The following is a 66495-nucleotide window of genomic DNA, read 5'->3' on the forward strand; positions in this document are numbered from 1 at the left end:
GCCGGTAAAACAATGGAGCAGAATGGTAATGCACTAGGACAGTCTTTTTGAGAACGTGTTTTAAAGAAATGGTAAAACTATATGTGTAGTGTCATGTTAGCTGTTTTCCTCACGGTTGGATTTCACAAGTCTGCCAGATCTTGTGGTAAATAAACTTTTATTCTTTATCGTCGAGGCTCGACTGGTTTAAGTTATTCTCGCTGCGTAAGCTACCTATCATTCTCGTTGGGTTCAGTTGGATGCATCCGACTCCGAAGGTATGTGAATTTCACCCATTGCTAGTGGCGATCGAGTGTGGTTGGAAGGATTAATTCAACACTTTCGTTGGTTATCTTGCCCCATGGCGACCCAATGTAGCAGAAATGTCTGATAAAGTTGATAAAACGTGTTACCACATTAGACACGAGAATAATGTTTACCCATTAACGAATTTCCTTCCTATTTCCGTGATGAATATTGCATTCCGCTCTACCGGCACCCGGTTCTATTCCAGCACGGAATCGTATGCAACATACCACCCCGGCTATTGCACTTGCACGTGAGCGATCAGCAGTGCACTGCATGGCTTTTAATTTGTCGTTTATCAGTTGGCTAACCAGGCCACCACCTCTCGCTGTTGGGGCCAGGAAAACGCAAACAATAACAAGAAATCGATTTCAATATTATCGACCCATTACATCAGTTAGCGAGCGAAGCAAGCAGACAGCACACACTGTCAGCCTTCCGAGCAACCGTGCATCTCAGCGCACCAGACAAAAACAAGCTCATCTTGCCGGGTTGCACTTTTTCAACCAACCACCCACCACCGACACTCTCCCATCGTGACTAATGGAGGGTGGTGGTGGACATCGTTAGGAGGTAAGTCTCGCAGAGAAATTCAACTCCAACCAGCAGAGTCCCTACTACGCGATGCAGCACGTGCAATGTAATGTGCAACCCGGGCAAACTGGTGACTGGCTGGTACGGGTAACTCGGCGATATTAACGCCACGGCAGGGGTTGTTTGGCACTCTGTGTGTTTGTGTGTCTGGCCGTCTCCCGCGCCTCGAGAACTTGAGTATTGAAGTGGCAAATGATCCACCCGCCAGACGGCCGCTAGGATTAAGCAGATTTTGCAATGTTGGAATAAATAACAACCATCGCGAGGAATGCCTAATGTATAATGGAAACTGGAGCAGGTTTTTGTTTTGTTTGTTAACAAATACTGTCATCGAATAATACGCAAGGTGATGTTTGTTCTGAGCGATAAATTAATCTATTATCGTTTCTTTTTCGTAATCTCTACAAGATCCTCACATGTTGCAATATTAAGTAAGACAATTTATGGTTTCAACTTGTATTAAGTTATAGAAGGAAATTGTGTATGCAAATTCCTGCTGTTGTCCGCAATGTAGAGTTCGTAGCTACACTTAACAACAGGATCCCTCGTGCAGACGTTGTGGTATAAAAATGAAAAACAAACTTATTGTACAATCGCCTACACTAAACCCTTGTTATCCTTCCTCGTCGAACAAAAACTTTGTCACTTTGTCGATTGTGCTCACTTTGGCACGTTGATTCATACCTGTCTGGTCAAACATGAATGAACACGACTAACACCAGTACGCAGTGTTGTCGGGAACTGCATCCTTTCCTCTTATGCTATTTTCGTGTCATTTTTCGTGACAGTTGCCGTCCCCAGAACAATAAAACCAAAACCCAATCGAGACTCATGTATAGCTGTGTGTCTTGTGGGACAATCGTGTAACCATTGCACAGCACATGCAGGCGATTGAACACCTTTGCCGATGTTACTCTTTGTTTGGAAAGTCCCGTGTGAGGTTCCGTGTTGTGGTGCATCGCGACTGTAGAAATGCAATGGGATGGGTTTCATCGCCGGATTCGCGTATGCGCGCACACACAAAGGAAAAACTGGCGTATGGAAAATTAACGAAAAAAAAAATCTGACTCCGTTAGGGAAACGATCCGAACGGCAGGCAAACACATATCACATGACTCACTCTTAAGCCACACGTGTAAATGATACGGAAGACTCAAAGCTTCGAATATAAGACAGATATTTTTTTCCTTTTAAAGTTTACTCAGGAACCCTCACGCAGCTTCAAAACACAATGCCCTATCACGCATTCGTAGGACAACGTGAACAAGTATCGAGGGCGTTATTTGTAAACATTGGACCATACTACACACACTGACAGTCGTACACGGCACACTGTGAATAGTGTGTTGTTGATGATGAGAATGAGAATGATGATGACGATGAGGATGGTGGTAGCAACAGAAGAACGAAACGATTGCTTGGATTCAATCAGCGCACTCTGCGAGGCAAAATCGAACACAACCTCACACGGTAGCGGTCACCAGACTTGGAACTTACGAAACTTTACGAACGAGTTGTAACAATTCACCATCCAAACATACGCACCATAGCAAATGGCGTATATATTCAACACACTTGGAAGCTTTGCTTTGGCAGAACATTTCTAGGACGCATTTTATTTGCCTATGCACACGCACACGCTTTATCCATCATCGCACACGCACGTAAAAACGACGTCATCCACGGAGAACGTTGTTGTGTTGCTTCATTACATTTGCGTACGTTTTTTCCTCTCTTTACCAGCTTCCTGCACGATTTAAGGGTGGGGATCAAATTAGAGGGTTGATTTGGCATTTTTGAAAAAAGGGATTATTTTATAACAGCAGCAACGCGAAATGATTTTTCACCGTGAAAAGAAGATTTGTTTTTCAGCGACATGAAACGTAAAAAACAAACATTTCTAACCGTTCGAGATCTTTGCTTGAATGTTATCGAACATTTGACCAAAGCGAGGTAACTACACAGCTAGAAAAAAAAATCACTCATGTAGATGTGTATCAACACACGGTCAGTAAGAGAGCAGATAACCTTCAGGCAGCAGAGAGTTTAAAAAAATAAACACAACACAACACGACGAATTCACCCCTCCGTTTACGTCACTTCCGACCGAAAAGAAACATTAGAAAGACGAGATCCGAAGCGAGCTGTTGCTTTTGCTTCCGATTCCACCTCACTGTTGATTCACCCCGACAGATTGCCCTTTCGATTTCTGCTGATTAGCTCCTAGCTGTACGCAGAGTTCGATAATTAACAAACACGGACACGGAAAAAGGCACCCCCGCATGAGGTACCACCAAACATAACAAAGCAACCTTCGCAGCCTTGTTGGTGGTGTTACACGGGAACCCTACATACAAAGTTTTGCATCTGGAACTGTGCCGATCTGGGCTGAAGGACCCGTCGGGCAAACTGGTGCATTTCGATTATTCCTTATGGTGTGAAACAAAACGGGCCAATTTCGGGATGCCTTGCTACATCCAACGGAAGAAAAATAGAAACGACATCCGAACACACATACACACCTCCAGACTCGCGACACTCTGCTTGATGTCTTGATGTCCACACCGTTGGTTGTGGTTTTGCCCCTGCTCAGCACACTTGCGACTGGGGGATGTGTGTTTTCGCCACCCTTTCCTTTGGGGCCGTATGTTTGTTTGATGCGCACTGCACTGCACTTTACACTAGTGTCTCCGTACTGAAAGTTGGCTTTTTCGTACGTCGCCTACTATTTCCCCAACGATCGACACGCACATACACACACGCACCACCTGGACCAGTGTTTCGCGTAACAGCAAAACGCGCACCAGCCGCTCTTATTGTTTCGCGAGAAGTTTCTGAACAGCAGCGATCGGGGCCAGCAACAAAAACTCTTGCTTTTCAAAAAGGGGCGAGAAAATAAAGCTGTACACAACGAAACGCACACACACGCGCAAACGCTGACAGCTGATTTGCAAAGACAGCTGTCAAAAACGTGTTTTCGCATTCAAATTTCTTTGTCTCTTTTGGTACTTGGATAAGAACAGCATTTGGGTAGAAATTATTGAAGTTCGATGAAAAGAAGTTGAAGTAAAAACAAATGGTAATAATACACGTAAAGATATTCCAAGTGAAATCTTGAATATACGCTCGTCTACGTAGCGTGCAGAGGTGTCAAACTCCAACTCGTTACTCCCCACTACCATTTTTTTAGCATAACGTAACATCCTCAACCCTTCACGAGATTTACTACTTTCATTCGTTTGTCCTAATCAGCTAGCAAGCATTTATTCACTTACTTTTCCATACAAAATTCAAACCTTGCTCGACCTTCTAACCATACTGGTGTACTTTTTTCCGCTCCTTCGAATCCATCCATTCCTTTACGAACAGATCGTACTGACGCTGGCTTTTGCAAACGATAATCAGGGATTTTGGCCGACAGCCGATTTCCTTCAGCTGCGCCATCCGCTTCTTCGTTGTCTGTAAACTGTGCATCAGGATGCGCGGGTTCAACGCTATGTCATTTGGTTTGTAGTCCAGTTCGTCTAGCAGGTAGTCGATCACCTTTTTCACCTTCGTAACGCGCACGTTCCGTACCGAGGGGGTTTTTATGATGATCGAATTGGCTACCTCACGGTCGAACCCTAACCGCTTGCAGAAATACTCAACAATCGTTTCGTTCTCGCCCAGCAATGCACCACTGTCCTTCGTCAGCTGTAGTGATTTCTCCAGCACCACGTCCGGACATCGAACCATCCATGGCATCAGCTTCTTTCCGCGCACTTCCTTAGCCCGTGCGATACGTTCGGCCACTATGCCGGGTGAATACTTGAACGCCCACAGATCCGCCAAAATATCGTCTCGGTTCATGTGCTCCAAGAATAGCTTCAGATTGGCAAGAAAGCTATCCTTTGGCACGCGAAACATGAACGTTCGACGAGCAAATTGTTCAGTCACTTCGCTTGGTTTAAGTCCAATATTATCGGAGAAGTAATATATTCGGTTCGTGTTGATTGGGCCGAGCTGCTCGTTGTTAAGATTGTTAACAATCGTTTTTAGCTGATATGTCTTCAGCACACACAATGGTATAACATCGTTTAAATTCCTCAAACACTGGAGCGTTCCTAGTGTGGTGATCTTCTGCTGAAGATCCTCTCGCTTTGTCATTAATACAGCCGCTTGTTTAATGATCGTTTCGGCGACTACTCCCTTAGACAACAGGAATTCGATGTTATCGACCAGGTAGACCGAACCATTACACTTTTCGTATATCTCTCGACTAGTTTCCTCCGTGCAACCGAGCATTGACTCCATACGCTTAAGCACGTACGTCTCAAACCAAGTGCTTGTTACGCTATCTTTAAACACCGGTTGCCTACCCTTCTCGATGACTGCTTCAAACGATTTGCCGAGAGCGATGTCCGGGACGCGCAACATCCACGGTTTGATCTTTTCCAATGGAGAATTTTCCAACCCTTGTAAACGTTCGCGTATCGAAGCCGGTGCATAGGCTAACACCGACAGGTGTCTCACAACATGGGCTGGTTCGAGATGATCCAAACAAATGCTCAAATTGGATATGAATTTGTCCAGCGCGATACGATACACACGTATGTTGGTGGCAAAGAATTTAATCACAATAGGAACTTCTGTGCCGGTCCGTTCACTGATGTAATTGATACGATTGCCACCCGATATTGTCTCTTGCTTGGCCACATCGATCATATGCTGGATGGACTTGAGCGATGCTTTCAGAAAAGGCGAAAGCATCTTGCTATCCTCTACCGCAGGAAGTTCTCGTAGCAATTTCAATTTCGTCGCAAGTTCCTCTGAAGAGAGAGCACAAAAGAGATCGTTAACAGCATTCATTAACATGTGTTTTACTTTTATACCTGTCGGAGTTGAAAGCACCCGTGGATTCTCGTAAATAAACTTATCCTGGATGCCATTTGCCCGCAGTAGCTCGATGTTATCTGTAAGTAGCTTTGGTGCAAAGATACGCAACGCCTTTCGGTTTGCTTTGTACAATTTTTCCGTTTGCTCGTGACTACAGTTTAGCAGATTTTTAAGGCGCAGGAATAGCTCCTCCTTTCGCCATAATGCCGTCGCTGCCGAAATCGAATCGTCCACCAGTGGCAGATCATCCCTGTTTGCATCGTCCGTACGAAATGCGTGACGCAAAAGCCCGCCATCAATTGCACCGACGTAGAAGTTTCTTGTGCAAAATGAATTACATTTCTTCGGTACAAGCTGAAGCCACTTGAACATCTTTTACTGCGAATCAATGCATTGAATTGTCCTAAAAGTATTACTCGATCGTTCGATTATCACGTTGCGTACAACAAGTAAAGGTGTTTGATAACCAGCCGGTGTGTTCTGAACTGTCAAAAGATTTGCTTTGTAAACAATCCCTTTTGTGACTATCCCCACTGGGCAGCAAATAAACCGAGCGACGCACTTTCTGATCGAACTCAAAAACTTCCGTGCCAAGTTGTGGAATAATTTCCAAAATGATAATCTATTCATATGCCAACTTATTAATCAATTGGCCATGTTATTTTTGAACTTATTTAGCAATTAACAAACATGTCGTAAACTCGCAGAAAAGCTTTGTTGTGGATCTTTGACGGCATTCAAACTTTCATTGACGTTTCCCGTATTGACACTTTTTCCGCCAGCAAGTCACTTTTTCTTGTTCGATGTAAACAACCGAAAACATTCAATTTTATTTAGTTTAATTTCGTTAATTTTAGCCGTGAAAATGATGAAACTGAACGCATTTATAGAAGAGAGTGATATCAGCACCACGGAAGGTATTGAAGAAGTATGTCAACGGATAACGGATAAAGAGGTGTGTGCTATCACAAGGCCGGAGAGGGTCAATTAACAAACTCATGAGTGATCACACTACTAATCAATGCTTTTATGGGCTCTGCAGCAACAAATCGATACCCGTTTGGAGGATATCCTTTCGCAACAGTGTCAACTGGAGGCAAAAATGCGTAACATAGGAGTAGCGTTGAGTGGACTAAACGTGTTGTCTGAAAAAAGCAGGCAGCTTTCGGACATGATCAATCATACGGCCACACTAGCCGAGAGTGTAAGCGCCAAAGTGAGAAGATTGGATGAAGCGAGGGTATGTGTGAAATAATTACTTTTACCATCGCATTTGTGTAGCAGGTTGTACGATTTACTTTTGCATTGCAGAGTCGCGTTTCGGAATGTCAACAGCGGGTACACGATCTAATCGATCTTCAACTCTGCAGCCAGGGAGTAATGAGTGCGATTCGCGAAGAAGACTTCGAGCAAGGAGCTGGACACGTGAACCGATTCTTGTCAATGGACAAAACGCTGCTTCAGAAGACAGCGGACGATGTAAGCGGATCTATAACATCTGTCAGCCAAGCGGTATCGACGCTGGAGCAGGCAACTGTGCAAATCCAACAAATGGTGAGCCAAAAATTCGACGAAGCGGTTAAACGAGATGATCTTGCATCGGTGGAAAGGTTTTTCAAGATATTCCCCCTGCTCGGTATGCACGACGAAGGGTTGGAAAAGTTCATGACGTACATCTGTGGCAAGCTGCAGAACAAAGCGGCCAAAGAGTTACGTTCCTCTATGGATATCGCAAAAGCGGAAAAGCGTACCGCCGTTGCGTACGCCGACACATTAACAATTCTGTTGGAAAATATTGCCCGGGTCATTGAGGTTAATCAAGCAATCATCGAGAGTTGCTATGGACCGGGACGATTGGTGCAAATTTGTCGCATACTTCAACGGGAATGTGACGACGAGGTGACGAAATGTGTCCAGGAGTTCAATCGCAACCGCCAGACGGGAAGAAGAATTGCGCAGATAAACGATTATATTAAAAACGCGGGCGGTAATTCGACCATGGGCCACTATCGAAAACCGTCCGGTGGTGGTTCGATTGACAAGCTAAACGCAAAGGATATCGATAGTTTAATTGGGGAGATCACAATCATGCATTCGAGGGCGGAATTGTACGTAAAGTTCATCAAACGAAGGTGTGCCGTAAGTATCACTGCAATACCATTACAACATATCATATACTAATGCTCATGCTGAATTTATTCAATCCTATTGATTCTCCTTTAAGAACGATTTGGAAAAAAGTTCCCTTTCGCCTGATGTAAAACAAGAACGGTTATCCGAACTGCATGCACTGTTAGCAAAATCCCGTCTTAACACACAAATGCAGGAATTGCTCAGCACGTATTTGCTGTTCGAGCGTTACTTCATGGAGGAAAGTGTTCTTAAGGCGATCGGACTGGATAAACTAGAGGAAAGCCAGCAGTGTTCCAGCATGTTGGATGATGTTTTCTTTATCGTACGCAAATGCATACGTCGCTCGAACGGTACACAATCGCTCGACGGAGTATGTGCAGTAATCAACAATGCGGCCAGCTGTCTCGAGGAAGATTACCTTAAAGCCCTTAAAGCACCTCTAAAAGCCGGTTACCCTACCGGTTACATCGATTTGGCACAGGCATACAATGCATTCCAAAGTTCCATCCAGCAAGGTCGCTTACAGACGAGCGATTCTGATCAGGCACGCGGAAGGTTCGTTGCCGCTCTCAATAACGCCGATATGTCAACGGAGTTTATTGAAACACTTTGGAAGATGATGACCGAAGAAACCGAAATCACATTCCCAGCGATGAGTGCGCGGGAGAAGGAAAAATTAGACAGTTGTTTGGGTGGTTTAAAATCTGTCGGGGATTCACTGAAAGCGCTTGTTGATTTCGGCTTCCAGCAGCTTCGATCGTCCGCCATTAAACCGCGGTTGCATCCATGGGTCGACCAATTTTTAACGCACAATCATAATCTTACGGAAGAGGAACTGGCCACGTACGAGGCAAGTGAAACATTCGTCCAATTTTTAATCGTTCAGATCGATGGATTGCTGAATTCTTTCAAGGTGGCTCTAACACCGCGGAACTATGATGCGCTGGTTAGTATTGTGACGACGGAAATAACGGCCCGCATGGAACGGGCCGTTAAAAAAACGACCTTCAACCGATTGGGAGGACTGGTGCTCGATCAAGAAATTCGAGCCCTTGCCTCCTTCCTAACCGGCGCCACATCCTGGTCAGTGAGGGATAAATTAGCAAAACTATTGCAAATGGGGACGATACTAAATTTGGAGAGTGTGTCCGAGCTGCCGGAGTATTGGGAGTCCTCGTCGGCCAGTTGGCGTTTAACAGCCAACGAGGCACGTTCCATTTTGGCACTAAGGTGAGTATTGTTTTAATTTACTCACAGCAATGTGATGAAACTAAAGATTTTTGTCTTTTTTCCTTTTTCTTTTCCTCTTTTTTCGCAGAATCGACTTCAAAATGGAGGACATTAAAAAGATTAAATTGTAATCGTGAATAAACTAATAGCCAACCATTTATATTATTTCGTGATTTAGTTCACAATTAGAGTGAAATTTTCTCCTTAACAAATACGTTGCTGGTGTTGAAGTAAATGTAAAGTACGGCCGCAGAAAGTCGGGCCTGCGAATCTAAACGCTGAACATCATGAGCCCATTCTACCTTACCCCAATGGCCCTGCTGGAATTCCTCCTCAAGCCGGGCCAGCCGGACTGCCTTCTCGATCGGTATGTATCGATCGACACAGGCCATCGTAAGAATGATCGATTTTATCGTGTCTACCGCAAATACAAACCCGTGCAGGGCAGCACTATTGTAAGACGAAAAATATCGACTCAGATTCATTGCCATGCCTGGTTCAAACGTTGGCACGACGAGCGAATCCGTAGAGGCGAGATTAATTTCGTACCGTTTGTTGCACCACTCGACAATCGGAGTCCATTCTTGATTCTGTATGTTTTTCAGTTCCGGCTCTTCCTGTAAATAAACATAACCAAAATCAATTAATAGTAAAAGTAAGTGCATGACCAGTGCGGTTAACCATACGTACACTCGAGTGGAATAAAACAGTGTCGGTGTTGATGTAATTCACTAAATAATTCACCATATCGTGCTTCTGCAGGCTGTTTGGGTTATCAATCACTGTACTGCTTAGTGCGGTCTGTACGTAACATAAATTAAAGCTTCTTTTAGAAACAGATGCCGAAGTAAAAAAAAACACACACACATTTACGCTACCAGATGCATTGAGGATCGGTCAATCACTTCTTTTTGTGCGTCCCATTCCGTAGCGATCGCAATGGCAAGCGGTTCACTTTCAACATAAAACGGTAGTCCTCTCGGAGTTTTCAGTTTACGAGTATCAAGCGTTATTTCGTACCGACCGTTACTCGAAACAACACCCGTGTTTTTGTAGAATCTTTTCGGCGGGGCGGCTAAAACAGGTACAATTGTAGTACTCAATATTATGATGGATAACGTCTTCATACGTACCATAATGTCTTATGCTTATTTGAAATGACGAACGTTGGATTCGTGCAATATTGGAAACACATGAACGCAGCATTTTATTTCTCAAGTCCGTTGCGACTCGTCTTACTTACATAAATGTGGCAAATTGTGCTCAAGTTAGAACAACACGCTGTGTTTGTTACGAAAATGTACGCATAGCAAACTGGCTGTACTGACAGTTCATTTGACGTGTACGTGAAGTTGGCCCTTTTTTCACCGCCATGTACGGCCAATTCTCGGGAAAAAATAATAATTTTTACTTCAAAATACTACATCTAAGTAATGCGTCGTGCAGGTATTTTTTTAAAAACTGTACATTTCAGACTCCAGTTCGTTGTTTCAAAACAGAGTGTAAAAAAAAAACAATTCTCAAATATACCAGCACAGCTTGGTGCGTGAATGTTTCTCTTCCGAGCTAGGATCATGACAACAGGCAGCTTGTTTTGTTTCCGCGCATTTATTTGCAATTCGCCGAAACAGCTTTTCATTTCGGAGGCAATTCATTGCGGTAAGTATCGAAAAATGTTAGCCAGTTCTGCGGTTTCCCTCGATTAAAAGATTAAAAGATGAGTTGTAGTTCATTGTTTGTTGAATCGTTTCAGCTTGTTTTCGCGCTTACTTTATTCTGTGCCATTAACTCCATGTGCCATGACATCCCAGTACAGAAATTTCAACCCAAACAGATGCAACGTATGCTTCAAGAACTCTCCCGACAAGCCAAACGAGGAAAATAATCTAAAATATTGCACAAAATGCAAACTCATAAAATATTGCGGTAGGGATCATCAGAAAATGGACGTACCGATTCATCGCGAGTTTTGTTCTGCAGTGCATTCGGTGCTGAAGAAAAGTGGTACCGATCATGTACTGCGCTGTGCTGAACCATTTCTCGGATCGCGTTTCAACGCCAAACCGGGCAACCTGACCAATCTCATGCATCACATCAACTGTTGCAGTTTGTTGTTATCGAAAATTTTAAAACGTCCTCTACATCATCACGAGCAGCTCATGATAAGCTTTGCTTCCTTGTGCAACGTCTGTATGGAATACCAGACGAAAAAGTTGTTCCTTTGCGAAGCATGCCACCAGGTAGCTTACTGCAGCAAGGAGCATCTGCAAAGTGACCGAGACAATCATTCCAAGTGGTGCGATGGACTGCGTATAAACTTTTATTATAATGGTAAGATCAGGTGCATCAAAATATGAATACATATGAAGCACTGCCTCATCGTGACGTTCTTTCATATTACAGCTAGTCCAGTTAGATTTCCTGAAACCAAGCATCCCATGTTTTGGTTTTCCGATAGTGTGATGCACCAAACCCGATTTCCAAAGGATACGTTCCAACTGGCAAACGCAATCATACAGGAAGACATCAAAATCAGCGAATCAGACCCAGGAAAAGAGGTGACAGAGCAGATAGAAGGTATAAAATTGGCGGGAATGTTTTCACAGGTAGGGACAATTCTGTACGCTTTACGTAAAGTAAATTTGTTGGAGGAAATAGGTAACGAACTAAACGTGTTTGTGCTTGGAGCGGAAAAAGAACATCTGTTCTTCAGCACAATCACAGAAGCAGCGATTTTCTACTATTTGCCAAATTTACGTTGCCTTCGGCTGTTCTTAATCGGGCCCAATGTAGATGAAACACCCAGTAGCGTCAAGCATTTCGTAGAGAACCGCACGGTCGAGATCAAAATATACCGTTGTCTGTATCATGAACTGCCTGCAAATTCGAAGCTTCCCAAACCGCACCTGGCCATTGCTTTTAATTGCGGTTTTAACGAGTTCATCGGTACGCCTGGACAGACCTGGGACAATACAATACGCGAAATTCTAACCATTCCAAACCTTCCGTTCGCTTTCACGTCTTACACGCAGAGAGAATCGGTTGATGATACTTGCATTGTAGAATTGATAGCGAAAACAATTAAAAAGAATTGCGGAGAACTCGTGTATGTCATTCGTAACGCAGTAAATCCATTCCGCAATCCGGTACCACTTCGAAATCCCATCCGGGACGATATAGATCATGTATTATATCACGAAAATGGATACCTTTCCATCGGTGTGATGCAGCTAGGATAAGACCGTTTACAATTTTTTATATGAGAATGGTTTTTTTTTTATTCGTTTTATACATGCCATGAAAAGGCCTATTTACACAGGAAAGAAAACACGCAAACGATCCTTTCTGGGGGAAACGTAACGTTCCATTTTCTGTATACACTACGTACAACGGGAAATAATCCCTTTTTTATGCTTATATTTTGTAAGGGTAATATTGATGTACCTATTCACGAATTTAACAAACATCACTTCAATAAAGTACAACGATTAGAGTAAAGTAAAGTACGCAGTTTGTATTTAATGTGTTTTCATAGTCGATGATCGTATTTATTGTCATTCAGGTAAAACAGGATGGTAAACGTAAGTTAATGATAATTGTCCGGTTGAGTAAAAACAAAACAGACTGCCTCCTGATGGAAATCAGTTAGGTCTCCTAATACTGCTTCCCTTTTCACGATAGGTCACCGGGACCACCACGGCGCTAGGCGTATCTTCAAATAATTGTTTAGTTCACCTTCAGGAAATCAGACGAGTGTTTCACCCAGAATACGCCTCCGTTGAGTGCGATCGTGCAGTAGACCTGCGCCTGCTCGCTCAGTCCCTTCGGGGCGATCCAGTTGAAGGTGATAGCGTTCGGTGGGTTTTCAATCTTCTTGTGTGTGATGGCCGACTGCAAGGAGTACAAAAAACGTCCACATTGAACATACCTTAAAATCATAAAATCGTATCGTATTTAAACAGAGCGCAAACTGGACCAACGTAACAGGTGTGAATAATAGCGCCCCCCACGCTATTCTAAATCATCAAAGGTAGCTGACGGCTCATGTATGGTCGTAGACACTATAGCTGATGTGTGATGGTAATTAGAATCAGTTAGAACAGCAAGCCCCCTTTCACGTCTAATTAATATCCATTAAATATCTCCCGACTGGTTACGGCACACGATCACGATAACGTGGCCGCTACAACTTTGCCACCCAGAGGCTTGCAGGACTCGACGTTGTTTCCGCCGTTAGAATGCAAAATGAGCGACACTGACACCTTCGGCGATCGTGCGATCGGTCACACACTTACCGCCTTGGAATTGCCGCAGTCCAGCTTCTGGATGTAGTTGTTGTTCGGTGGCACATCGAATGCACCAACTGGTGTCTCACCTACGCGCGTCTGGCAGAGCAGTCCCTTGATCGTGTCCTTGGCGCTGTTACCTGGTGTTAGAGAGATGCAGATGAAAGGATAAAGATGTGTGTGAGTTCCATATTTTGCACGTTTTTGCTTCTCATGTTTATGCGCATCCGATTGGTAAACCCGTTTGTTTCCCATTCCATGCCCATACCTTGCACAGTGATCGTGACACCTTCGCCAGCTCTAATCTGTTTCTTCGAAAGGATGATTTGGTACGGTGCAGCCGATTTCTGCGGGTCGGTGTGATGCTGCGGAACCATATCACCACAGGCACCGTTCGGGGCACCGGCCGAGAAGCTCAGCGCTGGAACGGCACAGAGGGCCACGGTCAGCAGGACACACGCGAAACGGTAAGCCATTTTGAGTTGAATATAGCTGTAAGAAATCCACACAAACGAAACCGTTATGATATGCATTGTTACTACATTACAATAACTACGAAGTGGAATTTTACTTTGTGGTCACCATTTTTTACATTATGTTATACCCACCTGAACAGAACTAAGTCGGTGGCTACTAGCGAGCAAATTAAACTATTAACCATTCTCTTACAATGTTTAAGAAGAGATAGTAATAACTTAGCGGAACGCTGATAAATAGACTTCTCGCTCAAGTAATAATGAAATAATCAAATCATTAAAGTGTGTAAGGTCGTATCGATCTTCTTTAACCATTGCAATCACAGCACGTGTGCATATGTCCGGTAACGCAATGTGAGCCGAAGTTTTCTTTGCTACTTCCACGCGGATATACATTCGCCGACCTTGTACATTTAGAGGAAGCTGATTATACGTTGATTATTTTTTTACCGGGTGATTTGATGTATCTATCGATCGTGCTATAGATACTACTCTGCCTTCTGTCCAATTCACCTCTCAGCATTGCGGGAAATTAATGAAGCGGTAAGAAATAATCGAAAGTAACGTACTGAGGTGTGGGGCACGTAGCCTCAAGTGCTTAACCGGCCATATCAAAACTATCTACACCCCCTTCGGGGGCTGTGAACCTGTCAACCGGTTCAGACTGTAATTATGTGGGACGCACAAATTAGCATAATGGCGACACGAAGCCAGGCGGTGAGGTGAGGAGTGCAACTGGCCCGAACGGACAGCATCTCAACTGGTTGTGACTTTTGGGTCAATGCTGTCCAAGTCTGACTGCATAATCAAGCTACAGACCCGCAAAAGAGCAGAGTACTCGATGGCTGGGTCATGATGTGAAGCTGTTCTTTTCAAAGATAGACCCTCTACGGTCTTGAACATTTCCGTTCTCATCTCAGTTCTCAGCAACTGGAAAAACACAGGCCCATCAATCGAGAACCTGAAATCAATCAAGTCTAGTTTTCCCCTCATTCGCTATACGTATACGTTAAGATGGCGCCAATCGACAAAACGTAGCAATTTTGGAAGACCTTGAAACGGGCCTGTGCTTGTAACGTTCGCTCTACGCACCGGTCATTCACCATTTCTGTGTACTGAGAGCCGTGGTATGATGCCGATGATAAATGCTGCCTGGTTGCGAATATGCTAAGACGAGTGTCATGAGCAAACAGACAAAAATCTACACATTCAAAACAGGTCCAAGTGAAACAGGTTTTGTTTTTGGTTTTAGGCGCTGGGTTTACCCAATCGAAGAAACTGAGAGTTAAAAACATTAATATCATTGTACTACGATCGAGATCAAAGTGCCCGATAACTTGTCAGATGTTTAAGCTTATTGTTGATGAAGAATAAAGAACTTGCTGGAATGGAAGCATTTAGAGGCCTCTGGTTCGTTTGCTAAACTTGTTCATGCTTCGTCCTACTATCGCATCTGGCATATACGTGAACTATGGCCATCTTGAGTGTAAAATCCACCCAGCTACTAGCCACGTATTAGAGATAGCAAAAGAGCAAGGTTTGCTTCAACGTTTGCAGTGACACTGAAGATGAAAGCTATCCTCCTTCGAAGCGGAAATCCTTCAAATTATGTATAACCTATCATTCTGGACGTTGATTTAGGAACAAAGCAAACCTCGGCACTTATGGTAACGATCGACAGGTCGTGCCTCCATGCTATAAAAACCTTTTCACACTCGTTGCCGTCCAAGAGTATTGGACATACAAAATCTCCTTCCAGATTGGTTGGTGATCAACCTTTTTTTTTTCGTTGTAGGATATGGTGCGAAGGTTAACCGCTTTGAATCTAATCTCTTGCTGTGAGACTACTTTGCATGAACATATACAGTCATTGCCTGCAAATAAAATGGAAGACCGTTGTGTCGCTTTAACCGTGTATGATCCTGCCTTTGGGAGTAGGAAGTTTGTGAATTTTGATTTGCTATTTTATATGTTCAATGCAATTCACATTTAAACTCCATTTCCTGAATCGTAAAGCTGGTTTGTTGAAGGACACATAACATTGATGTGGAGAAAAGGTAACAGTAAAAATATTGTTGTTTGCCAATCTCGTTGCAAGACGTAGTTCAAGAATAATGTTTCAAATCAAATCTACTAATCACGTTAATGTACTCATCCATCAGTGGAACAAGCAGCTTGCGTTGTGAATAGATACTCTACTATTCCTGCATGGCTGAATGCCGTCCGATGTAATGGAGGAAACCCCAACAATGGTGGCTCATTTCCCTCCGATTAGAGAAAAGATAAGAGGCTTGCCCAGCATCTCGTCGAGCTTGGTTGAAAGGAAACCGTTGCATGATCACGAACTCTCGATCACCGGTGCGCAAATCTTGTAACCGATACACAATTATAGATATATCACCGCCAAATGCAATGACAATCCATGTTATAGAATTGTAGCTAAAACGCAGCTATCACATCCATTTAAAATCAAAAACGCCTTGGAAAATGATTTCCTTATCCTTTTACACATACACATCTACGCAAGTCGCTTGTTTCACAAATTGACAAATGTACTCTCATGGTTGCAAATAAAATGGCTCATTAAGTTCGACCGAACCGAGGTCACCCAGTACCGCACTTTACATTTCCATTACAATCTTTCTAATTTGGGCGGAAGTTTTATCCGCAACATTATACACGCTCGATCAAAATTTGTTTCACTACGCTTCACTGAACCGCGTGTCTGTGTCTTCCGGCAGACTTACCTGGGTTCGATGGATGTCCGAAGTAATTAAAAGCTTTGGTGAAGGTGATCACGAAAACGCCACTGGACACTGTTTGAATTGATCCTCTCGTATCGAACTCAAAACGCTTATTGAAACGTTTGGCCGTGCGTTGCGAAGCTTTTGTTCGTAACCGAGTACAAGCCTCCCCCCTCATACACGTTCCCCGGTAGGTGGTTGAGAGGAGAGATCGTTACCGGCTGAAACTGGGATTTAGTCTGAGCTAGGAAGGCGCGGCTTGTGAGAACGATTGTCGTGAGCGCGACTTCCCTCAGATGCGTGTGACGCAATAGATGTGCGTATGGGAGCTTTTTCGCATCGTTGATGGATGCACCGATAAGGTAATTAGCCCGCTAGTCTCACCACATACATCAACGCCTTTTTAACACCACTTAACTGCTTTTGCCGTATTGAGTTTATCGATTGGGTAGACTATGCACCAGTGACGCTGCTTCTTGCGAGGGGTCACGTGGAAAATAAGAAACAGTAATACCGATGATAAATTTTGTATTGCATATTTTGTGTACAGAAAATTCGATAAGTTTACCCACGGGCAAGGATGATTCGTTCCATATTTCTATACAGATGATTGTTTAAACAATAGCTTTTTATAAGCAACTCACTTTTCTCGTAGGCTTTGTAAACTTATTGTTACGAAGTACATAACCGGATCGGGCCCCGTATCAGTACCACTGTGTAATGTTGTTCTGTTAATATATCTTTGGCCGCATTATTTCATTAAATCCTCACCCTCCATCATATAACCTAAGCACTTTTCATTTCACCTCCATTGCTGAGAATAATGATACAGCTAGGAAAGGTGAGAGAGACCCAAGAGAAACTTTACACTACAACGGCCGCTGTTCAGCTGTTGTAATTAAAAAAATATTACAGTTTTTTGCAGCTTACATTGTTATTAACCTATTTTTTTGGCATATTTTTTCTTAACCTAAGCCAATGAATATAATTTGTAGGCATTTGTTAATAACATTTGTTTGATTAGTGGTAAGTCTGCTTAACCCTGCGGTCCACAGTCTTTGAACACTTTGCCGAGGATAGGTTAGCCTATGAATACGATTGCTAATAGACCGCCGGATTAGTCGCCCTTACATTACTATTGTCAGCTCTGTCTATATCGTTTTCATTTAAATATTCCAAATGAGTTTAGATCCACAATGATCGTCGTTAGTTATTGCTGCAAACTTGCTGTAAAATCAAAGTCCTCTACATGATCTTCTATACGATTCATCACATGACTTTTCACTTTCCACGGACACATTCCCCATGTTCTAAAAGTTTAAATGTTGTTCTTCTCATATAAGCTTAATTTCTCAAATTGGTTTATAAATGCTGCAGCTCTCGCCCGATTCGCCCGACTGGTAATTTTCTATCTTGTGTTTCTGCCACATGTGTCTTTTTCGCCCCACGAAATTCTTGATTTGGAAGTTCCTATCTACGGTTTTGTTTGTGCTCGGTGTAAGCCTTCTTTTCTTTCCCGCCTCCCTTCAATCCCTGTATTATGGACTAGCGACGACTCCATGGGGAAACATAGATTACGGGGTTTTGTTCTCAAGAGCCGATTTCTATAACAAAATCATTATAATAAACATACTTTTAATTGAACCAAACCCAAATCTGATAGTTTAGTTACAACTACCGTGTGTCTAGACAGGTCGTTACCATGGCAATGCCATCTGATCACCAAACATGACGAACGCCGAAGCACGAAATATACACCATCGTTGATTGCCGACATGGCCCGCGATAGGCAGTCGTGTATGGTCCGGCATCGGATTCGGTCGGTTGTGAAAGAAGGAACAGCGTTGCTCTGCTACAGCAAGCCTGTCCGGACACTGGTAAGTAGTGTGGAAAGTAGGTAATATTTGGAGCATCCAGTTGCCACACACGCTGTTACGAATGTTACGCATTCAGCATTTTCAGCACAAGCATATGCTGCACGTTGTGGAAGCTATATTTACATTGTCAGCATGCCGGGGTTGGGAAGAACGAACCGGGTTTTTTTTAGAATCTGTTAGTGTAGTTGTGCTCATGTCGGTCGTTTGACCGAAGAAAGTATCGATCGCAAGTAATCGTGTGAATTGATTCCTCTTTCTGTACAGGCTCACGCGCGAACCAAAAAGGTAGTGGTGTTTCGTCCTTATCTCTGTGTAAAGCTGTGCGTTCGTTTATAGGAAGCGTCAAGGACTGCCACTGCCACTGGCCAGAAAGAAAACGCCGGCAACGGATCAGTGCTATCAAACTAGAACCAACCGATTGGCTAATATTGGGCGTGAGCAAGCTCATCTTTAACCGCATTTGGCCGTGAAAATTCCCATCAAAACGGAACAAGTGTTCTAACAGATGGTGTTGGAGTAATTTAAGTGCGTGAGTGAACGTTAAGTTAAAAAATGGCCGGCATACTCTTTGTGGTGCACATTCCATCCGCTCGCTATGAGCGGGAGTTAAGACGCAAGGAGCAGGAACAGATTGCCAAAACGACAACTGCCACCACGGAAGATGAGAAGGACGGTGAACGACCGTCCACCAAGTCGGATGAGATGGAACCCTTCGTTACACCACAGCCTAAAAAAGCATCATCAAAGGTAAGAAATGGGACCCAGGAATGGTACAGTAAGGTGTCAACGTAACGCAAGCCCGGGTTACACCTATGGTTGCGCCGAAACCGCTATGGCAGCTATCATGGAAGTCATCGGAATCGATCGCATTTCGTCTGTGTATTATCTACTACACCTATCAGCAATTTGCATCCCGGCCAGATACGGACACTGGTGTGCGTTATCAAAGTTCATCGTTTGAGGTAGTTTGAGGTACATTGCTTTACCACAAACAAGAATGCATGATCATGATCTTCCCGTATGCACAGTTGAGATGAAATACACGCACACACGGCTACCGTGGCCGGGTTGAGCAGTTTACTGAGCATTGAAGAGCTAGTTCAAACGATGGCGTCTTCCGCTTAAATATCAGGCATGGCCGAAATGGCGCAAACGCCACATGTGGTATAGACGGCATATACAAAGCCAGATGGTAACTTCCTTCCTGAACAGAGTGAATGCTAGTTTCGTTTGCAATTCAATGACGCTATCCAATAATGATCTCCGCGGTGTATTTCAAGATACAGCGAAAGTAAACATAAAACAAATGATCGCTTTATATGATGGCACCCTCTTTTACCGATCATGGTGTGTGATAAAATTTTCCGACACGCTAAAACCACGCCGCAAACGGTCCAAAGTATTGATTGAGTAGGACCGATTTTCTCCTACTACTAAAACACCGGCCAATGTTTTTCTTACTAATTGTGAAAGGTTCTTTAGATCCGACAGCCCATTTCCGTTTCTTTTGCTATAAATATCGACCACGTTGGTTGTTTGGTTGGCGTTTGTGTGTGTTTTTAAGTTTTATTTTAGCTCAATTTTCGTTTTGACCTAACCTACAGCGGCTATTTGAACAAGTGAAACGACGAAATGCATTGCACCATGAAAGGGGGGAAAACTGATGAATTATGGTGCTAGCTGCAATTTGTGGCTTACTTTCGAACGGAGAAAAACAATATGGAAATGGGCAACTAGCTGTATGTGGGTTTAGTTTATGATAATTTGGTCGGCTCCTTTACGAAATATGTCTTAGAGAAGAGGCTTGTTTATAACATTTAAATTGCATTCTCTACCAACTATGCAAACCATTTGCTATTCTATAAGAAAAACAACTTTATGCTATACATAATAACACCGAAAGCAGCTTAAATCATTCACAAGGCAGCGAAATGCAATCCACGCCGACAACATTGTCCAAGGGATGAGTGTTAACTGTTTGCTTTTCGATTAAGGTGTTGCCTTCCGCTGGTTCCATTCCACCTCTCCCAATGTAGGATTGGTCAAATACGGTAAAGAGATAATTTCTTTGATAAGCAGCTACAATATTCGCATGCGCTACATTCGAAAGCGCTATCTTCCCTCAAATGTGAATGCAGTATGGGAACGAATTTATCAACCACGTGTCATCTACTTTTCCCAACATAACGCTGTAGGGAAATCGATCGTTTGTCACTATTATTGTTTGACGCTGTTATTGTTTTGAAAAGCTTGTCGTTTGTTGGATTTAATCCAAGCGATAGTTTAAAACAAATTGCACTTGATGTCATGCAAACGGACAGGCAGTCGAACAGCGTGAGAGGATCATGGTTTAAAACATTCACACTATTTAAAGAACCGCCTTCGCCGTGGCGTCTTCTCACGTGTTACTTTCTTTTACGCTCTCGTCTAAGTCACGCTTGTACCACAGACAAAACGTGTTAATCATCATTTGTGTATGTGTGTTTGTGTTTAAAAATAACTTTACGAAACTGCGATCCATATTCCATTAGGAAGTGGGAAAATATGCATACCACGGTTGTAACGGTTGTTTTGTAAACGAAGCGAACTATTTACTATGACTCGATCGTAGATGCTACGCCGTGCTGAATATACGCCACTAACGTAAGGTTCCACCAGGGCTAGAACTTCTGATAATGATTTGGTTGCAAACCAATTCCGGATTTATTCATGCTAACACGTTCCGAATGCTGATCACATGTTGGGTCTTTCGTTGGTTCCATTTTTCCCACTAGATACCGAAATCCAGCAATATAATCAAACCGTCCGATGATCCTGGTAAAACAGCCGACCCGGTTGGACCACCAGTGATCAAGTTTATCGATCAGGATGGTGAGGAGGTAGCTTCCCAAACGGTTGATCCTAAGGAGGACGATGCGGATGAAGGTGAAAAGGGAAAGGACAAAAAGTCTAACTTCCTGGCGGAACCGTTCGATCGGGCATCCGCACTGCGCAAGTCGTGGGATGGCTTTAAGGATCTCATCGGTTCGGCGCGCAAAGAGAAGACGGCACGTGAGGAGGCAGCGGAAAAGTTGACCCTTACCGGTGATTCCTCGATGGAGGAGGTGCTGAAAACGATCATCGCCGAGAAGCGCATTCACACTGCCGCATGGATCGAAACGGATAAGGGCAATGGTTTTCACGTAAGTTTCGTCAAAGATTCCCGAGAGAAAAGGCAACAGTTTTTTAAAGTCATTTGTATCTTTTAAATAGATTATGTTTTCGATCGAATCAGGCCCCATTGGAGATGATATCATCTACATGCTTAGCTCGTGGGGCGTTGGCCAACGGTTCAACTCGACCATCTCGATCACGTCATGCACATTGTACAGTCAACCGCCGGAACCGGGTTTCGAAGAAGCAGAAGAGTAAGTATTAGAAGTACGGAGTAAAGCAACCGTCGGAAGAAAGTGATATTGATCGATGCACTTACTAATTAGGGGAGCGGCTAGCGACCCGAACAAAAACAACGATGGCGCGTGGAACACCTTCCTATCGACCGTCCGGGCACGGCTGAACGTGGCTCAGATCGTGGAGGAAGTGAAGCATGATGCACAAGTGTCATTCGATTTCGTGTCGATGCTTGCGGTGGCCAGGTATGTGATGAAAGTGTTGGTGTGAATGGTTTACACCCGGGACTAACGATTTCGATTTTTCCATTCAAAAGTATTTTGGCTGCGTTCGGATTGGTTGAGGACAGTTCGGTGTTCCTCATCGCTAGTATGCTGGTTTCGCCGCTAATGGTAAGTGTGCATTCCGCATACAGATGGCGCTTGGCGATAGAGATGAGTTTGAAGTTTGGCACACAGAGGGCGCTAAAAGCAATTGCATGTCATCTCGTAACGTGATTTAAATGCGATACCTCTCGCTCAAATGATTCCTACATTCATTCTAGGGTCCTATTATTGCGGTTATTTTTGGAACAGTTGTCAAAGAACGTACCCTGCAGCTGATTGGTCTGAAGAATGAAATCATCGGCATTATGCTTACCGTATCGGTGGGTTTTATCTTTGGCTTGATCGTGTGCAACATAGACGAACGGTACAGTGTTGGCGAAGGAATAACGCATGAAATGTTGGCCCGTTGCGAAATGCACTCGCTGCTGGTCGGTATTGCCATTGCGCTACCATCGGGGGCAGCCGTGGCCATCGCCATCTTGGGCGAGAACATTGGATCGCTCGTCGGTGTTGCCATCTCGGCTTCGTTGCTTCCGCCGGCAGTGAATGCGGTAAGAACTGTTACATACAGGCGTTGATTTATGTGTGATATTTCTTATTATTCTGTTTGTTTACCATTTCCAGGGCGTATTGTGGGCTTTATCGTGTCTATACTTCCTGTTTGGATCGGAAGAATCTCGCTATGGAACGCTCATCAAAACTCAAATCTACTCCGAAAACCAGGGTCTCGAACTATTCACCCTCGGTTGTATGAGCATGTCTTTGACGTTGCTCAACATTTTCTGCATTTATCTGGCTGGTGTAGTGTTCCTAATCGTAAGTCTAACTTTGAAAAAACAGAACAAAACTTCAGCAGATACCAATTTCTACCATATGCAACTCTCCCACAGATCAAAGAGGTAGCACCGGTGGTACCTAAAGACCAGAAGCAGTTCTGGAAACACGACATCAAGATTGCACGTGACTACAACCGCACGCTGCACACGCATGATGGTCACTCGATGAGCAAAAATCTCATGCAGGAGCTAACATCGTTGCACCACAACAATGAAACGACTGGTGGGCTCCGCGGTGACTACCTTCTAAATTCAGCCTCCAAAGGTAATCAGAACACCTGGTCGCCGAGACACAACTATCACCAGCGAGATCACAGGCCCACGATCCAGGAACTGGAAGCGCTCTATCTTAGTCTATCGGCTAACACTGCAGAAAACCAGTTCCACTACTCATCACACCATGCCGGACCGCATTTCGCTCACTTTGAACGACTCGTAAGTGGACATGCGGACATTAGGCTGTGAGCGTATTTACTAACTTTGTGTTTACCATCTCCCCCAATAGTCCACTTCACCCACACAACATCGGCGCATGAATCCCTCGAATCCAATCAACATCCACGGCGGAATATCACGCCACAGTCGATTCTCGGAGTCACTGCGTGGAGCATCGGCACCATTGTCAAAGATACTGGAGGACGTTGCTGCGGGTACGTCCGGCGCAAAGGGTGAAACCAGTCACGGTGGACATCATGGTGGCAAAACAACGAGAAGCTACGGTTTGCCGGGATTCAAGCGCAGCTCCAAAAAGTTCACCGTTACCCCGGCTTACGATCCGATCCAAAAAGAGTGAGAACTCCCTGGCAGGCAAAAAAGGATCTTTAACGGATGTACAAAATGGCTGTTTTATGTGAAGGGTGCTGTAAGGTGCGTCCGGGGGTCTAGGCCGGGATGCCGGCGGCGACCGTTTTGGTATTGTCTAGCTCTTATTGTTTCTATTTCTCGATTGTGAGTGTTTGTTGTTATTGTTTAAGTTTCACTCTTCTCTTCGTCATCGTGTTCGTTCGTATTGTGTCTCCACCGTCCACTAGCAACAGCACAAACTTGTAAATAGTCATATCGTGTAAGACCGTATAGTTCTTAAGCGAAGAGCAGGGAAGAAAGGCAACATTTGCCTGGTGGGTAGTCTGCAGGAAGCAAACGTGATTAGGCATTTTGTGTGAGTCTACCAGTCCCAGAAGCAAATACGAAGGTACTGTACTTAATCGGTTCAATGCTAAATGAATGTGAAAGATGCTTCCAAGCATCAGCCAAAGCAACGCGCTTATCGTATACAATGATTGTAATAAACATCGTGTGGGAAGATTACAATCGTTCATGAAGATATGATTTATCCAACAGTTTGATGGGTGGCTGAAAATTCTCTAATCCTCACAATCCACAGCAGGAACTGTTGTTGCATTTTTTTCTGGGAGTTTTTCTCACGATTCGTTGTACATTTTTCACAACTGATTTATGGTGTTTTATTTTCTAGCCTTACTGCTTGCATGTATCAAATTTCAAAAGATAGTCGCTTTCTTTCTAGTCTTTCACTCGTCCCCCTACCTTTTCCTTTCCTGTCTTTCACTGTCCATCGGCTACGGCCTCTGGCATCTTCCAGATGACCTTTTCGCGAAGAGTTTTTGGTCCGCTGGAAGACTCAACAACCCGCACCATGTCTAGCCGAATTGGTTTCGTCTCTACGAACCGGTCTGAGGATTCGGTTGTATTATGGGTCGAATTGCTGGATTGGTGATTCTCCTTACTAACCGTCTCCAAGGCGCTACCATCCATTGGCAATGGTCCCACCTGATGGCGCTTCTTGCTAATGGTGATCGTTTGGTTTCGCACATTGCTCATATTTTCCAACCGCTCGATCTTGATCTCTTCCGTTGCGAAGAGGGGTTCCGACGGTTGTTCGGCCGATGGGTGATTTTGTTGCTGTTGCTGTTGGAAGCGATGCAGCTGCTGTTCCAGCTGCTGCTGCTCCAACTGTTGCTGCTGATTATGGTTGGTTTCCACACGCATATCATCCACCGCGTCATTATCATTTGTATTCATGAGAAAGTCGCTGATCTCCAGAAAGAACTTTGCCGGTAGATTGTTACCGTTCACTTGCAACATTGAGGCACTTATGTCTGGAAGCGATTGGGACAAATTTTCGACCGGTAGTTTCTCCGTGGACGATGGTTTTTCTACGGGAGGTCGTCTTGAGGAAGCTTCCGGTTCGGAGGACCCGCTCACATCTATTCCCAGCAAGCGAAGCACGGAATTTCGAATCAGCTGTGCCATATTTGACTTTTGAAAGTGTTCCAACTGCGATTCTGGAAGCTGCAGTTGAACGTTCTTAATGCTCAGCCGTATGTTGGTTTCGCCATTGACCTGACGCTGGTCATAGATAACCTTCTCGGCAGAATCGACCTTGCCATCATCATCGTCATCTCCGTCTTCTACGACCCGATCGTTTACTGCACTTTCACGTTTCACTTTCCCTGCCAGCAGAGATGATCGCACGCTCGAGCCGACCGATCCATACCGCTTTGCATCCGTCACCAGCATCAAATGGAGCACTAAAATCGCGATCAAAAAAGCGTCACACAGTCTCATTTTCCCCATTTCACTGCGTTACTTCCAAACGGTTAAACCAGGGCGTCATTCACCGTAGACGTAACGGGGTGTAAAAAATCACATTCACTATCGGTTGTGTAGCGCGCTTATCGTTTCACACAAAGGCGCTAGACACGCGTGTCTCGATCACTATGGTCAGTAAGCAATGTCCGCACAGTTCGGCAGCACTTCGACGGATGATGATCAGTGCCGTCCGAATCGCGTGCACCCTATGCCATTGTGGCATTGGAAGATGACAACGGTTTAAAATGGGGTAGGTGCCTCTCGTGACCCCTCTTGAAGATTGGGAACGATGGAGCATAGAAGACGAAAAAAAAAACAGCAACAAACGGACACAAACACTTTCGGGTCCTGTAGAGAAGAGAAAAAAGTTCATCTCTTGTACACGGTGTGCTAGCACATTGGGTACAGTAATAATTTATAATTTAGCTTAAAAATTGTTAGTTGTTGCTTTCATTTAATCCTAACCCCTTTCATATTCAGGAATTTAACTAATCTTACTCAAATGAATTGAAGCTTTTCCGGAAACTGGGTTTATTTAATCATGTAATCATGGTGAGTCAAATAATTCCAACTTGATTAGCTCTTAAGTATGCATTTTATTGGAACGGTCGCCAAATTCTCTATTCTTCATATTAAATTTCGTAGATTTTGTAAATTATAATTTAATTGATTAATTGTTTACAATTTATAATATACAAACCACAACGTATACTTATAAATACACAGAACACCGTACACGATCGATCGATCTGTTGAAATACCATTTGAAATACGTGACCGGTGCGTAGAAACGTGGAGAAACTGGGAAGCATCCGCGAAACAAACATACGACACACACATGCCCAACCACACGAATAACAAAACCAACCCAATACACAGCAGACACAAAGAAATGCCATCCGTGGAAGGGAAACCATGGAAAGAGAAACCCAAAACAGGTGATTCGAATGATGCGTGACACACGAACCTTTTGCCACAGACCAATACCGTACTGTACGATCGTTTGGTTATGCGGATCGGATCGTAAACCTCCCGAATGGGCCAAGTTCAGTTTTACGGCTAAGAAAATTGTGCTGTCCTTCCCCTATTGGGTGGTAAAAAATAGTGCACCACAGAACGTAGTTCCCGCGGTGAATTGATTAAGCTGCTAATGGACGTTAATTTCATGGTAAATTAAGTCATATTGGCGATCTCCATTCATATGATTGACCTCGTGCGTGCCGTACGGTTGCTAATTAATCAAACATTAAAAAAGGAGTAATCTAGGAAAAAGAATGTAGACATAATTTGAAAAGAATTTCGACTGAATGCGGAAGTTTTATCTTAGCGACAAACAATATATTGGGCCAAGGTCTAACCACGTATATTGCGTCTGTCTTGCATGATTGTAAACAGATCGTACCGCGCATGTAAATCAGAGGTAAACAATCAGACATCTATTCTTTGTCCTACTAAATAACAGTTTACTTTTGTGAAGTAAAGCAAAATAAATTAATCAATTCTATTCCTCAAAGAACGCTCATAGACTGACACCATATCAAGTCATTAAGCTTCAATCTACAAAATCAAACTTGACCCAGTTTTCGGGTCTCTTTTGGCAGGTCAGTGGCTCAACTATTTGCGTCTGCGTTGTTATTTCTGTTTATAACCAAAGAAGAGCTGTTAGCAAATATGCCGACGGAAGTGTGCTACTTCAAACAGGTTCCTCATCTGTTGATGCGCGGTGGCGTATAATAGAACAACGCGACATGTTCTCAATCCAACTCAAATTTCACATCTATGACACTTTTTATTTCTTAAAAATAGTAGTTTTATTTTGTGCATTTCGACAAGCTGAACAGGAAATTACAGTGGCTACAGTAAATGCATATTTCTTACTTCGCTACACGCTGGTTGAGCATTGACGAATCTTGTTGATCTGCCGTTTCCCATTTTGTCCTACGGCTTATAACTCTCAGTCAAATAATATTCCTTTTACATTGTTCTTATCACAACGGTAAGCCTCCAGTGCAGAGACTGCTCACTGAACCAGCACGGTACGCTTCAGCAACGGTCTCAGCAAGTTGGCGACACGCACCTTGTACCTGCGGAATAGAAAAGTGGCACGATTCCGTTTACCAAAACGTGGCTGCGTCTCATATCCTGCCGGGGGAACAATAATTACTTCCGCTTATGCTTACGCTTCTTCTTTCCGGCTTGTTGTTTGGGCGTTTGCTGTGGTGCTGGTTCGGCCAGCTCACGGCTATCTTCGTTCGATTCCGCCGAATTCGGATCTCCTGTTGCCGGAGCTTTGTCCACCTTCGTTATCAATATGGGGATGGTCTGTTGCGTCGACTCTTGCACGGTATTAAGACGGAACGGGATTTCATCACGCTTCGGGTTGAAAAAGAACGATAGCCCCTGGCCCAGAAGGCTGGCGGGCAGATTGGCAGGCAGGGCTTGATACGGGAAGTCGCTGGCGATCGACGCATCGGAAGCTGGAGCCGCCGTCGTCGTGCTGGTGGTGCTGGAGCTAGACAAGCTTGCCCCACCCGCAGCAGAAGTCGACCCCGAGATGCTACCGTACGATTCCTCCGAACTGTCGTATTCCGATTCGCCGCCTGCAGCGAGCTGCGATGCAAACAGATCCAACAGTGTCGCTCCGGCAAGTGACGCGGATGGAGGCATTTCGGGCGCGGGAAGCGCAAGCATTACACCATCCACCGACACGTGCACGTTGGCCGTTCCATTCTGACGCTGATCGAACACTAGATCGTATTCGTTCTCGAAACTATCGTCGTAATCACTGTCGTCGTCGAGGAAGCTCGATACGGGCAGTGAATCGATGCGTACCACTGTGAGCACAAGCAAGACGGCCACCGAACGAACACTCCAAAATGTGCCCATGCTTGACGATGGGTCAATTACGGCAGTACAATGAACTAACGGGCACAGCTACAGGATCGCTACTAACACCCAATCCGAGCGGAGATGTTGCACCGAACGCAGCCTCTTTCGGAGTGAAGGTTCTAGTGCTGGACCACAAGCATCCAACCCCGTTGGAAGAACGTCCACAGGAAGATCGACACCGATCGTATCCCACTCACTCTCTCGTGAAAGTGCTTTCTTCGTGGTGCAACTTTTTTTGACCAGTGCCATAAAATCTCGATTCTCGCGTGCAATTCTGTGGGATTGCCCCGGAAGGGTTTCCACCACGGGGGACACATTCTGGTTTGCTTATGTACAGTGGAGTCCGCATCGGTTTCTATGTACAGTGTTGAAGAATTGTAGGCTACAGGAGGATGTTTCAACGACTTAACTAGGGCTTTTGTGCTGCAAATATTAAATGACATAATTCAATAACTTGGAGCAGTCCCTACGGCGGCTTTGGGTATGGTATGTGACCATATGAATCCTCGCAAATCAAGAGTTTTTTTTGTACATCTTTCAGCTTTAGCATTGTGTACAAGATTTGATACAAAAGAATTGACAAAACATGAACATATTCTATGAGAACTATTTACAAAAACCTGAAGCAAAATATGAGAATGGTGGTGCATTTGGTCTGTTACTCACTGTGCGCAGCATCCTACGACTTTCACAACGCGTTCTATAGTCTTAAGTCCGGCTCCCATTAGCTTGGTCCAGCCAAAACGTCTCACCCAAGGGGTCACTCTGAAACGAGAGACGTAAGAAAATGATGAAAACATCAATACCACTTGCTAGAAACCTCCACTTTGATGCTGTACGGGTCGGGAGAAAGCATAGCCCGGCAAGTACCGACGGTCAAGCTGCAAGAAGAGACAGAGAGAAGCAAAGAACCACATCCTCCAGGGCCACATCCCGAACAGGTTACCCCTGTGTGTGCCAGGAGCCATGCCATGCCTCCAACCCCACCCCATGAAAGGGGTGGCGTAGTATTCGGCCGGAGAGCTTTCGTTCCCTCCCCAAGCTTCCTTGGGGTCAACGTAACTAACCGTTTCTTTGCCGTTTTTCTTCGATTCGAGTTTGTTTTAGCTCTGCGTGAAAGCTCGATCATCGGTGGTGATGTTTCTAGGCTAGTGGATGGAATAGGTTCCGTGTGTATGGAGAACATCATCGGCTTATGGATGTTTTTCTTTTGTCCGATCAAACTATGACATCTGGGGCTGAAGGGGGGAGGGTGGTTGGGGATAATTGACACTATCCGGAGACTTTTGGTGTTTCAAAAAGCTTTCTTGGGCGTCTTTGTTACACAGGAAACATAACCTAAGGGCGCAGAACTCGATCGTGCTGGACTAAAGGTGACCTTCGCCGGAAGCTGTCACGATGGAGCGTTTTGTGTTGGACTGTGCCGAAGGCATAAAACGGTACTTCTGGTGGTATCCAGTGAGTATTAAATTTCTTTTCCACTTGGTGCCAATTCCAGTAGCTTCTATTTCCGTGCCTAATGACGCCAGCCTGCGTGGTGTCGAATGCAAATAGAGGTTGCGTGAGTTCCTACGGCCGTTTGGCACGTCACCGAGCAGTAAACGAGTGTAATTAAGCCGTCTTCCAGTTCACCAAGTAGAATTCATGGAAATTATTGTACACCAAAGGGTCTGCAGTCATGTCGCAACGTAGAACATAAATGGAACTTTCGCGATAAGCATCCACATCAGCCTAGTTTTGGAAACATATCTGAGTGATCTAGATTATCTCAAGGCACAACAACAAAAAAAACGACTTCAACCCCAAAAAAAAAAAAACCGGTGCGAAACACCTTCAACGTGCAGAGTAAACATTAAAACATCACTCGTTTAGTTTGTGTTCTTCGTCGTCGCCTCCCGGCTGCTCGATCGTGCACGTAGCCAACAGTCCCGCTGCGTATCAAACGCGACATGTGCTCGATAACGACATTCACCGGAAAGTAGGTCGCGGAATATAACGGAATCGTTGGGGATCACCGGCCTTTCCTTTTTGTGTTTGTGTGTGTTTTTTGTTGTTGTGTTGTTCCCTTATTCTTTCTCCGATACAATGTCCCGCGCTCTCTTTTCCTAGCATTTAGTCCTGTCCATGATCGTTCTGCTGTACGTTTGGTATTGAATTTCCCCCCAAGTTCACCTGTTTTTGCGATTAATCATTCGAAGATCTGCCAATTCTGCGCGATGACGTGCTGCAGCGTCAAGCCCCAGTTCATCACGATCACGATCGTGCCAGAGAGAAAGTCGTCCAGCCTGCTGCAGAGTCGCTCCAGAAGATCCACTGTAGATTATTCTAAAAATACTCATCTGTCCGTACCCCGCTTCACCCCAAATTCTTCGGGATCTCCTCTGCCGACAGGTCCTTCACTACGTCATTACATTATCGCATAGTCGTACACGGTACCGCGGGACATGAGCCCCGCAGTATCAGATTCGGTTGTTTTGTGGAAAATCGTAGCGAAACTTCAAGGTTTCCCCTTTGTTCCCACACACAACCCCACTAACGCCAAACGCCTCACCGAGATCGAGTAGAATATGGCTTTTATTTGGCACGATGGCATCAATAAATAAAACAGCAGTTAGAAGGCAGTTTCTTTTAGCGCAATAGCACCCCGGCTAAGCTCGCGAATCGCACGAGCTGCGGGAGATCATCCGTCCTTAGCACACTTAACCTATAAGCTAACCACTATGAGGGGGAGCGCTCCTGCGGCTCACGGCTGCACAAACTGACAGACGCCATAGCTGTCCCGCTTCCGGTCCGGACCGCACTGTTCCTGTGCGCCGAGTAGCCGCAGCTCGTCCCAGTCCCCGTCCAGTGCGTCGGCATCGTTCTGCTCTAGATCGTCGTAGCGGTATTCGTTGTCCGGTTGTAGCTGGAGCTGCGTCATGTCGACGTCGGAGCGCAATGGCTCAAACTCTAGGCTGTCGAAGGAGGAAGGTGGATGGTGAGAATGGTACACGGCCAGCCCGTTGTCCCCGGCGATACCGTCACGTCCCGGCGGTTCGGCCACGTTTCCGGCGTCGTTGCTCCGGCCAAGCAGTAGCGGGGAGGTGGTTCCGTCACGTTCTGGGTTGTCCCCGTCACCAGGAAGGAGGTGATTGTTAGTGGCACTACTACTACCAGCGGCTACTACCAGGGTGTTAGTGTTAGGATACCCGCCGACCCGCAAAGCCCGCCCGCTGCCATGCCCGCCGACCGGGAGGGCCCGGGCGGTGTGCGGCTGGGGATAGTTACCTGACGCGGCCGGGAACCGAACCAAACGGCTTGAGAACGCCGGTTCCACGCTGAACGTGAACGATGGTTTCCGGCCCGACGAGCTCGTATCGGCTCCGTCAACGCTGCGCGCACTGCTGGACAGGTCCACCTTGTACGGCGTACGGCCCTCGATGAACTCTTCCGTCTCGAGCTGACTCGACCGTTGGTTGTTCTCGTCCAATACAATCACTTCAGGCGTCACCTGAGCGATCTTCTTGTGTGCACCGTGGGCTTTGTTGTTCTTGCGCTTGTGGGACGCTTTGCGCGTTTGGTGATGTGCGCCATCCTTCTTGTGCGCCGAGCGGGTCAGCAGATCGAGCAGCGATGCGCCGGACGACGAACCGGATGGGACGACAACGATTACAAAGTTTTCCAGATCGGCACGAATGTTGTATTTGCCCTCTTGGCGTTGATCGAACGTGATTGTTTTGCGAGGAGACTTAGTCGTTGGGGCTGTTGACACACCGCCGACCGCCGCTGGGACCTGTGTCGTAGTCGGCGATACCGTTGTGGACACTGTTGGGCGGTCACTCGTCGATGATGACGCTGTTGTGGATAACGCAGCCGTTGTTGTGGATTCGCTTACCGTTGGTTTCGTTACACTAGCAGCGGTGCTCGTGGCATCGTTCAATGGTTCGTCATTACTGATCGGAAGTTTCACTGGAGTAGGAATGCTTTCCGGTGCCACAGGTTTTTCATCTACCGGAGGTTTTGTTACGGGCTCCACGGCAGATGTAATGGTGTTTGCCGTATCTTCCTTCCTCACCGTTGGACCGGCGGAAACGATTGCAACCGTGACTACGCACAGTAAGAGCGTGACTCGTAACATCTTTGCTGATATTTAACTCACTGTTCCTTGAATCGATCGTTGTCTTTCGGGGTTTCTCTGTAGGATGTTGTAGCTCTTTTCTGGTTCAAGTTCAACGCGCGACTGCTCAGCATTATTCTCATCCTCGGCTAAAGCAGTGCGGTTGCCCCCAATGACGATGGGGCGCCTCGGGAGAGGGTTTTGTTTAGGGGATGAAAAAAGGGAATCAGTCCGCGAGAGTCTTTTTCCACGAGCAGCAGAGAATACAGAGAGGAATCAAGAGAAATCATTGAAGACATCCGCGAGATCGTGAGCATTCGCCATAAAGAGGAAGGAGAATCTCCAAGAAAGAAGAATTTAGTAGTAAACAAACAGAAAATGATAAAGGTATGGGAGGACAGGGGAGAGACAATGGGGGATGAAAATCTAATGGAGATCGAGAGGGGACTGCCCGTATTTGATGTCCGTTCTGCCGTACATATTGTTTAGATTGTTGCACTCTTATCAGCTTGTGAAACAAATATTTCTACAATTATGCAAAAATGCTATAAAATTCAATTACAAAACGTTTACAACCAATTTTTATGTGAATAAAAGTATGCATTTCATGAAATACATTAAATAATTCCTTCCAATCCAATTCCTACATCGTTTACATTGGGCGAAATGATCTATTTTAAAAGCACATCACATCATTAGCATATCACTTTCTCAGGATGACTTTCTCAGGTAATGTATATAAGGAATGAAAACAACTACCGTAGCCATGTTCTGGAGTGCTGAATAAGCGTGCACCGGTGAACAGGAATTGGCAGAAACGTGCCAGAACAACATAACGGCATCGTGGATCGTTTAATGAGGCTTCGTAGCTACGGGACAAACTGGTTGTTGGCTGTTCGGTCAGATGATGAGGGAAAGCGCCCGCTTCCACTAATTACCTATGAGAACAGAAACATTCGCACTAAACCTAAATTGTTCTCACACGGGTGTTGAATGCTGAAAAGTTGAGCAACATAACATTTACCTAACTCATCTAGCTTAATTTGATAACACTTACATCACGACGTTGGGAAGCAAAACGGAATACTACGCAACCCCTGATTTGACAAACATAGGACCAAGGACTTTGATTGTTAATTTACAGCATGGTCGCATTAATTTTCATCAAAACCTTCGGAAATATTCGCCAATCGCTGCTAACTGGGGTCGACGCCAAGATTTTCAAATAATTACTGACTTTTATTGACTTTCAATATCGGACATTTGGAACAACGAACATACAGAACTGATACAAAGTATGCCTGCCTTTTATACATGGGCAGGTTATAGCACCTTAACAAAGCCAGCTGGAATACAAAACGTGATTTGCTTTGAAGCCACCTGAAGTACTCTCCCTTTGCGTTCTGCGTATAACCGCGCTGATGTTGAAGTATTTATATATACCAAAAATCAATAACTCCCTGGCACATATCTCTAAGTTTGGTAGCGTTCTCGTTGTTTTTACCTTCTGTTAGCAGCAAAAAAGCTTCCACGTTGTGCTGATTTGCCCCTTTCGCACATTTGAATATCGATTTACGTTAATAAAGTTTAACGTACATCATTGTATGCTTTTTTCCATTAATCCGTTCCATTCTCATAACATTGGAAATTGATGCAACTGCAGATCTTATTTCCTCAACTCTCCAAGGTGTCTCATTTTGTTCGTACAAGGAAGCTTACAAAAACTTACACTAATATGCTAAATAAAAGTAGTTAATAAATTACATTTAGGATTACACACGCCACCGTGCACACATCTCATACAGTTTCAATTATAAAGGCGTTTGAAATGGGTAGTGTTATGTGATGAATTCCCTTAATTAGTAACAAGGGATATTATATGGCACTATGATAGAGAGAAAAAGGGGGCATATGTTTATGGTGCAACATAATTGAAGGTGTGTAATGCTCCTAACATACAGCCTTTGAAAAATCGTGTTCTCTGCCTTATTTGGTTTCATGCATCGCTATATTTTCATTTCAATTCACGATTCCTTAATCGTTACCAACGCACGGAGGTGCTTACAGGAGAACCGGACTATCTTTATGGCTTGCTAATAGATACCGAATTGATTACTTAATCTGTAATATCAACATAACAAGAGACTTTGGGGGCAGGAAATGTTTCAATCTAACACGCACCACACGATAGAAACTCTTTCTGTCTACTCGTTATTGTCGTTATTTTTCCTTCCGGAAACTGTTAACATGTGTACAACGAGATCGTAGTTACTCTGTCGCTAATGGGTTGCTGCATCCAGGCACCGCCGCAATCAGTTTCTTCAATCCTGCCTGGCTACATTATCATCGATGTGTTCCTTACTAGTTTCCTGAATGAATTGTCACGATTATAAAATGCAAAAATCGCGTCTATGATGCAAAATACACTATACAAATATGTCACGGCACAAAATTACGTCAATCATTCTGCATTAGCGGTGCATATACGATCGTAACGCGAACACCACGGTAAACCACGGCGTAGCACTTAATTGTTTGATTCGTCGCGATATGGGCGATATAGGTAGCTTTCACGGCAGGAAATACATGCACGGGAAGGCCGTGGTACAGACACACACGTCATGCTGATTTCAATTTGATAATATAATAGTTTCTTACAACGAGCACTATGTACATAGAAATGCATTGTACCTACCGATTAGGATAATGTAAAGTGTAGTTAGTACTGTCAAATACAAAGGACAAAACGGAGCTTGCATAAGGAAGAGCGAAGCGGAGGTTAGACATTAAATTACTTCTTTGGATGTGTATTATGCTAATATTGATGGAGTCACCAGTTCCGGGGTCAGTGGCTAATGTGTGTGATGTCGAGACAGTTGGTGAAGTACTAATAGCACAGTAAGTGGTATGTGTTTAACGACCGTTACAGTTTATATGTAAGTAGTAAATTGTGAGGTATGTAGATGGGAGATAAATACCATTATGATATAACATGGTATCTTAAGATGCTGTTTTTTCTCCATTGCTCCTTCCCTTTTCGTTCGTTCGATATGGTATTGACCGTTTGGCCAATGAGTACTGATTGATTCAAAGGACTCTCTCTCTCTCTCTCTCTCTCTCTCTCTCTCTCTCTCTCTCTCTCTATCTTGATTATAGCATTAACATAAAATATTAAGTTCCGACAGATTACCTTCTCAGGTTTTACAATTCCATAAAAATAGACTAATCGAATCACTGCACATTCAATGGTGCATCGTTCGATTGTTAAAGCATTTTCGTCGTGATGGCGTTCTAGCTACTTTCACATCAAGCATGAAATATTAATTAAAAGCGTATTTGGTTCAAACCTATTGTGATGTCCGCTGTTAACATGTACAAGATGTTGTCCCTTTGTTAACAGATTAGAGCTGCCTCACCGTAAAGGTATGGAGCAATCAACAACTAAACGAAGTGAACAAAACCGATCGTGTTTCGGGGTTCAGGCCCTAAAAACAGTTGGCTCAATAAAACAAAGCATCTGCGAACTTTCGATAAATCCACAATTGACATTCCTCTGGTGGACTCTGGAAACTAAACAGCATACAACCTTAGTGTCTCCTATTCTTTGGATTCTTCCGGTTTTGTTACCATAAAGCAGCGTCGATTGAAGTGTGTACACATTTGTTGGACCTGTAATTATTAATTTGTATGGTCATATTGTCCAACAATCTCTATAGTTGGGATGGGACACTTACCACACCGGATCCATAGTGCCAATGACCCACGGAAGAACCGATCACCAGCAAATACAGTATCGGTCGTTCGAGCAATGGCATGGTAAGACTCATGACAACGGCCCCACATAAAACGCCCGTCATCCAGTTGAACGTTTCTGCTGTCGTGTTGGACATTTGTGATACAATTAACCGGCACTGAAAGCGAGAGATTTGTTAGGAACACATTCAAACACAGCAGAAACGAATGCATCATACTTACACTAATGTTACTAAAAATTGTACCCGTCATAATGTAGACGGCTCGTGGATCACGATTCATAATATCGCTCGGCGACACAAACACCCATAGCAAACAGACGAACATGAAGCTACCGTACGTAAAGAGTGGACGCATCGCTTCTTTCATCGTACGCATTTTTCCGGTACGATCTTTATACGATCGGTACATATTGTACACCACCATCGGTAAATTGGACATGGCGCTAATGTGAAGGCAGAGTTCCATCAGCTGCCCAGCCGAAAGACCCCACGGCAGTGCCACTTTCCACAGCTGATAGCCGAACATCCACGTGGCTAGGTACATCAAGACGGAACCCTGCGGAGAGAGTACAGGGTTTTGCACCATGCTTTCACGAACTCGTACGCCATTGTATTACTCACCCACATGCCCAGATCGTATCCCCAGGGTAGGTACAGCACGCCTGTATTGTACTTTTCCCAGTGTGATAGATAAAAGCTGAAGAATATCGTCCACATGATGTAGTACATGCGTATCGGTGGCACCGACGTGGGACCACGTCCAAATATACTGTATAGACAGGCCGGAATGAAGAACGCCGAGTACGAATCGAGTCCATGATCGAACAACTCGCCAAGCGGACCGGACAGCTTAATCCTTCGTGCCTGCTTACCATCGATACCGTCCAGCGTGTAGGCAAGAAATATGTTTACAGCGGCCAGTGCCCAGAACCAGTTAGGGACCGGTGTCGTGTTTTCCAACTCCGTGCTCGCCCAGAACCCCCAATCGTACCACGAAAGCATTACAAAGTTTGCTACAGTGAACAGGAAGCCGGCAAACGTCATCAGGTTCGGTGCAATCCATTTTGGAAAGTACTGCAACGAAAACGGATAGAGAAAACTGTAAAATTAACGAGAAGATATTGTTTTTCGTTCATGACTGTAATTTTGGCAGCCTATTTCTATCTTCCACACCTTATCAGCTATCACCGTAGGGGAACAGCGAAGGAAGTGGTAACACCGGTATGGTTTTATTTATGATGCAATCAACAATTACTATTCTTTTTTTTACCTATCGATATCGACATTTTTGGCACTTTTCTTGAGTGTTGTCTATCGTTCCGAAGAAAATGATAAGACACCGACATACCGGACATGCCTAATGATAAGAGGCCGTTACGGGGCTTACACTTCATCCATCGACTCATCCGCAACTGAACGTAGCGTAAATGGGTGTAACAAACTGGTTTCACGTTAGGAAACAAATTGCGACATGAAGAGCTGCTTACCAAGGCACAAACTTACCTCTACGAGCCAATTCCAAAAAGGATGCATAACATAAATACTGAGTGGCGAAGTGTCCTTAGCATTGTACTGAAATGAGAAGGAAATAAGCATTAGCTTTGATATTTTACACAAAAATAGAAAGGATTTACGATAAACTGAAAGCTTTTAAAAGAAAATATAAAACAAATATTTCACACACGGTTCATTTACGGTCACTTTTAGAGTGGTAAATGAAACATGAATTGTTTACTAAAAATAGATTCATAGAAAACATAAAAGTACTTGTGGAAATGGAAGGACAATATTTGGTCGATATCGTAGCAATTTGTCCAAAACCTTCTCAGCAGCGCAGAAATTTGTCCACAACACAACCAACATCGGTATACCGCTTACCACAGGCAAATTTTAATATCTTTTCGTTATCCTGTAGGACTCGCATTTGCGAGCAGTGTTCCTCTTACTTATGTAACGGGTAAAGGGTCCTCACCTTGTAATTATCGAATCCAGCCAGATGCTCCTTGGTCAGGTAGGCGTCACTCATGGTAAGCTAGTAGCACGCAGCACGTTGAGTTCGCGGGGAGTTAATTAGGAAATCGTGCTTCACAATCGACACCTTCGTTGGCTGTCTGACCGCTTTATTGACTAGTGAAAACCGCCCAGCTCCACTCGCACTGATGCCCTTGATTCTGCTACCGTTGTACAATTGATTATGGGTTCAAAATCACTCTTCGATCACAGCAATGCTGTGTGGAATGTGTGGCCGCGGGGTGCAAAATAATCGCTGCTGGTCAGCCCGTCTACAGTTTTGCCGGCTGAACGCGCTGCGATGATCGATACACACGCTGCACACGCTTACGATTCAACGTTACTTTCGTCCCGGCAAACTCATCGCAGCCCGTTGCGCTTCGAATGGATTATGACCGCTGGACGGGAACGGGAACACGCGGCCACGGTGTACGTACGCGAAAAACCATCCAGCATGCAAATTGTACGATTTTTCCTCGAACCACCGAGACGTTTTTCTATTGCACTTTCCGCACTGCTATGCGTTGTTTGGGGCGGCTAGGACTGTTCTGACAGCTGTCAAACCGCTGATGAGCGGTATTGTGCGTGTAAACCCCGAGTGCCATTATATTCTGTTATTTGTGAGCAAAAGCACTGATAAAAACGTCATTTGCTGTTAATGGTGAAAGAGCTACATTGTACTGAAATTTCAAAATCCATGACTGTCTTTAAGATACAAATATAAATTTGAAAAATATTTGAAAATCAAGTAATGGTCGCCGTTTTATTTTCACCGCCATAAACGTCGCCGATTTGTTTACGGCGAACTGTCAACGCAGAAAACACGCGTGCGGCATTTCCAGCACATTTTGCAAAAGAAGCACAATAGCGATGTTCAAACAATAAATATTCTCGTAAAATTAGCGACAAACAAGCAAGAAACAGGTAAACGGCAACAATGGTTAAAAAGGTTACATTTTCGCCGCTCTTAGCAAAAAAGAAAGTTGGATTGAAATCGCATGTGAATAAGTTCCGCAAGTTTACGAAGCACCCGGAAGATTATCTCAAGTAAGTTACGATTTTTAGATTCTGTCTAAATCAGTATAAGCTTATGTTCTTTTATTGATAAATTCTAGATTGCAGAAACCTCTGGCTAAAAAGTTAAAGTTGTATGTCAAAGAAATATACGACCATGGCGCGAAGAATCCAACTGCGGCCCTCGATGAACCATTGCCTTATCTTGACGAACTAGTCACGGACGAAATGGATGATGAGCAAATTTGGCAGCAGCTAGAGCTCAAGAATGAATATTTCATTGAACAGGATCTGAAGAAATTCTTAGATGTTGTGTCGAAGAATGAAAAACGTTTGCAACTTTCATTCAGCACGAAATCCATTTCCCAGGATGGATCCGACGAAGGTTCGTCCGTTGACGAGATGCACGAATCGGATGAAGAGAACGGAGTTAATGGAGATGCAATGGATTCAGAGGCAGAAAACGAGGCAAACGGTGATGGGATCGATTCGGAAGAAGAAACGGCACCGGAAAAAGTAAAAAAATCAAAGAAAAAAGAGAATAAACAATCCAAGTCCAAGAAATCGATTGTAGACGATCGATTCTTCAGGCTGGATGATATGGCAAGGTTCTTGGACTTAGAAGATGATCGTGAGAGGCGAAAGCAGAATGGGTTGTCGGAGAAAAACCCTCTCATCGAGATCGATTATTTTGATGAACATACCGGAGAGGTGTGTATACGGATGCGGATAATAAATGTTGATACATTTTAATAGTATAACTCTGTTCCAGGACGATGGCGATGAAGCAGATTTGAAATATGCAGATTTCTTCGAAGACGAAGATGATGAAGAAGATGATAGCGAAGACGATGAAAGTGAAGCAGATGAACACGACAATATTGAAGATGAAGCTAATAATGATGAAGCTGACGACGATGGGGAAGAAAACGACCTTGAGCAAGAACAGGAAGGGGAATTGTCCGATGAAGCAGAAGTTGAACGTAACCGGAAGCTGCGGTTCGCAATATATCAAGAGGGTGGAGGCTTACCGTTGCAGCCAGAAAGACCTGCCAAGAATCCGGTAATAGAACAACCGGAATCGAGTGACAGTGCAAGCGAGGGCGAGAAAAGTCAAGACAAAGACGATGTACCAAAATCTTCGTACGAAATTCGGCAGCAAAAGCTCAAAGAGAAGATAACCCAAATGGAATCGAAACTGCTGAAGGAAAAACCATGGCAACTGAAGGGCGAAATTTCCGCCGAAACACGACCGAAGAATTCGTTGCTCGAAGAGGTGCTAGAGTACGAGCATACAACCCGCCCTGCGCCAGTTATAACGGAGGAAACGACAATGCGGTTGGAAGATATCATAAAGCAACGCATCAGAAATAAAGCTTACGATGATGTGGAGAGAAAGGTGCGCCCACCGGATAATCCTCGCGAGTACCGGAAACAGTTAGTACTGGATGGGGAGAAAAGTAAAGAGTCACTGGCCAAGGTGTACGAGCAGGATTATTTGAAACAGCTTGAGAAAGCTAATCCCGATGCTGATGGTAAGTGGATGGGGGAATTTTTGGTAGTTCCGCAACGAATTAAAAATGTTCTTTCTTCCTTTAGTTCAAGCAAACGAAGACGAGGAACCGAAGGAACACAAGGAAATTCGAAACATGATGAAAGCCATATTGGCACAGTTGGATGCATTATCGAACTTCCACTACACGCCACGCCCGGCCGCTCCAGACCTGAAGATTCTTACCAATACGCCTGCCATCAGTATGGAAGAAGTTGCACCGGTTGCAACGAGCGATGCCACGTTGCTCGCTCCTGAGGAAGTGCATCGACGACCGAAGGGAGATGTCATGTCAAAGGAGGAACGTACCAAGACGGATCAAAACCGCGAACGGCGGTTGAAGAAACGTTTCCAGCAGGAAAAGTTCCGTCGCGAAGCGGAACGCGAACAGAAGCAACTCGAGAAGGCGGCGGGAAAGAGCAACTCAAAACAAAACCGAGCACTGCAAACGTCTCTACTGAAGAAGGTAACGAAGGCGAAAAATGTGCAGCAAATGGTGGAAACTTCTTCTGGACCGGCCAAATCGTCCAGTGCGTTCTTCTCGCAACTGCAGGATGAGGTTCGGTCCCAGGTTAAGGCAAAAGCCGACGGAGTGGCGAAAAAGAAGAAGAAAAACACTGAAACCCTTATTGCCAGCAACTTTAAGTTGTGAGAAATGTGTACAGAAGCAAATATAGATTCAAAAAGAAACCTTAATAAACAATCCATTGAACCCATTACTTGAAAGCTTATGCGGCAAATAATTGGAAATAGCTGATTATATTCTCTTTTCATATCACCCGCGAATGTGCTCACATCCTATACTTCTTTACGCTATAACTTATTGCCTCAATGGGGCCTTCAAACATCAGCCTGCATTTGCGTATCGGTGAGCAAAATTTTCTCGCCCGGCTTAAATGCGGGCATGCCCAGGTAAGGACAGGTTGCACAACGGAACGCATCTCCCAGATAGCACTGCAAAGACATCGAATCGAAAAAAGGAGTAGTTGTAGTGATTATGCCACGGCACAAAGTATATCGTAATGACTTACACTTCCGCAAGAAGATTTCGTGGTCGTGTCGGCAAGTGCTTTGCCTTTCGCTTCCGCATCCAGTTCTTCTGCTAATCCACAAGAGCAATCCTTGCATGCCTTTCTCTTACCGGTGGTTCCACAAACTAGAACAAAGAAGATGGTATGATCGTATTTGGTCCGTTTACATTAGATCACGAAACTTCGTTTAGATTCACCTCGCAGAGATTCGGCTGATGGTTTGGCTTTATCATCCTCGTCCAGCAGTTCTTCGTCATCTATGCATTCTTCCTCATCATTGTCGTCCAGTTTCCATACGGCAGCCACCTTCGATTTGTTTGCAAAAGACAGTTTCGATTTGGAACCAACTTCGTAGTCTGGTTTTTCACCAATGTACACTGAAGCGAAAGGGCACCACATACGAAACCACATTACAACCACCTTCCCCTTTAAGCTGAAGATCTTATCATTTACCATTATTGTCCGATGCCACAATGTTGATAAATCCCGACAGCAACAGATTAGAACGTGCCTGCTCAACGCTTTCAGCTGAATCATCCCTGAACACGGCCTTCCCTTTTGGCTTCAACAACTTCACCAGTAGCGTAACAAGAGTTGTATTGGCGGTCGACACTTTTGCCAAAATTACATCAAATTGTGAGTTTCCGTATTCGGCTGGAAGTGGCATTGAAGAGTTAGCAAAGTAGTAGTAGAAAATATACGAGCGAATACAGAAGGTTATCTTCCAGAACTTACCAAAACGAAGACGCTCAACATTTTCCACATTAACCTGCACATTTGGAATGGATTTGATTTCGTTCACTTCCTCCTCGATTTCGGGCCCAACCGCACCGCCCCAAAGGTAAAGAACACGATTATTTTGCTGAACAAAATTCATTTTTGGAACGTTCCAAAACGCAATCCTGCTCCTCTTGTTCTCCAATGAATACAACAATTTGCCATACGACGTTTTTGACGTTTATTGCACATACTCTCGACGAAAGTGTTTCGTCGATTTTTATGCCATTTCAAATATTCTGCATCTTTTCAATATTTCTTTATTAGCAGAATATGCTTATTTATAGTTTCCACTGCAAATATGGATCAATCATTGTTCTTCTTGAATTTTTGTAGGTTTAAATATGTTTTTGTTGCAGAAAATTGTACGTTTCAAATTTCCCACAGCTCATACACGCTTTATCGACATCAACCCTTTTTGACAGCAGCATTTTCACGTGCGGTAACTTTTTCTTTACGTCCATCAATAGCAAAACAGTGACCGGGGCATTCGCGAACGATGGATTTCTAGGTGCAAAAGCACCGTCCATCGGAACGAATTTGTTGCTAAAGGCAGCATAAAATGCTCCCAGTGTTGTTCAGCGTGGTGTAATGCATAAATTTCTCGCAAACGGGCGACTATGGTGCGACCTCGTTCGTCAAACCGGGCCCAGAACAGGCGGTCGTCCTCCGTTCGTCTTTTGCACTCGGTTGGTAAGTATGGGGGGATGCGTGATGTTGTTTTGATTGTGTAATCAATCGATGGGCCCTTCGTGTGACGAAATTACCTTGAAAAAGGTTTTGGCTCTATTCTTAGCTTGTGACACTTTTTTTGTTTATTGTCCCGAAAGGACACTACTGGCACAACATCATGCGCGGTGCATCTGTGCGCTATCAGGAAACGCCATAGCGGAAGTAATGAAACTGATTCGACACAGTTTAACGATGGTGCATCAAAAACATCTGCGTTACATCGACCGTTAGCCGTCCCTTTGGCTGTCCCATTGTCCGTAGTACCCCCGGTAGTAAACGCCAAAGCGTTAGTTAGTGAAATTAGTCAATCTGTAGGATTACCGACGGGAAGCACGCTTAGGAAAGATGGGAAATTCATCAATGAAGATGGGACGAAGGAACCCGTGGTTGCCTCCGTGACGTCACTTCCCGGCTTAAGTAGGTTGATTTATCACTACCTGATGTTATCAAAGATCCGATTAACTTGTAAGTGTACAGCGCGTTAGTTGGTTCAAAAGAAATGCGCATCTAATGTTCCTGTTTCCATTGCAGCTCTTGTGGTGATGACCGCTATGGCTGGATATGCGATGGCACCGGGATCGTTCGAGTTGGGAACTTTTCTGCTATGTTCCGCTGGCACCACACTTGTTTCCGGTGCGGCAAACTCCATCAATCAGGTCATTGAAACTTCGTTCGATGCTCAAATGGCCCGTACGCGCAATCGTGTTCTCGTGAAAGGATATCTTTCGTAAGTTTGTAGTGTGTTGTAACAAATGTGCGGCATAATAACACGATAATTGTTCCTTTTCAGGCGATTGCATGCAGTCGGATTTGCACTTGGTGCTAGCACGGTCGGATGCAGTATGCTGTATTTCGGTGTGAACGAAATGACGGCCGCACTGGGCGCTGCAAACCTAATCCTATACACCAGCATCTATACCCCAATGAAACGTTACAGTATTTTGAACACCTGGGTCGGATCCCTCGTCGGTGCCATTCCACCTCTGATGGGTTGGGCGGCTTGTACCGGCGGAGATCTTGGAGCCGGCGCATGGATTCTGGCCGGTTTGCTGTATTGTTGGCAGTTTCCTCATTTCAATGCATTGTCCTGGAATATTCGGCCGGAATACCTGAAGGCTGGTTATAAAATGATGGCAAATTCCCATCCGGCCCTCTGTACACGTGTTTCACTTCGTCATACCGGTTTTATCGCGGGTCTTTCGCTACTTGCTCCAGTACTGGACGTGACGAACGTTTGGTTTGCGTTGGAAACCCTTCCCCTAAATGCATATTTCGCATACCTTGCCTGGGACTTCCACCAGAAAGCGGATAGCAAAAGCTCTCGGAAGTTGTTCCGCTTTTCGCTGTTGCACTTGCCATTGCTGATGGCACTGTTTCTCTTGAACAAAAAACATTGGTTGTTCAGGGAGAATAACAAGAGTGAAATGGTACAACTGGATAACGGTCTAGGGGCCGGTGCCATTGCGACGGGTGTGTTTGTGGGTGGTGCAGAGAAGAGGGAGAACGGAAGTGAATACCTTGTACCAAATATAGTGGCAGACATTGGGGCTTCGGCTCCCTCTCCTGGAAGCATCAAGGCGATCGAAGATAGTCTACTATCGAATGTGGCCACTGTACTTCCTACGGCAGGCAAACAAAAGCTTTGAGCGGATGAATGTTACAACGGAAGTAACTGTACAAAGGCAATAGATTTACGAAGTGATATAGAATCAATGATCAATAAAATGGCCCTTGTGAAATAAAATAATGCCCTACGTTGAGAATTTCTTGAATTAGGGCCAAACTTCAAAATTTTGGTCCACGAGAATAACCTATGAATTGAAAATTATTAGAAATGCAAAACTTTTTTTTATTTTATGTACAATTTAACTGAATAACAAGAAAGAAAATAAGCTGCTAACACTGACCTCTATGCATCAAACATAAGCAATTAAAGAAAATATATCAATCTAGAAAAGGCTATAACAACTAGCACCAGCTATCAACTCTATTTATTTGCAACTTCATATTTTTATAAAATGCTGCTATTATTAAAAAAAAATGAAGGCTTTCAGGTGCTAAACAATGTAGTTAACGACCACAAAAAAGGAAATAACAATTTATTTGATAAAATGCAGTTTATAAATACGACACACATGTCCGTGGACCACCCGCTATCCAAATGTTGTTGCCGAAAAGGTAAACGTCAAAGCAAACGCCATTGGCAGAATAATAGAAGCGTAGTGCGTGTATTTCTTTTTACAAAAAGTGTAAAATAAATTGCAGATTTGTTGGTTGTGTTAATTAAGCATAGGTTCGTGGCACACGTGCCGCGCATACAGTAGTCTCAAATAGTTAGAGGTGGTATCGTGCATAATAGATCACTGCCGGCTTGATTTTGTCCCTAGTTCCAAATTATCCCAGACGGGTGTAATCCCTAGCCATGGCCGATCCGCTGAGTTTGCTGCGTCAATACAATATCAACAAGAAAGAAATCATCGAACGCGATGGGCAGATCATATTTGGAGAATTCAGCTGGCCGAAAAACGTGAAAACCAACTATCTAAAATATGGGTATGTGAGGTGTTGGTAGACACTTGACCGGGAACTGTGTCTCCTGCGCTAGACGCACTCTAAATCGAATGGTTTGTTTGTTTACAGTTCTGGAAAGAAGGGTGCACCGAAGGAGTACTATACGCTCGAGTGTTTGTTATACATTCTTAAAAATGTGGGTCTTCAGCATTCGGTGTATGTCCGGCAGGCTGCCGCCGAGGACATACCGGCCGTCAATCGTCCAGATCGAAAGGAGCTGCTGCAATATCTCAACGGCGAGACGAATACTTGTGCCAGTATCGACAAAAGTGCCCCGTTGGAAATTCCGACGCAAATCAAGCGTCCCGCCGAATCGGATGGATTGGATAGCCTGGCGAAAAAGGCCCGGTATGAGGATACGCAGGTGCAGAAGGTGAAGGAACAGCTAGCGGCTCGATTAGATGTGAACAAGAAGGAAGCATCGGTGAACATAGATAACATTAAGTGAGTGCTTTGGTGTGGTTTTCTGGTTGGAGATTTCTTGTATACCGAAAATTTATTCCACGATGTCGCCTTGCAGGTCTCTTTCGGAAACGATGTCAGTGGAGAAGATTGCTGCCATCAAAGCGAAACGTTTGGCAAACAAGAAGGTCACAATCAAACGTACCGACAATGACGATGCAATGGGTGTGGGACCAGATTTGCGTGTCATTCTCGACTTCGACGTCGATTCAACGAAGGATATCGTGAGCCGCGAGCGACAATGGCGCACGAGAACGACCATCCTGCAAAGTAACGGTAAAATATTTGCCAAAAACATTTTCGCCATACTGCAGAGCATCAAAAACCGGGAGGAAGGTCGAGGTCGTCCTCAGGCACAGCCGATCAAGCTTCCCGAACCTCCCCGTGTCATTCGGCCCCAGCCTCAACCGACCCAATATAATCGTTACGATCAGGAACGGTTCAACAGGCAGAAGGAGGAAACGGAAGGTTTCAAGATCGATACCATGGGTACGTACCACGGTATGTCGCTGAAGCTGGTAACGCAAGGCTCGGCCGGCCAGAACAAGGCCCAGCAAAACAGTCTAAACAACAACAACAGTAGCAGCAACAACAACCTCTCGGCCAACATGCCTCCGGGAAGGCCGAAGGAGCTGATTCCAACGGCACAGGCACGGCTGCTGGCACAGAATGCGGCTAACAAGCGGACATCGCGTACACCGATTATTATCATACCGGCCGCGACGACCAGCCTGATTACGATGTACAATGCTCGGGATGTGCTGCAAGATCTGAAGTAAGTTCGAAGACGTAAATGCTCTGGTGGTCGCATAACAACACGCTCGTCTTTTTTGGTTCTAGGTTCGTCACTACGGACGAAAAGAAGAGAGGTGGTAGCTCGCGTGAAAACGAAGTGCTCATTCAGCGACAGAAGGCGGGTAACTTGACCGTACCGTACAGGGTGATAGACAACCCATCGAAACTGACCGCGCACGATTGGAACCGTGTGGTGGCCGTATTCGTTATGGGACCGGCGTGGCAGTTCAAGGGCTGGCCGTGGGATGGAAATCCGGTGGAGATATTCTCGAAAAGTAGTTATCTTTCGAAGTGGTGCTTCAATTTGTCGTTTGTCCCGATACTCTTTAATTATTCGCTTGATTACGTGTTTCTCTTTCAGTCGCCGCTTTTCATCTACGGTACGACGATCTCAAACTGGACGCGAATGTGGCTAAATGGGCTGTGACGGTGCTAAACATCTCACGAACCAAGCGCCATCTGGACAAAGCATGCCTGATGGCATTCTGGGAGAAACTGGACCTTTACATGACCAAGTACAAACCGGACCTCCGATTCTGAATGACCATCCACCAGCGCGTGAAAGAGGTTGCCCTTTTCAATGAACTTTACTTCAAATGATGGCGTGCAGCGTAATAAACACGATAGTAATTAATTTGAAAAGCTCATTCGGCCCGTCTTTCGAACTCTGGTGTTTTAGGCTACTGAAAGAATTTCCCTTCATACACACTGCAATGCCACACAAAGCCGCTAAAGAAACCCCCCACCGGTCCATACAGGATGCAAAAATTAAATGTGACGAATTGATCACAAACAATTTCACCACTGAGTTGTCCCTATAAACTAAAGTCTGATCGAAATCTGACGGGATTAAAGCACAGGTGATTAAGATATCGGCAGGACGACGTACAGATAAAGCGCATGATACGGAACCTTCTTGCAAACGCTTTGCTGTAACTTGCGATTATCTATACCATATCTTTGCCATTGCCATTTGCGCTGGTTCATTTAAATGTGAACCGACATAGCCCAAGTGTGGCGCATCGACAAAAGGTTATAGTACTTGTGTTTGTATCTAGAAGTTGCGGAAAAATATAACACGAAAGGTTAACAACGTACGCTCTTTCTTATTCTATTTGTAGGCATTAGTCTGCGGTAGAACGGACCGACGTTAATGCTTTAAAATGCATACCTCTCGCAAGGCGCTCAACATGATCAAGTATCTAATCTTGATGCTAACGTTTATGTGTGTTGTAAGTTTCTACTACATTCTAGTAATGTTTTTTGTTGCAGATAAAACCCGTTAGCTTTCTTAATATGCGTCGTTCTCTTTCGTTTCCCATAAAGGTGATTGAAATAATTCAAATCGTAGTTGGTGCGGTTCTACATCGACTTTTCGCGACCTATACCGTGTTCATTGACAACGACTTTGTGCGTGCGACTCACTTCCTGATAGCGGTCGGTATCGTGCTTGTGTGTCTATCAATTTTCGGCTTTGCGGCTATTATTTTCGAAAATGTGATAATGATACTTTTGGTCAGTATGCTCAGGTTGAGTTCGATTTGTGTGCTTAATAATGGAACAAGATTGAATGTTGCCTACAGTATGCAGGGATGTTCGGATTGGTCGTTATCCTCGAAATCATTCTCGCATCGGCCGCCTTCTCGATGCATAACCGTGTGGACAGCATGCTTACCCGACGGATGAACATCGTGATACAACAGTTCCATATCGATCGTTTCATGCGTGCCAGTTTCAACCATATGCAAACTTCGGTTCGTAGTGATGCGATCAAACTCCGAACGTGTGATCGCACTAATTTTATGTTATCTTTCCCACCACTAGATGAACTGTTGTGGTATTCAATCTTATGTCGATTGGACCAATTTCCATCCGGACCGAGAGCTACCCAACTCCTGCTGCCGTCGTTTTGAGGACGGATGTATGCCATACGATCGCGGATGCCATGCACCAATGTCCGACTTTATAGGCTCACGCATCCATATGATTGCAACGGGAACTACGATTATTGTCGTGTTCCAGGTCGTCTGTATCATTACCGCCATTATCATGGGAGCCCGTTTGTCGTTGTATAAGCGACGACTTCGTGAAGCCGGCATAAGCACGAACGTAGTAACTGCTCCCGAGCCTATTCTGACGGAGAAGCCAAAATATTAAATAACGAACTGTAGGAATGGCTGAGGTGTTAAGCGACATGGTAATGTATATATCAGAGTAACGGAGAGCAGGAAATCAACCAAAATATACAATGAATAAAGAGCAAAAAGAATCACACTAATGCAGAGAATGAAGGCATGAGTAATATCAACAATATTAACTATAATCAAACTGGTATCTTGGCATTAAAAATGATCAAAAACGATCAAATGATGTGTTAGTGAGTTGTGCTGAACTATCGCTGTTTTCCCTTAGGATCCTCAATTTGCAACATTTGAGTTCAATCAGCATACTGAAATCATTGTTACTTCTTCCAATGTCCAAAAAATGAAAAGTCCAAAAGTTTTTGGTAAAACAAATTAAATAAACCGGGTAATTTGAATGAGAAACGTCATCCAGCACATGCCAGCTGTCTACTTGACACTAGCGGAAAGCGATCTCACTCACACATCTGCACTGCTTGCTGTCAGCACACTAGAGGCTTATCAAAATAGAAAAAAGAAATAATTTCTGTTTGTTCGTAAATACGTCATCCCGCTGGCCTGAAAAGAGAGCTAAATCATCTGTGTTTCAAGCCATTTCCTGGAGTCTGCATTACCCCAAGTAGAATCAAATTCATAGGTCCCGATTCATCGTTAACCGTAATCGTATCGAAATCGCAGAATGTTTCGTACATCTCTATTCGATAAAAGTCTGGGTAAGTAAATGGTTCCCAACAACCCATTAGACAGCATAAGGGGGCGAAACCAATTTATTTTGGATTCTTCTTTCCACAAAATTAGAAAATGCCACCAGCAATCTTAACCTTGAGCCCGACTGGCAGGCGATACTGGTCATTTGTGATACAATCCGGCAGGGCGACGTGAAGTGAGTAAAGGCGCCTCCGAGTCATAACAACTCCATATCTGGCCGACCCCTGATTCCAGTCTCTATTTTTAGCGCAAAGTATGCTGTCCAGGCACTGAAAAAGAAGATGCAATCGCCAAACCCGATCACGGCCATGTACGCACTTTTGACGCTGGAAAGCATCGTCAAGAACTGCGGTACGCCGGTGCACGACGAGATAGCGAACAAGACAAACTGCGAGTTGTTCCAGAATTTGGTCAACACTACAAAGCACGAGGAAGTACGGGCGAAGATGCTCGAACTTATACAGGCTTGGGCGTACGCGTTCCGATCGACCATAAAGTATCGCTCGATAAAGGTAAGGGTTCCCTGTTCTGTGTGCGCATCATACCCGAGTTGACAGTCATTTGCCACCGTCGAAGGCGAACGGAACACGCATTCGTCTGCTGTTTGCTTTTCACAGCGGTCTTGTGTTGGTGCTCAGTGTAATTGGATTAGTGTACGAGTGCAAGTTGAGTCACCGAGTGCAAGTTGGGATTGACAATGGCGGTACGGTTTATATGAAAATAATTTGTTTCAAGAAAAAATATTGAACTTGTTTAATTGTTGAACAGTTTTCTATGCTCCAATTTGGATGGTTAGCAAACGGTTCTAAAATTTCCGATCGATTTTTAGTAGGTGAATCTTTGGAACAAAGGGTGTGAAAACCGTAAAGTGCAGTGACGAAAAATCCGCGATAGAATTATTTGTTATAGTTTATAAGAAACGAAACTAATTAAAGAAATATTCAAATTCATTATTCGTACTTCAGTGAAATAAGCAATTTTACATTTATCGACGTTTTTTCGTTGTCTCAACGTATAAACACTATCGAGTTGACGTCACAAGATGCGAATATTTATTACATGGTTCCGTTTGATGTTCCTAACCTTCTAACTATTTTTCTTTGCATTTTCACTCTACTCCAAATAGGATACGATGAACATTTTGAAAACGGAAGGCCATAAGTTTCCGGAACTGAAGGAAGCGGATGCCATGTTTTCTTCGGACATTGCTCCCGATTGGGTGGACGGAGACGTTTGCCATCGATGCCGTTCGCAGTTTACGTTCACCGTACGCAAACACCACTGTCGAAACTGTGGTCAAGTCTTTTGCGCTCAATGCTCGTCGAAGAACAGCACGCTGCCAAAGTTCGGCATTGAGAAGGAGGTGCGCGTGTGTGATGGGTGTTACGCGCAACTTCAGCGTCCGACAGCAACGCTGACGAAGAAACCTACCGAGGAAGAAGACCTGCCGGCGGAATATCTGACCAGCTCGCTGGCCCAGCAGGCACAGGGTCCGGCACGCAAGACGGACGAGGAGCTACGGGAAGAGGAGGAGTTGCAGTTAGCCCTGGCATTGAGTCAATCGGAGGCCGAAACGAAGCAACAGACTCAGACGCGACGTGTGACTACGTTTCACAAGGCACCGGAATCACCGGAACCGCAAACTCCCCAAGCACAGGTTAAACGAAGCCCATCGCCTGTTGAGGAACCGCCAGCAGATCCGGAGTTAGCTCGGTATCTGAATCGTAATTTTTGGGAGCAACGGCAGGTAATGGATTCACCGGCTTCTCCATCAGCGCCAAGCCCGATGCCGAGCCCGATGCCATCGATGCAGCCAAGCCTCCTGACAAAGAGCGCACCGGAAGACGCAGAGATTGATGAGTTTTCTAACATGATGAAAACACAGGTGGAAATCTTTGTGAATCGCATGAAGTCAAACTCCAGCCGTGGTCGAAGCATTTCGTGCGACAGTTCTGTGCAAACGCTGTTCATGAATCTGACCTCACTGCACGCCCGTTTGCTCACGTTCATTAAGGACATGGACGATAAGCGTATGTGGTACGAGCAGCTGCAGGACAAGCTTACGCAAATAAAAGATTCGCGCGCTGCGTTGGATGTGCTGCGTCAGGAGCATCAAGAGAAGCTGCAACGCATTGCCGAAGAACAGGAACGTCAGCGACAATTGCAGATGGCCCAGAAGCTGGAGATCATGCGCAAGAAGAAGCAGGAATATCTGCAGTACCAGCGGCAGGTGGCTCTGCAGCGCATTCAGGAACAGGAGCGCGAAATGCAGATGCGGCAGGAACAACAAAAGGCTCAGTACCGCATGGGAACGGCATTTCCGTTCATGGCCCCTGGTCCGGCACCGGGTCAGGGACCTCAAGGATCTCCCGTGCACGTTGGTGGTGTTCCCGGTGGATATCCGGGTCCAGGGTATGGACCGTACGGTCCAATGCCCCCAACGAACGGTACTCTTCCACACTATCAGCAGCAACAACAACAGCAGCCACCGCAACAAATGTTTTCGCCTCAGCACACCGGGCAGTATGGAATGCCAGGTGCCAGTGCACCGGGAGCTGATGGACAGGTTCCAATGCAGCAGGGGCCGATGCAGCCACCACCACCCGGTGGAGCTGGGATTATTCCCCCAGGGATGAATGTGATGCCTGGACAGGTACCACCGCCTGGTACTATGAATATGCCCGGCGGAGGTCATATGTCGGGAGCGCCGATGATGGGCCCTCCGCAACAACCTCAACCTCAACCATCCCAGCAGCAACAACCCCAACAACAACAGCAACTACCATCCCAACAGTCGGGTTTAATGGGTGGGAACCCAATGCAACCGCAGAACGATCTTCAGCAACAACAGGGACAGGTTCCGCCACCCGTCGCAATGCCCCCCGTAGTCCAGATTCCACCCGCTCCAATGGTTTCTGTGCCTGAGGCAGCACCTGCTGCTGCCGTTGCACCACCTCCTTCACAAGCACAACCAGTCCCATTGTCCGAACCAGCTACAGCGGAATTAATTAGTTTTGATTAAAGGAAGGGCCAATAGGCTAGACGAATCTGCCCTATGTCCGGTATTTAACGCTAGGTAGCTGTCTTTATAGCCGTTTTCCATTTCTTACTCTTCATGTAGACCCTTCTTTATTATCAAAAAAAATATATGTACCGCCACTTGATATACTGCTAATAAATCTTATTACGAAAGGTTGATATTGGAGACCGTTTTCTAACTTTTCAATTTTTAACTACTCTTGACCAACGTTGAATTGAAACATGTATTCAAAACTGTAAGAAACTCTTGTTATACTTCATATGAAGGTTCGTCACCCAGCAAATCTTTCCAGAGACGTATAATATTTCACGTAATATTTCTGAATGATTCGAACGTTCTGTGCATGGCGAACAAAAAAAGGGTTCCTCGCTTAGGACGACTTCATTTTACTTGTTTGCATGAGAGAGAACCCTATCGAAAATGATGATGAATGTGAAAAAGAAAAATGATTTCTACTCAAAGTCAGACATTTGCGTAGAGTTTATCGAATTTTACGTTAATCATGAGTAAAATAGTACCAACCAGTATGTACGAAAGTACGAAATTAACACAAAACTACTAAGATTTGCTAACCATCTTCTCGACAGATTATTGCGAGCTTAAAAAGTCACGGATAAGCACGCACAATTATATACTGTGCCGTACTTAGAGTTACTTTCATTTTCTTGCTTGCGCTAACGATGCCATTCCTCGTGATCGCGGAAGCAAGTTTGGTATCTTGGTGTTGGTGGTTTTACGGTGAACAAAACAAATCCGCCTCCGCAGTTGCACCCGACGAGCGCGAGATCGTGATGTAAGTTGAGCGCTTGTTCAATCTAGCATTGTTTCATATTTCTTGTATTTGTTTTCAAAATCCCTTATCTTGACCGATCACTCCTAAAGCCAGCCGGTGTCGGTGCAGGCCGCGTGAGTTATCAGTCATTTGCATCACGAAGTCTATAGCTTTCACGCGGACACGGTTACATTAAGATTCTCTTACAATGATGATGGTGAAGTGGTGATGTGGTCGATCGACTACGTCAACCTTTCCAAGATTGCTTGGTGAACGGTGTGTCTTTGTCGATACCGGAACGGCACGAACATCCTTGAGTCTGCGTCTTAGGCCATTGACAGCAGGTGCGAAATATCGGGTTGGGAAGCAACTTACATTAGCGGAATAAAGGAACGAAGAAACTGGACAAACTGTGAACAACTCCCGTCAATATGCTGTTGTGCTGAATGATCGGGATAGAGCTAAGAAATATCTTTTGCCTCCATCACGTCCTTTGGTCAATGTCAATCATGAAGTAGGCAGAAATCGATTGGATTAGTCTGAAGCTTAATGTCCTTTCGTTATCATTAGTTGTAAGATACGGCATGCGTAAAATATGCACAACGTCAACACAGTTGGAATCGCTTCTAAAATAAGATACATCGGAGAGTAAGACTATTTGCAATAGGAGGAGGTACATTGGAAGGTCTCCATGTCATACAACGCAGTTTCCGTGAGTCGAACGTCTTTTTCGAGATGAGGATGATTTATTTTGCATCAGCTGATCCACCATTGACCTATTTCCACACAAGGTAGCTCATATGGCGAAGGACACCCAAATTGATAGCATTAAGTCACTGACGTGACCATCACAACGACACGTGATCGTGATTGGAATGTGTACCCATACAGTATTCTCCGTAATTAAGCATCTTCTCCACAGCTTGTAGATAGTTTAATATGACAAGTGTTGGAAACATGTCTAAGGTTTCTCATTTCTTCCTTTGAATGATCGTAGTTTTTGTGAATATTTGAAGAAGTAAACATAATTCATTAGACAAAAAACTTCTGTGATCCATCATTGCGGGAACTAAAATTAAGTTTCGTCATACGCTGTAAAGTCTTTTTCCACGGACAGATCAACATACCGTCGCCCGCTGATAAGGTTAAAGCCATTCAGAAATATTGCCCGCTTCGTTCGGAGTTGTGCACCAGCGCACGCAAGCACGCCGTAAATCAATTGCAATAGTTGTAACCCGATAAATAGTGGTTCCCTGTGCAGCAAAGACACCGTACAAGGAACGTAAAATTGGGCAATAGCCTAACCGCAGTGGGATGTAGACGACATGAGCTTCCCTCTCTGTGCGCGGTGGTCTACCGGTCGTGTTAGGATTGGCACCAGTCGGAACGTCCAACGGGCATTCAGCGTTTGGCATTTCGCGCCTGCCAATCGCGCGCCCATGCCCGAAACCATGTCGCCGTTGGCGCGCAATGAACTCTTACGGAATGCTAGAACGTGGAAGTGAGTTACTACCCGCGCAAGCAAGATGTCCTAAACTGTAGAAAAGTAAATGGAAACCCGAGCGCGAATGCGGTTTTTCCTGTTCCCCCCGTACTGGCGGATGGCGTACTGCTGGATGGCGCACCTGCGAACACCGATCACTGCCCAGCCATGTCGGCATGCCCGGGTGCGACCAGATGGTTTATAGCAGCTTTTTACAATCGTAACTCCCCTGCGCATGGCACAGCACATGAGCGCTTATGGACAAGGCCGATTGCGAGGTTTCGGAGGTTCCACGCAGGCTCCCGGAGTCGGTAGTCTCGAAGGTGTAGCGTGTAATGTATGTACGAGCGGGAGTTGAACAGTGTCACCATGTCGTTTGTAAAACGGAACGCATCATCGTCTCAGTCCCCCGGGCCACCACAGTGTATGTTAGTGTTCGTTGTGCAAGATGGTAACCGTGTCTGCATCCCTCTGCTAAGGGATGAAAATGGAAAGTAGTTTTTCGTCGACATTTTTCCCTTCTGCAGGTCGCCATTAGAAAAGTAGGTTGCTGTGTGCTGGTCGCCGGTTCTGTTTGTGTGCGCGTTGGGCAATGGTTTGAGGTTTTGGGACCCCTCACACCATGCACGTGATCGTATTCGGCGATCGCTTCCTAATTGAATCGTTGCGCTTACCGATCGGTGGAGGTTAGTAGTTTTGTAGTGGTACGGCGGCACGGTAGTCGCGCTATGTCATGATAAATTTTAACATTCATTCAATGCAATACGATAGTAGTAACAGTTGACCGTTGTAGATTCATGCTGTTTTTAACTCACTGTGAAGTCGCTTGGCGCACACCATGTGGAGTTTGAAAGTGGATTGCAGATCGACCTTATAATAACAAGAAAACAGCATCTTCAACAGCATCTCATGAGGCGGATGAGGAGATTATGTATGCTTAGGTCCCGAGATTATTGTTCATAGTTCCATAAAATCCGTAAACATTTGATACCAACTAGCACAACTAACTAACTAACACAACTAGCAGAGTTTAGTATATTGTTGAGTAATCTTAGTACACTTAGTTGTCAGATGTTATAATCGTGTGCCAATATGATCATGCGGATGCCTTAAAAAGATTCCAGGGACTAGGATGTCATTATGTTGGTTAGATTACCGGAGACAGGTCATTCATTTGATGATAGTGAGATTTCTTAATATATGAGTTAATATCTTTAGTATTCTTGCTGTAATATCTTGTTTGGTTATGCTTTATAAAGATCTTCTTGAATGATTGCAATCGATCAAGACGATTACAATCATTAATGTGTTGTACGAAGTTGAATAGCGTTGTTAGTGACTTCTGCGTGAAAAAACTGCTGAAATGAACCCTCACACAATGTATCTCCCTGCCTTATCCTGTGTTATTAGACTAAATACTTTGATGTTTTGTAATTTTCCCTCCCATCCTTGCACCTTCGCCCTATATTGATGCAATTATCCACCCTTTTGAAGGATTTATTACCATGTCGCAACCCGTTTATTCACACCAAATCAATCGCCGGTGTTTAGTAGCCGTGCGTGTACACGCGCCCTTCTGCTGTGGCTAATAATAAATGTCATGGAACTTGATCTAAGGCGACATTCTCGGCGCCCGATCAGCTGGGCGATCGGTAGCGGAAGGTCATTGTTATTTTAATGCGTCTTGTCGTTTTGCCCTCTTTGATTAGAGCGGGTATAGAGCAGGAGCAGAAGAAACTTTACACATATAAAAACATGTTCATTCATTTCCCCTTGTCCTTCCACTAGGCTCGGCCACCTCGGCACTCGGCCACCTCTGCTTTGAATCGATAGCTTGAACAACATTGATAAACGAGCAACGTGCGTTAAGGTGGAGCCCATCATAATGGGACACGTGGACGGGACGGGCGATTCGCGTCTTTTCCTCTCGTCCAGGACGGCCGATCTGTTTGGGTGCGTAAGTCATTATCATTAGCCGGCGGATGTTCATTATAACGTACACTAGATCGGTAGGAGTCTCTTGAAAAGAAAAACACAAAAGCACGTGTTCCAGACGTCCGCTTGGTGCGCTTTTTTCGTCCATCAACGGTCGGCAGTGGCGCACTTTCGAGGATGTAAGTGTAAAAGAACGTGCCAAATTTGTCAATCACGTTGTAGAGCCGTTATATTGCCAACGGCGCCAAAGAACTACAGCCAAGCTGTTCGCTAATTGCAAGGCCATTAATTAAACACCTCAAATCTGTAGGTGTTGGAGCGAACCGGCAAGTAGCAGATTTTCGTGCATAATTTATCATAACTTAGTCGCACACCCTTCTTCCCCGTTCGGTTTGGCGAAGTTTGTAGTTCCCATTATCCGGCTTCGTCGTAAGGTTTTTTGGGTTAAAGGTTGGTTTGTTCTTGTCATGCGTACCGTGCAAAGTGCAGGACGGTGCGATCGCAATGGGTTGCATTAGATCAGGGAACCATTAGCGATCGGCAGGTAATTTGATGATTGCGCACAGTTTCCAATTGCGTGCGAGCTGACAACTGCGAAAAACTCGCTTTGATTGCATGCCTTTGCACGAACAGGCGGAAGCTCAGTGTACCCTGGAAGGGAGGGCATACCGTACACGTACGTCACATGGTTCTCGGAAAAGCTCGATTAAAGCACTGTAATTGTCTCATGGTATATGCGTGTGTCGCTGACTTAGAACCGATTGTCGTCTGGATCGTGTTTGCAGGTCGCTAGCTCTTTGTTTGACGTATCACAGGTTAGCCCTTTTTCTCGTTCTCTTCAGCTTGCTGTACTTCCACGGTGGACAGAAGTGAAAGTCAGCCTGGGACGTATCGTTCCTGTAGCGCGCGAATATTCAAGTCCAGGGTCGTTCATGGTCATGGTCAGGTTCTCCTGCGCGTTTGCTGGATTGGTTTTAATGCGTGATCCAGTCTTCCTGGTAAAGAGTAAAACAACATCTGAACAATGAGCAATACACTTCTTCTTCACTTCACATCGAGTTGTTCCCTGTTCAGTACGTTGCCTGTTATTCCAGACATGAAAAGAACATACTTTGAGGATCACGTTGTTCAACAACCCCTGTTTCTCGCAAAGATCTGATGTCTCTTCGTTGATTGCATGTTTTGGGTCTTGCATGAATCATACACCTTTTAGTATTGATCTGTGAATCAGCACTACGGCATTTCTGCGTAGTTATTTTCAATGTTCATATACCATTCTTACATTTTTTGTTTCGTTAGGTGTTAATTGTTGACAGTACGGTGAAAAGCCAGCCATACAGAAATTAATGAGGTGTTAATTGTTCTGAAGTACGTTGTAAAGTATCATTCTAATACGTGAAACTCCTATTTACCGACAAGATAACATATTTAAAATACTCAACTTATTTTCGAGATATAAGCAAATGATGTGTCTTCGTTACAGTTGGAGAGTGGAAATGAAGAAATATTCATAAAAAGATAACTTAATTAGTTGCCATTTTATATCAATTTAGTAGAATGTATACAAAACTATCGATCACATTGCAAAATATAAAATCACTCTCTTTTACTAATACTGTCAATTTAGTTCCTCGACTATTCCAAGCAACACATTCCTGAGGGAAGCCGCTCAAGGACATGAAATATAAGAGTAGATGATAACATCGATAAAATTTTTGGCAAACATCTTTTCCACTTTTTCATCTCCCAGCTTGACCGTTAAGAACATTAAGAATGTGCCAGATTTACGTCACGCCGAACCGGAGAAGTAAACATCACCTCCCGACGGTCTGCCCGAAAAACAATTCACCTTTCCAAAAATATATTTTTCGCAAACACGCCGGCGCCAGAATTCAACCAGATATACCGGTTTCGGAAGTTTCGGCGACAGCTAAACCAGTTGCGTATGCCAGAGGAAATGGCACAGTTGTTGCACATTTTGCGCACCAGCTTCGCTGAAGAAATATAAAATAGGAAGCTGTGAGAGACCGAAATGGTGTGAAGTTTCAAATATGCGTATTAAATAACGATATGAGAGGAACGCCGGAGTAGTGCAAGATCGGTAAGAATTTGAAGATGTGTTTTTTTGCAATCTCATCTTTTGTGTTGTTGTTCACGAATGATTGATCGTTCTTTCTGCCCTACGTTAAGGGGTAAAGGATCCAGAAGAATAGAGAAGGAAACACGAACGAAAAGATCGCTTTGTTCGAGCTTGGCATGTAAGTTTGGTTGTAAGGTTGCTGTGATCATTTTGGGTTGAATATAACATAAGATCCAAGACTCATCTCTTCGGGAGCGCAAAACTACTTCAAAAAAGCTTTTTAATGTACGGCTGTAACGGAGCAAGCGAAGTAACGAAAAGGAACACGCTGCGATAGTATTAGCAGGCACGACATCTTTGCATCGATCGAGTCAATCCATCAAGCGGTGCGAAAACACACCGCTCGCTGCTCAAGTTCTCGCCGGGTAGCACCGCGTGCTAAAGGCGTTCGCCCGCGCGCGCTGCGGTCTGAGAAATCGCGCACACGGTACAGGTCAGCTGTCGATCGGAACTGGCGCGGTTGCTCAGTTCTCGCGTAAACTCAAACCGGACGAGACGTCCGTTGCAAGACCTCGTGGTCCGGTCGTCTTCGCCGTGTTACCGCCGTCGCGTTATCGTCGTACACATTTGTGGGAAGTGAAAACAAGGCAACGGAATCGTAGCTGAACTGATTTCGGCTGAGAAGGTAATGCATTGCAGCTGATGCACTTGCAGGCGATTCGCACCGTGGTGCATCGTGTCGATTGTACACGATACGTAGCGTGAATGTGTCTCGTATTTTTAGTGCAGGTAATAGCGCACAATTCCAAACGATTGTCACACGGCGTGCTCTGGTCGTGCGAGTCATTTCTCAAACCGTCAACTCGGTGATTGCTAGTAACTGGGGAGTGATCTTCTCGGTGCCGCGTCGCTTAACGTGCTGATCGTGGCCCTCGGGGAGCAGAGAGCGCAAGAACAATTTTGCCTAATTGAATTAAGAGCAACGCTTAAAGGTTGCGACACGCGATAACACATCGCGACAAGTGATGGAGCAGCAGCTAGAGGACCTGATCGAGTGGTTCCCGTGGTTATTTTTTCTCCCACTGAACGGCATGTTCCCTCCAAACTGGAGCTAGTCAGTGATGTTAGGAGTGAGATGATTGGATGTTGTCGTGATTCGACTATTTTGAGGCTCGATGTCCATCCGATGGCGATCGGCAGTGTTTACTTGTGCGACGTTTTAAAAATAAATGCAAATATAAGACAAAAAAAAACTTGGTGCCCTACATTGATAGCGTCACCGTCGAACGAAATCGGCACACGGGTGCATATTGCATGATGAAGTACCTTCTCACCAACTTGGGGATGACGCAGTCGTGAACTGTTCACAGCTGTTTCTGGTGCCACGCACGTTATCAATCGCAGGCGGAAGACCGCTTCCTTTTCCTGGCAAATAGCCAGCACCGGCGTCTTATGCCACAGTTCCCCCCATTTGCCCTTATGGACTCCCTTTCTTGGGAACGTACGAGAATGACAGTGAATAATTAATTGGAACGGTGGGGCTGGTGTGTCGCTGCTGGTTTACACAGCGGGCCTGATATTGATTGCCAGCTCGCGTTGTGAAGTAAACCAATATATGCCAGAAGCAAGCGTGCGATGTGACCCCGTTCCGGGAAGAATGTCTGTCGGGCCAGAGTGATAGTCGTGCATTAACGATAACGCGATGCGTTCTTATGTGATTTCCGTGACCTACCCCAACACTGGGCCGCCCGGTTAGACTTCGGCCGTTATCATGCATGGTGGAGCAACACGTTCTTCCGCGGCGGATTTTCTCTGCCGGAAGTTCTAGAGCCGTGCATTCTGGTAAAGACTCGCAACATCTACAACCTTCTCGAGGTTTTTTTTTGCTTCGCCTCATTTGTGTCCTTATCGCATGCGCATTTGGATGCGCTTCCGACAGTGACCTTGCGGAAAATGATAGCTAAGATCTCTTGAGACTGGACCTTAGCAGTCACAATCCAATCTTACGTATCGTAATTGCGACCGTGCGCGATGGGTGTGGTTTAAGGTTTAAGCTTTCCCCTGAGAGCCAAATACAGACGTTCTGACCTAGAACTGACCATGTTGTTAATTAGATTAAACCAGCTTTCGAGGTTGAATGTTGAAAATTTCGGTACACGCTTGCGGCTTTCCGGGCGTCGCAGTGATTCACGCTTCGCTAGAGCGGTAGATTTTCGTCTACAGAGAAGGCTGATCGTTGCGGCACTGATGGTGATTTGTGCTAGTCATAGTTTGATAGCTGGTGATGCAATGATTGGCGAAGGCAACAAAATCATTTAAAACGAAACTTTTCTACCAAGCGTTGTGTGAAGTATTTGTGAAGTAAGCCGTGTGTTATGGCTAAAAGGCCTCTCAGAACTGAAATGTGGCAGTCATCGTTGGATAAGGTTAATGTCAACGGTTGGTAAACAAACCCATTACAATCTTAACGATTTAACCTACCAAACACCGTGAAACTGCAAAACGACACAGTGCATGCCGTGTGTTACATGTTGTTTCTAACCGTAATGTGCTCGCGCACTCATGGAAGCAGTTGTCATCAGATTTAATCAGTGCAACGATAAACGATAGGCTCGAGGAAGATCACACTCATCGTACAAAAAGATCACCTTCGATCCACACGCTGGTTAAGCGCAACCTATTAACCGGTAAGGTCCTAGTGTTCCGTGTGCGATCCCTTCGGACGTGGTCCGACGCCAACCAATTACCTTGGAGTCGTCTGTTCGGAGAGGCCTAGTAAAACTAGATTGCGCGGCGTCTGCCACTTCACCCGTGTGCTAGTGCTTCCTGTTTGTTCGCCCAAGTCACTGCAACTACTGCTGCCTGGTGACTGTTCTTGGGTGTACCATTGTGAACAGGTTGTTAGCGATAGTGAACGAACGCTGCTCGGTTCAAATGATATCTCGCTCGAACCTTCGGAGTGGTTCTGATGATTTCCGCATTCGTTTGTCTCACAAGTCAGAATGGACGAATTTTATTTTTTTAAACGCTAGAGACGCGTTGCTGCCAGCAGCGTCTTGTGATAAGTCTGTAATTGATGAAGCTTAAACTAAGTTATTGCTTTGCTTGTAAGATTTGGGTAGATTTGGATTGTATTACGAAAAGTTTCATGTGACGGCATCGCCTTAGTGACTTAGCTGCTAAGATATTAGTGCGCAGTTTATTCGAAGGAAATTTACTAACGTTAGCGACACTCCACGCCCGGTAATGAACCGATTTGATCGATTCCTTCGCGCGTTCTATCCCAACTTGTGGGGATGATGGCTTACCGTTTACGTAAAAGCCGTTTCTATCTGATCATAGATTGTTGCTGAGCGCGTGGATCGGTTAGCGGTCTGAATTAGTAGAACCAGTTCCGCAAGGTTCGCCGCCTTCGAGATTGCAAGTGTTCTCGGATAATACATTCAACCTGTTAGACGTTTATTTTACTTGCTACTGTGTCGCCAGATATTCACCCAGTACTCAGCAGGTAATCTAATCTGGAGCCTGGTTGTTAGCCGTCGCAGTGGGACGATGATTTGTTTATGGGTGGTGGACAACATGTGCAGCGGTTAATTTGAATTGCAGGAATTAAGATTTGAGTGTTGTGCAACAGCTGTGTAGAACTTTCCAACAGTTAATGTGGGCTTTTACTATTTCAGCATTTTTAGTATTCCTAATGACCATTCCGTCCAGACGTTAAGGCTTGTATGTTCGTTGCCGTTTAAAAGACTCTCCAGTGAACACTATAGCAGAGTGATAATTGAATCTCGGTGATAAATGCTAACAATTCCGAAAGCAAATCTAGTGCTCTATACTTCAAGTTGATCAACCGGTGCGTTCACGCTGATATCGATTGCTGCTGTGCTGTAAGTCCCATATACGTCCCAACCCAACGGCCAGACCTTCGTCGCAATGGATGTCACCTTTGACAACATCACCTATACGGTAACCACCGGTAAACGGGGTAAGTTTTTCAACATTTAATTGAGGACAGTTGGGGTTCTTGTGAAGTATCTGTTTTTTGTGTGTGTGGTTACACACATTTTTCGTTTGCACTTTTGGTGAGGTTGGGTTGGTTGATGTGTGTCTGTTTTTTGCCATTTGCGCAGACATTTTGCTGTGCCTTTTAGCGTTCTTTGAACCTATGCTTCTACCGTTTTCGGCACACATAGACAACTCTCGCGGATGCGAGCAATTAATTAACTTAAGTGGTTCTAAAGGTGGCTGAGGTCAACGTGATCGTATTTTCGGAGGGTTAATGTTGAGAGGAGAGGCATTGAAAAAACAGCACGTTGTCTAAAACCATTGGAATGAGGAAAAAAGGAATCAAGTAAGGTTTTGCTTATCAGATACCACTCACGAGGAAAAAATGCGCGGATGTGGGCTTGTTTGTTCTGTGTGGGGAAGATAAAGGCTGATCTCTTCGCACATCTTGTTGACATTCGGTGCATAAGGTCAGTGCGTGCCTGTGTCGGATCTTATCGTTAGGATGAATGTATGAATATAAAAGCACAACCAAATTAGAAGCAATTTATTTAAACATTCTAAAGGAAGTTCTGATTGGCAATGAAGTTGACAAAACATGTTTGAAAGTTTTGGTGGGGATTTCCTTGTTTGGGAGAAGCTAGTTGCGAAGGTGACAAATAATCAGTCTTATTTCAACCATTTTAAAAGTAACTAAATGTTTTAACTCAATGAGAGCAAAACTAAGGTTACTACTGTCACTAAGTTTCATCATGTATATAAAACGACCGAAAATTCCATCCGGAATAACAATTAATCACGAAGTCGTTATAAATCAATCCTACCGTCCGCGTGCCTCGCCTCTGTGATGAACTAATACGTCCAAGACACGTATCATGCTGGAAAGCAATTTATCTGATCTGCTAAAAATTCAGACTTGTAAACAATCCGGCATTTCGCAAAGTTTTCGACTTCCACCGGACGGTCCTCCGGTTCCACAGGTTTTTATCGACGATCAAGTTTTCCTATCTACACCGCGCATTAACAATTAAAAGACGCGAGTAGCGAAGCAAATCTAAGTGGATTTAAAATGACCTTGAACAAGATGGACGAACTGTGAAGAGTCTGATGATCGTACCGAAGGAGATTTCTGTGCAGTGTATCATTCGTGCCATGTACCAACGAGCTTTATGATAGGGAAGCTTTAAGCTCCCTCCTCATGCGCTACCTCATTTTATAAGAAAGAAATTATTGTAGGTATTTTTTGCGCTCATACTGAAGGGCTGGCTTTCATTTTGGCATTAGTGCAATGTTACGTCGTGAGCTAATGATCAGTGTGTGGAAACTTGAACTTGAAACCGTGCAGCATTACGAAAGCGAAGAAAAGAAAACATAACAAAAAACCACCCACCTCTCCTTATTTCTCCCCCACCGTTTTTATCTCCCATTCGCCGTATACGTAAACATCGATCGCAAATGGCATTCAGTGCCGTTAACCGGCCAGCCGTGCCTTTAGGCGGTATCTTTAGACTCGACTATGCTACGATCAGCGTGCTTGTGTGCGTCAGCGTCAGAGCTCTGCAAGCGATCGCAACCGCGTGGTCCCTTGCCCGAGATGGCCTCGCGCGGGATTTCAAAGTCAAGGTAACAGCCATGGAAAACAGCCGGCTGCTGCTTTTGGCTGCGGATTCGCTGCACTGCGATGGTGAAGTTTGAAAGGTAGGGGACTTTCGAAGAGGCTAATGACTGGGGTTCGATTTATTGGATGGTTTCGCGTCTCGACCGCCACTGGTAACAGGTTCCCGTGTGGGTTTATACGGGAAACGAATGAATTTCGTCTTATAGTGCTGTGCAAAACAAGAATTGCAAGGTGCTAAAAATATACAGATATATTACATTGTGGCTAGTGACGAGAAACGCGAATGGCTACTCATCTTGCTAGATGGACTAACTATTAATGAACAATTTTGCTTGTGGTAATTGTACTTGGAATTTTAAGTTTTAATAAAAGTTTGAGAGGTTAAAAAGCTTCTAGGAATTCTTTACATATTTTAAAATAAATCATTCGAACATTAACAACCGGTGTATTGCATAAGTTCTGTTAGAAAAAGGTGCAACTTCTCTGTCCCTTTCAATCATTCACAACCGCTCAGTATTTGCTGTCCCAGCATTGAAATCCATTCTAGGTCGCATTAAATTGGAACGCTTCTAGCTTTTGAACGCCCCGTTTACGTGGTGAGGTAAGCAGGTTAAGGATGCACTCATTCTCGTGTCCGTTTCGACAATACCCATAGAAAGCTAGCCCCGGTTCAGTGCATTCGCTGCATCGCTCTGCGCGAGACTTCGAAACCGAATCGAATTAATGTCGTACGGTTGGTCGAGAGACGCTTTCGGTACACATGAAGCCGGTCGCCGGAATTGCTGCAATTCTTATGCGCGATTGGAATGTAGCATGAGTCAACTCCCTCGAGGGAGGGTCGGGTGGGAAGGGGGAGGAATTTCTTGGTCACACACAGCTCGTCGTCATTGGGCTGGGTGCCCCGACTAATTCACTTAGACTTGACCGAATAACCGAGGTGAGCAAACGCATGTCGCATGATTTTCACCGATCCAATTGGCAAACCGGGCTGACCTTAGGTCAAGGTGGTCTGTCGGATGCTGGATTTGCTGACAGAGTGTGTTGATCACTCAGCAACGGTGTTCGGAGCATGTCGAACATTTCATTAGCACCCGATTTGAGGAGCAATTATGACAAAATGGATCGGTTAGGAGGTGATTTTTTTTATCTGACTACACCAGACGATGTCTGGAAGGTCAGCGGAGCCGATTCGCTATAGCGAATCCCATTGAATAAGTATAAAGTAAGGCTATGCATTAAAAAGCTTTCGGAGTAGCTCGCAAAGTGAATTAAGTAGTCAGATAAGAAACACAAGCCCCAAAACGACAAGACAATTTGTCTGACACCTGAAGGTGACAGAGTTGTGGATAGGTAGTGGCTAACACTTC

The 66495-nt window shown here is 44.7% G+C and overlaps 16 protein-coding genes across 16 annotated transcripts in view; 9 read left to right on the forward strand and 7 right to left on the reverse strand.

Annotated features, from left to right (window-relative positions):
* Positions 1 to 4188: 4188 nt before the first annotated feature.
* On the reverse strand, positions 4189 to 6126 carry LOC128714124 (uncharacterized). Its single transcript, XM_053808999.1, has 2 exons — positions 5751 to 6126; positions 4189 to 5687 (listed from the first exon to the last, which is right to left on the reverse strand). Exons 1-2 carry the CDS (start codon positions 6124 to 6126, stop codon positions 4189 to 4191), a joined length of 1875 nt encoding a protein of 624 aa, XP_053664974.1.
* A 493-nt stretch (positions 6127 to 6619) lies between these two features.
* On the forward strand, positions 6620 to 9248 carry LOC128714252 (conserved oligomeric Golgi complex subunit 4). Its single transcript, XM_053809127.1, has 5 exons — positions 6620 to 6709; positions 6797 to 6994; positions 7066 to 7893; positions 7979 to 9117; positions 9206 to 9248. The coding sequence occupies exons 1-5, from the start codon at positions 6620 to 6622 to the stop codon at positions 9246 to 9248; spliced, it is 2298 nt and encodes a 765-aa protein (XP_053665102.1).
* Positions 9249 to 9302: 54 nt separating this feature from the next.
* Positions 9303 to 10323, reverse strand: LOC128713754 (ATP synthase mitochondrial F1 complex assembly factor 2). Its single transcript, XM_053808620.1, has 4 exons — positions 10251 to 10323; positions 9996 to 10192; positions 9808 to 9918; positions 9303 to 9734 (listed from the first exon to the last, which is right to left on the reverse strand). The coding sequence occupies exons 1-4, from the start codon at positions 10321 to 10323 to the stop codon at positions 9303 to 9305; spliced, it is 813 nt and encodes a 270-aa protein (XP_053664595.1).
* A 593-nt stretch (positions 10324 to 10916) lies between these two features.
* On the forward strand, positions 10917 to 12356 carry LOC128715087 (uncharacterized). The gene is made up of 2 exons (XM_053809970.1): positions 10917 to 11448; positions 11521 to 12356. The coding sequence occupies exons 1-2, from the start codon at positions 10917 to 10919 to the stop codon at positions 12354 to 12356; spliced, it is 1368 nt and encodes a 455-aa protein (XP_053665945.1).
* Positions 12357 to 12843: 487 nt separating this feature from the next.
* Positions 12844 to 13879, reverse strand: LOC128712054 (putative defense protein Hdd11-like). The gene is made up of 3 exons (XM_053806948.1): positions 13672 to 13879; positions 13413 to 13543; positions 12844 to 13008 (listed from the first exon to the last, which is right to left on the reverse strand). The coding sequence occupies exons 1-3, from the start codon at positions 13877 to 13879 to the stop codon at positions 12844 to 12846; spliced, it is 504 nt and encodes a 167-aa protein (XP_053662923.1).
* A 5173-nt stretch (positions 13880 to 19052) lies between these two features.
* On the forward strand, positions 19053 to 23845 carry LOC128714186 (uncharacterized). The gene is made up of 9 exons (XM_053809062.1): positions 19053 to 19247; positions 21275 to 21682; positions 21753 to 21907; positions 21980 to 22135; positions 22207 to 22282; positions 22435 to 22767; positions 22841 to 23032; positions 23107 to 23487; positions 23558 to 23845. Exons 1-9 carry the CDS (start codon positions 19053 to 19055, stop codon positions 23843 to 23845), a joined length of 2184 nt encoding a protein of 727 aa, XP_053665037.1.
* Positions 23846 to 27682: 3837 nt separating this feature from the next.
* LOC128715080 (uncharacterized) lies at positions 27683 to 28548 on the reverse strand. The gene is made up of 2 exons (XM_053809962.1): positions 27827 to 28548; positions 27683 to 27746 (listed from the first exon to the last, which is right to left on the reverse strand). The coding sequence occupies exons 1-2, from the start codon at positions 28546 to 28548 to the stop codon at positions 27683 to 27685; spliced, it is 786 nt and encodes a 261-aa protein (XP_053665937.1).
* A 2746-nt stretch (positions 28549 to 31294) lies between these two features.
* LOC128714301 (uncharacterized) lies at positions 31295 to 32668 on the reverse strand. Its single transcript, XM_053809176.1, has one exon. It carries the CDS (start codon positions 32666 to 32668, stop codon positions 31295 to 31297), a length of 1374 nt encoding a protein of 457 aa, XP_053665151.1.
* Positions 32669 to 36244: 3576 nt separating this feature from the next.
* LOC128712433 (ethanolaminephosphotransferase 1) lies at positions 36245 to 38428 on the reverse strand. Its single transcript, XM_053807326.1, has 6 exons — positions 38375 to 38428; positions 37906 to 37974; positions 37024 to 37476; positions 36623 to 36958; positions 36382 to 36558; positions 36245 to 36316 (listed from the first exon to the last, which is right to left on the reverse strand). The coding sequence occupies exons 1-6, from the start codon at positions 38426 to 38428 to the stop codon at positions 36245 to 36247; spliced, it is 1161 nt and encodes a 386-aa protein (XP_053663301.1).
* Positions 38429 to 39349: 921 nt separating this feature from the next.
* LOC128714588 (U3 small nucleolar ribonucleoprotein protein MPP10) lies at positions 39350 to 41630 on the forward strand. The gene is made up of 4 exons (XM_053809461.1): positions 39350 to 39459; positions 39528 to 40137; positions 40199 to 40961; positions 41026 to 41630. The coding sequence occupies exons 1-4, from the start codon at positions 39350 to 39352 to the stop codon at positions 41628 to 41630; spliced, it is 2088 nt and encodes a 695-aa protein (XP_053665436.1).
* Positions 41631 to 41818: 188 nt separating this feature from the next.
* Positions 41819 to 42886, reverse strand: LOC128713399 (anamorsin homolog). The gene is made up of 5 exons (XM_053808258.1): positions 42745 to 42886; positions 42463 to 42663; positions 42207 to 42386; positions 42010 to 42134; positions 41819 to 41932 (listed from the first exon to the last, which is right to left on the reverse strand). The coding sequence occupies exons 1-5, from the start codon at positions 42884 to 42886 to the stop codon at positions 41819 to 41821; spliced, it is 762 nt and encodes a 253-aa protein (XP_053664233.1).
* A 374-nt stretch (positions 42887 to 43260) lies between these two features.
* LOC128715606 (protoheme IX farnesyltransferase, mitochondrial) lies at positions 43261 to 45164 on the forward strand. Its single transcript, XM_053810515.1, has 4 exons — positions 43261 to 43479; positions 43617 to 43983; positions 44050 to 44245; positions 44309 to 45164. Exons 1-4 carry the CDS (start codon positions 43378 to 43380, stop codon positions 45162 to 45164), a joined length of 1521 nt encoding a protein of 506 aa, XP_053666490.1. The 5' UTR covers positions 43261 to 43377.
* A 776-nt stretch (positions 45165 to 45940) lies between these two features.
* LOC128715605 (parafibromin) lies at positions 45941 to 47886 on the forward strand. Its single transcript, XM_053810514.1, has 5 exons — positions 45941 to 46071; positions 46159 to 46533; positions 46610 to 47326; positions 47392 to 47621; positions 47708 to 47886. Exons 1-5 carry the CDS (start codon positions 45941 to 45943, stop codon positions 47884 to 47886), a joined length of 1632 nt encoding a protein of 543 aa, XP_053666489.1.
* Positions 47887 to 48509: 623 nt separating this feature from the next.
* Positions 48510 to 49503, forward strand: LOC128715607 (tetraspanin-7-like). The gene is made up of 4 exons (XM_053810516.1): positions 48510 to 48578; positions 48673 to 48861; positions 48930 to 49100; positions 49171 to 49503. Exons 1-4 carry the CDS (start codon positions 48510 to 48512, stop codon positions 49501 to 49503), a joined length of 762 nt encoding a protein of 253 aa, XP_053666491.1.
* A 663-nt stretch (positions 49504 to 50166) lies between these two features.
* On the forward strand, positions 50167 to 53217 carry LOC128715604 (hepatocyte growth factor-regulated tyrosine kinase substrate). Its single transcript, XM_053810513.1, has 4 exons — positions 50167 to 50200; positions 50286 to 50370; positions 50443 to 50707; positions 51322 to 53217. The coding sequence occupies exons 1-4, from the start codon at positions 50167 to 50169 to the stop codon at positions 53215 to 53217; spliced, it is 2280 nt and encodes a 759-aa protein (XP_053666488.1).
* Positions 53218 to 63438: 10221 nt separating this feature from the next.
* Positions 63439 to 66495, forward strand: part of LOC128714737 (ATP-binding cassette sub-family G member 1) — a 16520-nt gene continuing 13463 nt past the window's right edge. The window contains exon 1 of the mRNA XM_053809618.1: positions 63439 to 63490. Within this exon, the coding sequence (XP_053665593.1) occupies positions 63439 to 63490 (52 nt within the window). The remainder of the gene's footprint in view (positions 63491 to 66495) is intronic.

This window comes from Anopheles marshallii, chromosome 3 (assembly GCF_943734725.1).
Source record: "Anopheles marshallii chromosome 3, idAnoMarsDA_429_01, whole genome shotgun sequence".
NCBI classification, from domain to species: Eukaryota; Metazoa; Arthropoda; class Insecta; order Diptera; family Culicidae; genus Anopheles; species Anopheles marshallii.

Coding starts and splice junctions, on each gene's coding strand:
- LOC128712054 (XM_053806948.1), bottom strand. CDS start 13,879: ATGGCTTACCGTTTCGCGTGTGTCCTGCTGACCGTGGCCCTCTGTGCC. Junction 13,544..13,671: donor TGTCACGATCACTGTGCAAG/GTATGGGCATGG, acceptor CTCTAACACCAG/GTAACAGCGCCAAGGACACG. Junction 13,009..13,412: donor ACTGCGGCAATTCCAAGGCG/GTAAGTGTGTGA, acceptor TACTCCTTGCAG/TCGGCCATCACACACAAGAA.
- LOC128713754 (XM_053808620.1), bottom strand. CDS start 10,323: ATGCTGCGTTCATGTGTTTCCAATATTGCACGAATCCAACGTTCGTCA. Junction 10,193..10,250: donor AATAAGCATAAGACATTATG/GTACGTATGAAG, acceptor TACCTGTTTTAG/CCGCCCCGCCGAAAAGATTC. Junction 9,919..9,995: donor ACCGATCCTCAATGCATCTG/GTAGCGTAAATG, acceptor TGTTACGTACAG/ACCGCACTAAGCAGTACAGT.
- LOC128714301 (XM_053809176.1), bottom strand. CDS start 32,668: ATGTTACGAGTCACGCTCTTACTGTGCGTAGTCACGGTTGCAATCGTT.
- LOC128712433 (XM_053807326.1), bottom strand. CDS start 38,428: ATGAGTGACGCCTACCTGACCAAGGAGCATCTGGCTGGATTCGATAAT. Junction 37,975..38,374: donor CTGGATTCGATAATTACAAG/GTGAGGACCCTT, acceptor TTCTCATTTCAG/TACAATGCTAAGGACACTTC. Junction 36,559..36,622: donor CAATTTTTAGTAACATTAGT/GTAAGTATGATG, acceptor TCTCGCTTTCAG/TGCCGGTTAATTGTATCACA.
- LOC128714588 (XM_053809461.1), top strand. CDS start 39,350: ATGGTTAAAAAGGTTACATTTTCGCCGCTCTTAGCAAAAAAGAAAGTT. Junction 39,460..39,527: donor CACCCGGAAGATTATCTCAA/GTAAGTTACGAT, acceptor GATAAATTCTAG/ATTGCAGAAACCTCTGGCTA. Junction 40,962..41,025: donor AGCTAATCCCGATGCTGATG/GTAAGTGGATGG, acceptor TTCTTCCTTTAG/TTCAAGCAAACGAAGACGAG.
- LOC128715607 (XM_053810516.1), top strand. CDS start 48,510: ATGCATACCTCTCGCAAGGCGCTCAACATGATCAAGTATCTAATCTTG. Junction 48,862..48,929: donor ATGTGATAATGATACTTTTG/GTCAGTATGCTC, acceptor TGTTGCCTACAG/TATGCAGGGATGTTCGGATT. Junction 49,101..49,170: donor TCAACCATATGCAAACTTCG/GTTCGTAGTGAT, acceptor TCCCACCACTAG/ATGAACTGTTGTGGTATTCA.
- LOC128715604 (XM_053810513.1), top strand. CDS start 50,167: ATGTTTCGTACATCTCTATTCGATAAAAGTCTGG. Junction 50,201..50,285: donor TCTATTCGATAAAAGTCTGG/GTAAGTAAATGG, acceptor CCACAAAATTAG/AAAATGCCACCAGCAATCTT. Junction 50,371..50,442: donor ATCCGGCAGGGCGACGTGAA/GTGAGTAAAGGC, acceptor CTCTATTTTTAG/CGCAAAGTATGCTGTCCAGG.
- LOC128713399 (XM_053808258.1), bottom strand. CDS start 42,886: ATGAATTTTGTTCAGCAAAATAATCGTGTTCTTTACCTTTGGGGCGGT. Junction 42,135..42,206: donor ATCAGCCGAATCTCTGCGAG/GTGAATCTAAAC, acceptor TCTTTGTTCTAG/TTTGTGGAACCACCGGTAAG. Junction 41,933..42,009: donor CGAAATCTTCTTGCGGAAGT/GTAAGTCATTAC, acceptor ATGTCTTTGCAG/TGCTATCTGGGAGATGCGTT.
- LOC128715087 (XM_053809970.1), top strand. CDS start 10,917: ATGACATCCCAGTACAGAAATTTCAACCCAAACAGATGCAACGTATGC. Junction 11,449..11,520: donor TATAAACTTTTATTATAATG/GTAAGATCAGGT, acceptor TTCATATTACAG/CTAGTCCAGTTAGATTTCCT.
- LOC128714124 (XM_053808999.1), bottom strand. CDS start 6,126: ATGTTCAAGTGGCTTCAGCTTGTACCGAAGAAATGTAATTCATTTTGC. Junction 5,688..5,750: donor GGTGCTTTCAACTCCGACAG/GTATAAAAGTAA, acceptor CTCTCTCTTCAG/AGGAACTTGCGACGAAATTG.
- LOC128715606 (XM_053810515.1), top strand. CDS start 43,378: ATGCATAAATTTCTCGCAAACGGGCGACTATGGTGCGACCTCGTTCGT. Junction 43,984..44,049: donor ATCAAAGATCCGATTAACTT/GTAAGTGTACAG, acceptor TTTCCATTGCAG/CTCTTGTGGTGATGACCGCT. Junction 44,246..44,308: donor CTCGTGAAAGGATATCTTTC/GTAAGTTTGTAG, acceptor GTTCCTTTTCAG/GCGATTGCATGCAGTCGGAT.
- LOC128714252 (XM_053809127.1), top strand. CDS start 6,620: ATGATGAAACTGAACGCATTTATAGAAGAGAGTGATATCAGCACCACG. Junction 6,995..7,065: donor GAAGATTGGATGAAGCGAGG/GTATGTGTGAAA, acceptor TTTGCATTGCAG/AGTCGCGTTTCGGAATGTCA. Junction 9,118..9,205: donor CGTTCCATTTTGGCACTAAG/GTGAGTATTGTT, acceptor CTTTTTTCGCAG/AATCGACTTCAAAATGGAGG.
- LOC128715080 (XM_053809962.1), bottom strand. CDS start 28,548: ATGGGCACATTTTGGAGTGTTCGTTCGGTGGCCGTCTTGCTTGTGCTC. Junction 27,747..27,826: donor AAGCGTAAGCATAAGCGGAA/GTAATTATTGTT, acceptor TCTATTCCGCAG/GTACAAGGTGCGTGTCGCCA.
- LOC128715605 (XM_053810514.1), top strand. CDS start 45,941: ATGGCCGATCCGCTGAGTTTGCTGCGTCAATACAATATCAACAAGAAA. Junction 47,327..47,391: donor GATGTGCTGCAAGATCTGAA/GTAAGTTCGAAG, acceptor TTTTGGTTCTAG/GTTCGTCACTACGGACGAAA. Junction 47,622..47,707: donor GGTGGAGATATTCTCGAAAA/GTAGTTATCTTT, acceptor TTTCTCTTTCAG/TCGCCGCTTTTCATCTACGG.
- LOC128714186 (XM_053809062.1), top strand. CDS start 19,053: ATGGCCGGCATACTCTTTGTGGTGCACATTCCATCCGCTCGCTATGAG. Junction 19,248..21,274: donor CTAAAAAAGCATCATCAAAG/GTAAGAAATGGG, acceptor TTTTCCCACTAG/ATACCGAAATCCAGCAATAT. Junction 21,908..21,979: donor GGTTTCGAAGAAGCAGAAGA/GTAAGTATTAGA, acceptor CTTACTAATTAG/GGGAGCGGCTAGCGACCCGA.